Genomic DNA, 72,089 nt, shown 5'->3' on the forward strand with positions numbered 1-72,089 from the left:
ATATCATCAATGAACTCAAATCTACAGAGCAAAATCGCTAGAGGGAAAAAAATGAATTTCTTATAAGCCATATTTTTAAAAACCACTGTGATCATAAACAAACAGATTAGATTCCTTACTTTAAGTTCAGGTAACATAGTGCTGTCTGGAACTTATGTTTTCAGTTATGTAACATATGAAGAAAGTTGCCTACTCAAAACTGTCGGGTGCTGTTTTTTTCCGCCTGCCTAGTTTTACCAACCTTCCTCTACTTTTTAATTAAACATGGGAATAGCTAAAAACCGTTTAAGGACTCGCTAAAAAAACATCTTGGGCCAGTGCTGCAGCAAGGGGGATGTTAAGGGATGCTCTTCAAGACTCTTGATTTTCAGACCCATAGCCGATCCTAGTATAGTAATGGAAACATCCATATAGGAACTGCTACGTCCAAATCCTGTCTCTGAAAAAATATTATGCCCCCCTCCCTCCCAGAATTTGTAGTTTTCTCAAGGAGGAAATTAAATTTCGTCTCTTCAAACCCCTAAAAGGGAAAAGTTTGGGTAGCGTTTGTGATTTGTTGGGCTTTGTGTTTTAAATGGATTTTCATCATGCGTTATATTTTTATTTATTATGGATTAATATCATGCATATATAACGTTTGAGAGAACATTATTTATTATTGAAAAAATTGCCTAAAAGTACTAAACAAAACAGGAACCAAAATATGTAGGCTTTAAACAAAAACACACTTATTTTTTGTGCAATCTTCGCAATACTCTTTACAGGGGTATCTTCTACGCTATATATATATATATATATATATATATATATATATATATATATATATATATATATATATATATATATATATATATATATATATATATATTCATTCAAGCGCTGATTGTATATCAAGTACATAGATATCACTTATTTCAGCAGTTCATTTTATATGCTTGTAAGAACGTATGAACTCAACTAGTAAATTATTTAATTTCTGAGACAAAAAAAGGACATACAGAAAAATTTATCAGATTAAGCAACTAAACCTTTTGAAATAAAGTTTAACAAATGTCCATTATCGTACTACAAATATTTTATTTAAGAAAGTAGTGTTCTAAATAACTTGAATAATGAATGCAAATCTATTACTTTAACCAAAAACCGCAGTGCTACATTTTTTTAAAGAGAACTACGAAGAAAATATTTACAATGTAATTTCTCCCATGCTTTATCAAAGATGGGAATTAAGTCATGCAATAGAACCTCATCTTGAATCAAAATAATCCTTAAAACTGTTTGATTTTGCTATTTTACAAGTCAACTATTGGCACACAATAGCTATACTATTTCTGGGGTTCATCTAATTTCTCGAAGAATTCAAAACCAGCACTAAATTCTGAACCGATTTCAGAAAATCTCGTTCAATGTCAGTTTTCTTGCTGTTTCCTTGCTAACGGAAAGCTGCAACAAACACGAAAAGAATGCTAGAATAGATGAAAGATAATAGCAGCGGTGACAAATACCAGGCTCACAGTAGTAAAGGAAGTTGCATTGATTGTAGAGAAAGCAAACAAGGCTGCATAATTCCAAATCGACATGCATTCCATACCTTTACTACGCTGTTTACAAAATCTTATGTATTTTTTTCTATTGCATGTAGATTAGCCTACAAATCAAAACATTAAAACGCATGAAAATGGCGGAAATAAATTTTAATAACCATTTACAAATCCTTTTACATAATACATGTCATATATAAATTAAATAAATATTGACGCATGTGTGTACGTAATTATTTCATGAGACTCGAAAAAAACGTGTTGTATGTTAAACCATACGTATTTACATTAGGGTATTTTTTATAGTTCAGAATGAAAAGATAAAAACACTACCTGCTATACTGCTCTATAAAATAGTCCATTGATGGTGTTTTTCATTTTATCTGCACCTTCTTCTCTTTGAAGCATATATGCAAGAAAAATCAAGAGAGACTGTGTACAAAGCGAAAGATTTACAACACAAGAGAAGGAAGAAAGCTCCAGGTCACTATGGCGATACTCGAACCTATGACCTTCGGCTCAGAAGACGAAGCTTCTACCCCACAGCCATGAACTTCTGCAAAATTAACTTAAGTGCGTTTATAATAATATTAATATTTCAGGTGTTTACAGAATCTTAATTGCCATTTTATATGTCTGTGAGCCCTTTTGGCGTATGTTTATTTCTATGAAGCTACTTACAGTCCAATCACGGATTGAATGGAATTGGCAAGCGTCCAGTTAAGACGAGTTTATCTGAATGAGGGAAAAAAGTAAACGTTTGATGCGCGTGCCCGTTAACTGATTGAGACTTTGCTTAATTTAGAGGCAAACATACATCTGCAAAAGCTGACATCGCTAAAAACTAATAAATGTGTCCATTTCCACCTGTAAACCGGATGTTTGCCTTTCTATACGATCTGTGGTCAGACAGTAATCTTGTTATACCTAGCAGAATTTGCAGCATGACGTTTGCTTAAATTTGTATACACAATGGTTGTATACACAAAGAAATAATTTCTCTAAATGGCATATCAGTACTTTAAATCTTTGAAAGGATTATGTTTATTCTCACAGTGTCAGTCTAGATAAGATTAGAAATCCTTTCTTCTGTATTTTTGAAAATTTTGCTTCCAGTAAATTTGTTTCGCATTTTAAGCAACCTCTCCAATTGTTTATCGCACAATGTTTTTGTTTTCGTTAAAGTTGAGCTCATTTTTCTTCTTAGCCTTTTTTCTTCAGCAACAGTAAGTATAATTTATCGTAATTAAAAGCAATGGAGCAAACACGTACATCAAGTCAAAAATTCTCAAAATGTTTTATTGAAAAATGTTTCATTTCTGGAAAACCTTAACTTATCTTCTTCGGCTCTAATCAAAATAGATCTTATTCTTCGAATCACTATTTCAATAAAGCAATCAGCAATTCTCCGAACATATTTTTTTTGTAAATAATGGAACTGTTATCCTGATTTCTAAAACATGGTACATATATACTAAGCGTATGTGAGGAAAAAAAACATTTATGTGAAAGTTCATTGACCTGTTTTTTTTTCTTCAAAATATTTCATAATGTAATTCTTACAACTAGGGAAAAAACTTCTGTGATAAAATATTGAAGTAGTCTCTTAAATTACGAAATTTATTTAACATTTGAAATTTTTAAATTCTTCTTTTAACTTTGTGTAACTTTTTATAATGTTTTCTTGGATATAAGCTGTTGCATTGTCATCAATTTTAGACTTTTGGAATTTTTTTTGGTAGCATTTTCTATTTTTCTTTGAAGTTACTGTTTAAGAGTATTTTCGAGTAGAGTAACCTGTCATACCGATCTGTTGATTTGATGACGTCAGTACAAAGTGAGGTGAGTGCCTCAATAGGATGTTATTTGTTTTATCAATCGGTAGAGCTATTAAAACGCCCTTGGTTAGTCACCGGTTAATCAGTTGCTTTATTCGAACATACCTAACGTCTTCTCTATACAATTGCAGTTTTTCTTCAGCCCATGTCTTGTAACTGCTCATTGCGTAAATCTGCCAAGCTGTAAAATTACACAAACCCCGATATATAACTCCGTTTCGATTGTTGTTAGTTTCGAAGGTCATTCTCTGTTCTATTCTAGTCCTCATCTCGACAGCAATTACCAGTTTTGTGCTTAACATGGCAGAATAGCATTGCTAGTTTAATAAGTAAAATTTCGACGTTTCATTACTGGAATTTTAAGTTATTGTTCTGACGAACGCAGTAAAGCTACGCTAAAATAAATTCCCAATTTTGGTGCAGTGTGAAATTTCTTTAGCTGTTGCTTTCTGAACATTTCAGGTCATCATGATTGCAGGTCCCGATGGCACTACTGCATGGATCGTTTGCTTCGCAACTTTTGTCATCAACTTCATAATGGCTGGAATATTTCGAGCTAGTGGCCTTTTATTTGTAGGCATCATGGAAAGATATAGTACAGACAGAAGAAGTGCTTCAATGCCGTTTACCATCAAATCTTCAATTAGAAATTTTTTGGGTAAAGTATTTTTGATTTACTGAGAGAAACTGACATTTCGTCAATCAACTGTAAACATTATTGATGCTTTGAGAATACATGAATTACTATCTAAATTGTAAAATGGTATCTGATACATTAAGAAAAACTGTTTCAATACCAAGACAACAAAAACACTGTCTCAACTACATAGCGACTAGTAAATTTAGACTTGTAAATATTAAGGTGCCGAAGTGTTTACTTTTGAGCTATGAAAGCTGCACATTTTTTTCAAAGTATAAAGTATGTTGATCCCGCCTTCCTTATTATTGACACGTAAGTGATGAATAATGTTTGAAAAAAAGGTTTTATCTAAAATTAAGTTGACAAAAAATTGCCATTTGTTGTTTTTTTCATACTTGCTGAAAATAGTACAAAAGTTTTGACGCCGAAATGCCTTTAAAAATTCAACAAAACCACGTAATTAACACTGTAAACTGAAATAAAAATATATATTATATCTACTCATTCGAATTACCCATTGTATGAACAGCAATGCAATATTGCAAACAGGAATTTTCAGTTAATTAGCCACAAACAGTTGCTATTTAACTGCATGCATTCGATGAAGATTCTTATATTTCAGTTTTTAATGTATTTTTTATTTCTTGAAATGTTAAAGCTGAGGAAAAAAAATATTTGCAGCAATAGAACAGCACTAAGCTCCTTACTAGTTTTTTGAAAATATGACGACTTGCCATTATTTCATAAGACCATAAATTTAATTTTAAAAATGACTGAAACATCTCTTAAAAAGCATTGATTCGTGGTCACATAGACATTCATGTATTACACCAAATCATGCTTCCGTTTGACGGTGGAACTTCAGAACTGAGTGTAACAGCTCGTTTTCAAGCTAGAAAAAAAATCTATCACTTCATATTTTGATGCCTGAACTTCAAGTAATTATATTTTTCCAGGTCCTGTTGTAGGCATTTTAGGCGCAAAATTTGGTGCTCCTCCTGTAATTATAGCCGGTGGAATAGCTGGAGCGACAAGTGCGGCAGCATGTTTCTATGTTACAGAGATTAATGGCCTTATTATTGTTTGGGGAGTCATAAGCGGTAAGGAGATTTCTTTTTTTTACTAAAACTTAATTTTCCTATCTAATATCATATCTTTGGATGAGTTCTTTAACAAGGTAATTGCAAATTTGGAAAAATATATTTTTTCCTTTTTTTTCTCAATATTTTTGTTCCGAAGAAAAAAAAATGAATACTTCTGCTGATATGATTCAGCACTGCTAGTTTGTCAGTAGAAAATCAGTACTCTGCAGAAAACCTTTTTGGTCCTAGTTCGTTTTTGAATAGTTCGTTAAGTAATGTTTCTTTATTTCTCCCAATATTGCTTCATTTAATTTTTTATTTTGTTTGAAGTTGCATACTTTTGTTAGAATTCAATTTAGTTAGAATTCAAATAATTTCTACTGTTCAAGCAATGAATATTTCTGGGTTTCGATGTGTTTTAGAATTTTTCTAATATTTTATGATCTTTTTCAAACTATAGTATGTCGGGGGGGGGGGGGGGGGAGTTTTGTGAGGTAAAACTGGCTGAACCCCAAATTTTGTCTCAAGCCAGCATAGCTCGCCATTTTTACATGTGTTACAATACATATAAATAACATAAGCATAACAGATTATTATGTTTTCTTAATTCAAGAGTTAGTCTGTTATGACAAAAAAAAAAAAAAAAAATAACGCTGAGTTCCACTCTAATAAGTAATTAGGAGTAAAACTATAATTCCATCTTGAAAAAGCAACGGCGTTTAAAAAGCAAATGAACGATACAAAAACTTGAACAAATAAAAGTTATTAAATAAAAACAAAAAACTCGACTGCGTAAAAACCAAAAAAACTGAAAAGAAAAACGTATAAGCGTAGTTTAGAATGTATTAAGTACTAGGGTCTGGTGGGGGAAAGTGGTCAATGGGGTAAAGTGGTCATACGTCAAATAAATGACTATAGCTTGGAAATAAATGTTCGAATGAATGTGAAAATTTTATTTTAGGTTCGGGGAGTTAGAAACTACATTTTGAATACAAAATTTCCAAACCTGGCACAATTTTATTTGGTTAAATAAATATTTTGTGTAAATATGAAAATTTTAAAAATCTAAACACCTCTTTTAACTTCTCTGGGAAATTTTGTTTGTTAGAACTATGAACAGATTGACGGCACAGGAAGCTTCCTACATGTCTTAAGATCGCTTACACATAAGCAGTTTGCTGAATATATTTTAGATCATTTTTTAGAACAATTGCAGTAAGATGGGGTAAAGTGGTCATATTATTAGGCTTAACGAATATTGTTCTTCTAATGTCACTTAAGAGTTATGTATAAGGCAGATATGAATTAAATATTAATTTCACTTAATATGTATTGTTTTTACCGTAAATGGGGTTAAATATACGAGTATATACGCATGCATACGCATATACTCGTGTAGGAACGTATACAAACGTATTCACATAAATGCACCAATGAATACGTATATGGGTATCTGCGATATGGGTATTTTTTATCTATGCAGATATACATTCGACTATACAAGTATATACTTGCTTTAACTCGTATGTATGCGAACACTTATATACTCAGGTAGACACGTATATACACGTACGTACTCGAGTAGATACTTACATACAAGCATATGACATACAAGTATACAGGGTTAGTTTAAACTCTTGGGAAATTTTTTACCAGGTGTTAGAGGGGAGGATAAGAAGCAAGAATCACAAGGAACATATGGTCACAAACACAATGCTGACGCGCTACATGCACGCAAAGCCAAAGACTGATGGATGCAAAACAGGTCACAAATTTGTTACACTAAGACAATTTTGCGCAACATTTTAGGTTGTAAGAAGGTTTTAAAGCGATTGAAGAAATTTGCGGCCTGCAGCTGTAATGCATGCGTCGCAATCACAAAGCACTCTCTGTTTTAATAACGAGACTTTTGAAAAACTTTCATCCGTCGCTGCGCCTTTGTTGCGATGCGTGTATTAGAACTACTACGGGCCGTAACTTTTAAAAAGTGCTCTAAATATTTCTTAAAAACTAAATTTTGAGTAAAATCATCTTTGTGTAAAAAATTTGTGACCTGTTTTGCATCCATCAGTTTCTGGCTTTGTGTGCATGTAGCGCGTCAACGACCATAAACTCCTTATTATTCTTTGCTTTTTATCCTCACCTCTCACACCGCTTAGATTTTTGCTCAAGAGCTTGGCTTCACTCTGTAGGCATACATGTATGTAAGCGTATATACTCGTGAATACATAAATGTACTGGTTGACGAGTATGTACGGACACATAAATGTACGTATATACGTTTTTTCAGGTATATAAGTTTGTTTACACGTATACATACGTATATACTCGTGCTTCCATATATACGTGTATATACGTGAGTAGACATGTACAAACACGCACTGGATGCATCCACGAATTAACTCGTGTATACCCGTATATACATTTATGTACAGTTATGTATATACCCACATGTACACTTGTACATATATGCGTATATACGTCTACTATACATGTATATACTCAGGTATGCACGGTATCTACTCATATATGAACGTGATTACTCATGTTTACACGACACGTATATACTCGTGAATACACGCATATATTAGTGCATATACTTGTAACCATAAAAATAACTGAAATATACAAATATTAGGGTTATTTAATACGGTTTTGCATTTATTTTTAACTATGACCACTTTACCCCATGCTATGACCACTTTCCCCCATCCCATGGGGTAAAGTGGTCATAAATACAAAGGGAAAAGAAAGTGTTATAAAACTAATTAAATCAATATTTTTTTTTCTAAACTTCAATGTACTGTGTTCTTTAATAATGCAATGTAAAATAACAACAAAAAAAGTTGAGGTGTTTAGATTATTTGTTGTATTTATTATCCACCAAAGTTGAAAACCTACGATTTTATGACCACTTTACCCCACCAGACCCTACTAAATACCTACACCATTGAAATATTCAGTAAATTACCGCCCATTAGCCAGGGCTAAAGCAAAAATACGTGAAATACACCGCCAACTTAGTCATTTCCAGCCGAGGACTGCAGTTTCGTGCTTATTAGCACTCATCAGCCCGGCATAGGAAAGTGACTGAGCTGGAGATGGAAAACCTCTTAAAGAAGCCAAGAGTGCGAAACAAACTGGTAGCTAATATAGAATTAGCAGACCAGACGAGTAACCGAAGCAATGGTTCGGTTCAACTCGAAGATTGAACTCAAGGCAAGGTATATTCAGTAAATTACCGCGCATTAGCCGGGGCTAAAACAGAAATACACCGCCAGCTCAGTCATTTCCAGCCGAGGACTGCAGTTTTGTGCTTATTAGCCCTCATCAGCCCGGCATAGGAAAGTGACTGAGTTGGAAAACCTCTTAAGGAAGCCAAGAGTGCGAAACAAACTGGTATCTAATATAGAATCAGCAGACCAGACGAGTGACCGAAGCAATGGTTCGGTTCAACTCGAAGATTGAACTCAAGGCAAGGTATATTCAGTAGCTCGTGCAGTTTAAGCACGAAACTGCAGTCCTCGGCTGGAAATGACTGAGTTGGCGGTGTATTTCACGTATTTTTGCTTTAGCCCTGGCTAATGGGCGGTAGTTTACTGAATATACCTTGCCTCGCGTTCAATCTTCGGTTGAACTGAACCATTGCTTCGGTCACTCGTCTGGTCTGCTAATTCTATATTAGCTACCAGTTTGTTTCGCACTCTTGGCTTCTTTAAGAGGTTTTCCATCTCCAGCTCAGTCACTTTCCTATGCCGGGCTGATGAGTACTAATAAGCACGAAACTGCAGTCCTCGGCAGGAAATGACTGAGTTGGCGGTGTATTTCACGTACCATTGAAATAGTTTTATAACCGTACACACATAAGACAAAGCATAAATTCAAAAGCAGAACAGAAGAATCAACAGCCGGGGCCTATTCCTTTCTGATTCAAGAACCCCGTAAAATTTGAATGGGCCCGACTGTTGATCCTTCCATTCTGCTTTTGAATTTATGCTCTGTCTTATGTGTGAACGGTTATAAAACTATTCAACGGTGTAGTTATTTAGTAGTACTTAATACATTCTAAACTACTGGGCTTATAAATTTTTCTTTTTACTTTTTTTGGTTTTTACGCAGTCGGGTTTTTTGTTTTTATTCAATAATTTTTATTTTACACTTTTTAGTTAATTTTCATTGACTTAGTTATTATGATTATAAGACGGTATATTTCGCAACCTTGTCGTTTCATTGAGAGAGTTTGTTTGTATCGTGAGGTTTTTAAGTTACTTGCGTTGGTCTAAACTACTGATAATTAGTCCCTCTAAGGACCTAACTTGGCTTAAAGTGACATGTGCTTGACCTTCGACAAAAATGCGCGAACTTAAGTCAACCACAGCACAGCTATAAATACAGCCTGTATAACTCCTGTTGACAGATGAAAATCGAATTAGTAGACTTTCTTTCTTTTGGTGCTTATTGCACGGTTTTTTTTTGATGAGGACTACAATCTGAGTTTCTTGCCTTCGTTACGCATGATGTATTTTTATTACACTACAGAAAACATATAAAGAACACATGAAAGAATTTACATCAGAAAGAGGGGAAATTACATTCTGAGCGAGGGTGTCTTGACCCACCACCTCTAGTGGGAGAAGCAATCGTTTTGACCACTCGGCCACTGGGACCTCAATTAGTAGACTTAGTAAACAAAAAATTCAAGTAGTGAAATCTACCTGCTTTTGTCGCACGCATATAGCATGCAACACACTGTGCGACACCCAGAGTGCGCCGATCTCAAACTGACAAAATGGCAAATGGTTTTTGAAATGGTACTTTTGATTACTGTCATGTATTTAGTGACGCTCCCAAGGTTAAGACAAATCGATTGACGTAAGAATTACCAAAATTGGCCAAGGCGTTAAGCCTGTAGAACGCCACATAGGAACAGACATACATACCTAGTCTGATAAACACATTACCCCTCCTTTGCGTCGCTCACGCGCATTCGGATAAAAATGCATTATTCAGAGATAAGTCGAAGTAAATGCTTAAAGTACTGAGGTGGGAAACTTTTTTTTTTTTTTTTTTGGCACAGATGAAACATTTGACTGATAAAGGGTACACCACCTCCAAGATTCCTAGTGGTTTTTCTTTGGCAACTACTTTATGTGTTCTAAGATTTCTGCGGTTTAATGGTATTAATTTAAAGCATTTATGATGTGCAGTTTAAAAGAACATTGCTTGCTTTTTTTCTTCCTACTGAACTTCATAAGATTAAATAAACTGCTTCTTTTAAAAGAAAATGTAAATGTGCGGTGAATTCTTGACAGTATTATCTTGAATTTGAACGTGCTTATTGATGAAATGACTAGTTTTTCAGCTGGATAAGCTTCTGATTTACTCATTTCTGCGTTTCTGAGTGGAATCTTTATGTGTCACTGTAATTTTTGTGCGTATTGGTGGGTGCTGAAATCCATCTCTTTTTCTGATTGATTATTAGCAAAGATAATTTTTATTGATTTCAAATGACAATATGGCCAAAGGATCTTTTTTATTACTAACTCCCACTAATAGTAACAGGAATTCCTTTGGGTTTAATTAAAAGTTGAAATTATTTCTTAAACTCTCACCTTAAGATTTTTTTGTAGTGAGAATAATAATGAATTTTGTAATTTTTGAATGAAGGATAAAGTTTTGAGACTGAAAGGGAATGAATAAATATTTGTGTATGTATAGGTTCGTTGAAATAATATTTGTATTTTAATGACAAGCTAAACCTGAACATTTATATTTTAGGCATCAGTTCATCTTTAATCACAATTCTTCCCCAAGTTGTCCTTGGCCAATATTTTCAAAAGCATAGAACTACTGCCATCGGAATATCATCTTCGGGATCCTGCATCGCATCCTTCATAGTCCCCTCTGTGATTGAAAGATCATTAGACCTATACGGATTAGAAGGAACATTTGTGGTAGTTGGTGCAATAATAATGAACACGATACCTGCAGCAATGATTCTACGAAAACCTCCATGGTTGAAAAAACATCAGGTCAAAGAAAAAACCTTGACAAAACTTTAACTTTACACTCACTGAGGTCGAACAGCAAAGAAAATAGTTATACAAATCATTTAATGTTTGAAGATTTAAAAGTACAGGAGCCTAATGATCATTTAAACGGTAATCCACAGGTCAGTTTTAGTGAGCATTTTCAAGGTGCTTTGAAAGACGTAAACTTTACGTTATTAATTGAAAATGAAGACATATTGCGTCAGTTGTTGTCAGAAGAAATCATAGACAAAACATATACAACATCTGTTGATGAAACAAATGTAAAAGTTGCGAATTCATTAGAAATTTATGCCGAAACAGTCATAGATTATATCATTGATTTGATTCAGAATAGTGGTATGGGTGTTAATTTTATCCAGCCTAATATTTTAAGTTCTCTGCCAGTGTCAAATGAGAACGAGTTATTTAAAGTAGCTAACTTAGAACAATCGTTTTTCAATCTGAGTTTATGGCGTAAAAAGTCCTATAATCTTCAAAACAAAAACGAATCTCCCCTCAGTACAGTTTCAATTAATACTTTACCATATCTTAACTTTCCATACAATAAAATTCTTATAGAGCTCCTAAAAAATATTTGTGATAAAAGTGAAACTGAAATTATTACAAATTTCACACATAAAGACAAGAATACCGTTTTAAAAGTTTGCGAAGAGTTAAAAAAGCTCTACGTAGCATACACCAATATAAAAGAGGGTCAAGTGATGAAATCTATCGCATCTAAAAGAGTTCAAAAATCAATCAAAGATGAAAATAATGCTTCAAAAACATCTGCATTTTATTATTTTAAAGTTGCAATACAATTGTACACAAATCCAATGTATGTATTGATATGCTTCAGCAGAACGATATATTCCATCACTTTCGCTTATTCACTCACAATCATTGTGGACTTCGCCATGGACCAAGGTTTAAGAGAGAAAGATGGTAAATTTATCATTGCTGCCATAGCCTTTGGAGATTTGCTGGGACGCATGTGTACAGGTTGGATTACTGATCGTGGTTTCCTCAAGTTGCGTACATATGTCACAATATTCATGGTTGTTCAAGGTTTAAGTACATTTTCTTTGAGCGTTGTAACTTCTAGAATCTCATTTCTCGTAGTTGTTGGATTCTTTTCCCTACTGCAGGGATCGTTGTTTGTGAGGCATCCTGTTTTAGTTATGAAATATGTGGATAAAGAAAAACACTCAGTTGCAGTGGGGTCTGTCGATTTCTTCTCGAGTTTCGTAGGACTGTTGATGCCTTTTTACATAGGTAAGTACTGTACCTGTACTATAAGTCAAAAAAAAAAAGGTAAATCTGTACCCATTAATATAAATATTCTTCTAGTTCCTAGAGTATTCTGCTATGACCCGGTAAACAGCTGTATCTGCTGAAATGAGTTTTTGAGATAAAAATAAAACATTTGCTTTGGAAAAGCTCATTTTGGATTCAATACTGACAATATTGAAATGTTGGGATTAAACGCTTTTTTCGTGCTTTTTTTTCAGAGGAAACCGAATAAGAAACTGGTACAATAAAGCTAACATACAATAGATGACGAAAATGCAAAACAATGAAAAACGCTATGTTACATCAAATCCTTTGTGCTTTTGGCACGGAGAAGCATTTTTTCTTGAAACTGATAATGTTAAAACTTATACTTTTTTTAATCTTCAACAACATTATCCACAGATTACTTTTTACCTTTCTTTAAATTTGTCGTTATTGAGTACTTTTTTTTTTGTTAAATGTAACGTGTTAAACTTGTGTATGGGAGGGAGGAGAGCAAAGCGGGTGGGTTTCGAAGAACGCTTGAAATTGCTGCTTCTGGATTTTTATTGCAACAATTTCTGTTTTATTTCCTAGCAAGGTTCTTGAACTTCAAAATAAAAAAAGAATTTTGTATTATTGCAAACCCAATACTTATTTATTATTAACATTTGAAAAACTCGCTTGCCCTACCTGGGAGTTCAAAGCGGGTAAGCTTAACTAATTGTGATTTGGTACAATCGCCAGTTAAATATGAAGTTATAACTGATTAAAATAGTTGACTAACAACCTGTCATTACAAAAAAATATGAAAAAGTTGTACTTATCCAATTTAAAGTCAGCACATTCGTTTATAAAACATAAATAAATAACTGATTAAATTAATAGACTAATTAATTGCCCACTAAAAATACCTTTATAAAGTTATAGTTATCCTATTAAAATAGAAAATCTAAGTCAGCACACAAGTCAAAAAATTAAATAAATATATGATTAAATCCTATACCCGCTTTGCCTGAAGACACGTGTTTTATATTAATAATTATAACCTTAAATTAAAAAAAAAAGAAAAAAAAAACGAAATACCTACCGTAGTTTGTAGGTGGATGGTATCAGAATAACGTAATATTATTGCAATGAAAAAAATAAGCTGGTCTACGACTAATGACAAGTTACAAAACTTCAGATTGTTTTAGAAATATATCATTTTTTTTTTTAAATTTTAAGCCTGGTTGCGCCATGCCCCGCTTCACTACTCCTTCGCTGGGACTGATAAAAACTCGGGGGTGTTCGTGTAAACACGACATACGTATGCATCGCCGCTTGCACACCATGGGAAAGCATATGAGGTCTACCCGTTTTGGGCCACCCTCCCCTATATAATCGCATTTCTGATGATTCTGAGTATAGTGTTAATTTCTGCTTTTTTCAAAGAAGAAAAGTACGTTTCCTTAACAGATCTTTTTTTTTATTTTTCAAAAGTACGTTCCGAATAGGATATAAAAAATGGAAGCACAATGCTAAGAAAGTTTGAGACAATCAAAGAATTAAAACAAGTAGATACCAGAAGAAACTTTGGAATTTCTTTGTCAATCATAGTCGCTTTTTTTAGAGGTATAGTACTGAAAATGCTAAAACACACACTAAACGAAAATATCTGATAGGTGCCAATAATGGCGATATTGGCCAAATTTTTATTGCATAAAAATGTTCTTAATGCTGATAGTAACGAAAATTTCTTAGCTTAGTATGAACAACATACGCCTTCAACTTTCTGTATCCTCATATATATAATAGCCAATTCACTGATCGAGTAACGCTGATGTCACCAACAACAGAAAATCGCGCCACAGCATGATCATTTGCCAATATATTCTGGAAAGGTTTCATGCAGGAAAATGCATCATTTTGAAAAGGCTAAACTGGATCCGACAAATTAACTGTTTTACTGGTAAGACTAATTTTAGGAGAATGAAGAAACGAAAAAGTGGTCAACAATGAACGCTATCTACTGGAGTTTAGGGCAAACCTACTGGATTTGGGTTTAAAATTTTAAGCATCAAAGTATCACCAAACTGACATGGCATCGATCAAAAATGTAGAAGCAATTTACCTTGACGGGCCCATTTCTTGTCTATTAGAAAAGCTTAAAATTGCTAGATGTGTGGTTAAACTAACTGTTATTAAATTATTGGTATACTTTTTTGCATTGCATAAATTTTAAATTACTTGATTCAAGCTCATTTTTCAAAAATAAAACTCAATAGACTGTATGAGTGTATATGTAGTGGGAAATGGTCGCAGAAATATTCAAACTGTCTACACTGAGAACCTGTTAAAAAATATTTTTTTAGACTCCAAAAGTATTGGTAGAGAGAGGTTTTTATGTTAACATTGTGCTTGCACGCTAAGAGGAATTAAACTATTCGAGTTGTTCCACGTATTGATACCTAAATCATTACTCGATCTATTTCAAGTTTATTCATACATAAATTTCAGACTTTATTCCCGCACTTTGACTTTATTGTTTAGGGCAGACCTATTTGTGAATAAGCAATTAAACGCGTTTTAGCTTTCAAAAATTCAAAACAACGTTAAAAACTGTAGAATTGTGGTAGTAATAAAGACACACAGAGATATTTTGGTGTCTGAAGAACAACCGCAGTGAGTTCATTTTAAGAAGCGGTTATGGAGGTTGACGAATGGCAGCGAGTCCCTTAATGCGCCAATAAGAATTTTTGGAAATTTGTATTTTTATTGGTATTCTTAAATTTAATTTATTAGTACAACTACTACCGATGACGGAACTCCATCAGAGTAAAACATGTTTCGTTGTTATTGTGGTCGGTTCAAAACTGATATCCATATGTGTTCAACTGAAACACAAAGGCTACTAGTTCTGGAAAATATGTAAACTTATCTGTCAAAAATATTTAATTTTGAAATACAGAGTGGTATAAAAACATGATAGAAAGTAAGGATCGTTGTGGAAAAACAACATCATACAAGATCCTGAATGCTTGAAATTTTATTGAATTATTTTATCTATTAAAGATATGAATGACATTTAATACACAAGATGCTCGAAATGTCTACCCTCCTTGAGTACAGTGTTATTAAACCGCTTCTGAAAGTCATAACACGGGGAAAGGTTTCGGAAACAACAGGTGTATAAATCTCACTTCTGAAGGCCGATTTCAGGTCATCCAATGAATAAGGGGGGTTTCTACTGATTCTGTACTTGATGTCATCCCATAAAACGAAGTCGCCCTGACATAGACCTGGACAGTATGGGGGGGGGGGGGGGTGAGTCATTCTATGCCTTGCTCCGTGATTTTTCTGAATCTCATGCAATCCATCGCTCAGCAAACGTGGTTTCAAACCATGTGAAGATGGCATGCGAGAGAATGTGAAGATGCATGAGAGATCAGGGGGAAAGGGACCATCTTGCAATCCTCGAAACTTCAGTCCTGTTGCCATACCGCCTGTGAATACCAAAACAATTATGGGTCATTCCATAGTGACTAACGTAACATTCGCAGCTGATTTTCAAACTCTTTTTACTTACACCGGGAGTAAAAATAAATGTGTTTTGGATTAATATGCAGATTTAAAATGTACAAGGTGACTATTTTTTATTTCTACCAAGAATTTGAAGCAAAATAAAAGCTAGCAGGTGTTTTTTTACCAAAAAATCGTGACTAACGTAACATTTTTGCAACCCTGAGAAACAATGCTTATGTTACGAGCTAATTTTTTCTGAAACTTACGCAGACATTTAAAGTTGGCCGATATATTTGTAAGAGGAAAACAATCTATTTTTAAAATCGTACTACTGATTTGTTACAGACGAATCTTTTATGGCATTAAATGGTATTTTTCCGAAACACTGTATGTGACTAACGTAACGTGACTAAGGTAACCATCGAATAACAAGCAATGAATGCATATAAAAAACTTTTTATAAATAATTTCTTGCTCTTATATTAATTTTACACATTTTAAGAACCTTCTTTGTGTTGTATTATGGTTTTTTCTTTACATTTTTTTTCTATATTAGTGTAAGAAATTGAATAGAAGGATTCAGTTCAATTAACACAATTTGAATGTGCGAAAAAAAAAACAAATAAAAAAAACTGCTTTTACAAACCGAATAACATCCTTCTTGGTCTAATTAAATCCTAAACATCTCTCTTTTAAAAAATTAATTGTTTGCAAGTTGGTAGTTTCACTGAATTCTAGTATTCTGCTGATATACTAGTTATCGTTATAAGAAACTCCGTAGTACTTTTTAATGGCATATTATTTTTTAAGGTTTACTGATTCATCGAACGAATAGTGTTGTGCATCCTTTTGAATTAAAATGTAATATTGAAAAAAAAATATTCGAACGTTTTATCAGAATGCATTTTAATTCCAGATATCACCGCAAATGTTTGAATTTCTAAATGATCATTCTTGCATTTTCTGAAATATATGACAGCAGCGCTTATTGTCATTGTATCATGTAACATCTTCAAATGTTTTCCAACGAGCAGCCGTTACTTCATTTTAATAATAGGTGGAGATGTATTTTCTAAAAAATAGAGACGTTCTTCTTTGTTAAGACTGTATTTCTATTATCTTAATTCTTAAGCTTGGATTTTTGTGTTGAATGCACATTACTCATTTTGCTTTACTCACTTTTTTTCTTTTTTAATAATTCTTTAAATTGGAAGTATCTTCATAAAGACCTTTAAAAAAGTATTTTTCTAAGTAAACAGAATGTCTACAATGTAATATTACTGGTATTTTTCACCCTTTATTTTTTTAATCAATATAGAATGCCTACATATTCAAAATTGTTCATGAAAATTTACATTAAATTAAATAAATTTTAAATATTAGCAGTCATTTTTAAAATGTTACGTTAGTCACATGCAAATAGTTACGTTAGTCACACTAATTATTTTACATCTACTGATACTAAAATGAATATTTTGCACTTTTTAAGTAGATATGACACAGACGTAAGAAAATAAAAAGTGCTGTTTGGTTCAATCATCTGGTTTAGTTTTTAAGCAGAAAATAGTACATTTTCGTGACTAACGTAACGTAAATATTTTCAGTAAAATAACCAAACTAATTAAAAGACTTAACTTATAATGCATGGAAAAAGAACAGTCAATTTTATTGGGCCAAAATCTATTCATTTAGAATCAACATAGTTCTTTTAAAAATTTGCAAAAATTTTTACATTACACAAGAAAACGTAGACGCATGTTTTTTGCACATCCTAAGCCTTTTCTACAACTTCGCACGTTTTGAGCCAGAAGTAAAACACCGAATGAAATTTTTGCAAACTGTTATTGGATTTATGTATTAGAAAGTGTGCTGAATGAAATGATAGGTCACAACTAAGGCTTTGTGGAAAAAAAAGTTCTGAAGTTGAGGTTGACATTTCTATGGAATGAGCCTTATCCGCTTTCACGGAATGGCACGTCATACAGTGACCCGTTGTGTATGCAATGGTTGTACGACATTAAAATGAGGATTTACAGAATCCCAATGGAGAAAGTTTTGCTTTTGCACGCAGTTCTGAAATTGCCATTATAACACTGAAGTCGGCGTGGGTAGACATTTCGACCATCTTGTAAATTAACTATCATTTATATCTTTATTCAATGAAATAAGTTTCAAGATCTTACATATCTTTTTTTTCACAATGATCGCTTACTTTTGTTTTTTTATACCACCCTGTATACAATACTTAGCTTTCTGATATGTACCTAATCAATAGTTTTAAACTGTAACTAAGAAATTGGAAGTAAAATAATTATTTGTGATTCATCTTTTTAAGGTTTCTTCCGAGACACAATGGGCTCATACAGCTACATCATGTATATCAACGGTGCTATTGGAACTCTATTGGGAATGGTGTGGATAATGGAACCTTACTTGGTTAGACGAATAGAAACAGATAAAAACGGAGGAAAAGTGTAATTGCCTTTATTTCGTGTATCTTGTGCGAAAAAGTTAATTAAAAAAGCTGGCTATAATATTCTGGATTACAAAGTACGAGAGCAAATCAAAATATCTTTGCGCCTATTTTTTTAGCCAAAATATGACTGTGGATACAAAGCAAACATATACATTCACAGCAGTGACAGTTCCTTGAACCGTACCAGCCGTATCTGCTTTTTGCTCGGAAAAGCGGAGCTGCTATCAGTCATTTAAGATGACAGTTGTTCTTCAGATGTTCACAACTTATGAGCAGCGAAATAGTATTCGTTTTGTATGAGCAACCGACAACAGCCCATAGTAATTCTCAGGGGCGCCTACAATCCTGACCTTGCTCTAGTGATTTTCACGTTTTTGCTCCACTGAAGAAGTTTCTGGCAGAACAGAGATTCACATGTGACGAAGAAGCCAAGAACGTGGTCTGACTATGGATTCACAGATAGCCGGAAGAATTTACTACAGGGGGATCTCTAATTTAGTGCTGCCATGGGACAAATGCCTGAACCGGTGTAATAACTATGTGGGGAAATAATGTAAGGTACGTAGTACACTACGTATGTTTGTAAATAGCTGTATGCACATGTTTTTGGTGAATAAAAAATAAGGAGCAAAGACTTTTTAATTTGTCCTCGTATAAAAAACATCGTTGGGAAAAACTGTGAAGAAAACACAAACCATACTTTGAGAGCAAAAAATAGCTTCGACTGGCTTTTTTTTCAAATTTTAAAATAAAATATTGCATTTTTTTCTGCTTGTTTTTAAATTGGTGTCCTATCAAGTAAATACGCTGCTATTTTTTTATACGCAGTAAATCAAGAAATAATTGTGTGCATTCAGAAACCTTCCTTACGGGCTAAAAGTGCAGGTTTAACTTTGGCAATTTAATGCTCGGAATGCGTCTTGGAATAGTGCCGTACATGTCATGTCTGATATTTCTCAAACATTATAAATTCTTTGAAAAGACGTGAAAACGCTTTGAGAGAGAGAGAGCGAGTGCAGGTAAAAAAATATTGTTTATTGTTCTTTTTGTGATGGTTCTATGATGGAACAGTCTTTAGTTTTGTGATATCACTTGGGAAGACGTTTTATGGTCGCATTTGTCACAAGTGACTTGAGAGCAGCATCCCTGCTGTGAATTTACTGTTTCTGCAGCTTTCTTTTAATGGTAACAGGTTATACAGGAATCGCATGATTATTTAGACTTTTAATTATTTTAGCTGTTAGTATTCTCCTTTATGTATGCCACAATAAGTTTGATGCCCAATAGTCTCCCTAAACCAGTTTTTTTTTTTGCTTTTGTCTATAGTTTAATCTGGCGTATGCTATTTTTTCTCTTTGTGTGGTACGAGGTCATAGTTTTCTTCAATACCTTGGGAAACACAAGCAACGTTAAGAGTTGTAGTTTCAACAGTTGCTTTTTTTTTTCACAAAACCTTTTGTTAAATGTTTTTGAGGATCATTCACAAATAGTATCACGCCTTTGAGGGGTAGAGGGCTTTGTGAATTTGTGACAGTTTGCGACAAGCAGAAGTATGAAGTGTGACACATTTTGACAAAAGGAAGAGGAGGTCAAATTCGTTGGAACAAAGTGAAACATCATTTATGGACAGCCCCTTATATCGACACACACCGTTTTTGTATTAAACAAGGAGTTTCTCGTTATGTTAAGCACGTGTATGAAGTTTTTCATGCTGTTTTTTATAGTATATTTTTAAAAAATATTGTTTAAAACTATGATAAAATATGGTTTTCTACAGAATTCTGCCAATAAAATATAGAGGAAAGTTTTTTATTTTTGTTTAAAAGAAGAAGAATGAAAAATAGTACAAGTAATGTATTTATGTCTCCACTCGTAACAGTCATAACGAGTTACTCTGTAAAAAAATGCAAAGGTTGATAAGGAGCCCTTAAAAAGTTCTGAAAAAAATATAGTATGAACGAAGTTTTGAAGAATTTAGGATATACTCTTTAAGTTGTATCAGGTTTGAAATGAAAGAGTTAACCGGAACTATCGTTGAGTACCATTATAACTCTTGCTTGAGATCCCGAAACGAATGTGTTGTCAAGTTTCTAAGATTTGGCGGTGCATGTGCGTATAACAAACATCTTGTTAGTAATTAAAAATAAAAAGTCATAAACTGTATATTTTTCGAATAAAGTACTAAAATAAACGAGTCTAATTACTAAAAAACAATTTAAAACATTAATTTTTTGGCACCTTCGTTTATTAAATTTATTGGACCTTTACCGTTCACACGTAGTGACACTAACAGTCGCAAGGCTCGCTCACAAATTATTGTCAGACAAGTTTTTCAGAAAATGGTCATAATGTGCAGTTTCTTGTTCTCTGTTGAGGGCAGCTTAATATACCCTCATTCTATTGCCCTCCAGCTCTACCCTCAATTCTATTGCTCTCCAACTCGACAGGTTTTATATATGCTAAAACCGTTGAGAAGTTATATTTTACATGACCTTTTAATACATGCAAGTTGAGTTTGAACTAAATGCATAGCCACGCAGTTCACTTATTCTTTTGTTTGTTATAGTTTCAAAGACGCATTCATATTCAAGCAGTATAATATATTTTTGTCTCAGAAAGTAAGTAAAATAGCTAGTAAAATAAAAGTCGTTTTATCTCACAAAGCGACCAAACATTTTGAAACAAAATATTGCAGAGCACCAAAATTAGATTCTGAAGACTTTATCATCAAAAAGCCTGCTCGAATGACATGAATAATGAATGCAAATCACTTATTTTATTCCGAGACATCAGTGGTACAACACTTCCTTTTTAAGATACGCTGAGAATTACAAAGCCAATATCCGTAATGCATTTTCACTTTTGTTTTAGATAGCAATTGAAACATTGTAATCGAGCCTGATCTGGAAATAAAATTAACTTCGCAGAAAAGCTGTTTGCTGTTATTGTTTTATGAAAGATAACTTTCGGCGAACAATGGCTGTGTTAACTTTTAGGTTCATGCAATTCAATGGAATATTGAAATGCTGCGCAAAGTTCTTAGATGATGTAGGAAAAATCTTGTAGATTGTTCTCTTTGTTGTTTCAATGCGCTTTTGTATTACATGTGAAAACAGCAATTAAAGGAAATATGCTGGCAACGCTGGTAGATACCAATCTTGCAGATGTAAAGCAAGAGAAATCGACATTAGAAAAAGTGTAAACTGAATGTTTATCTATGGTATTATGATAATAAAGCAATTTACATTCCCACAATACTTTACAAAAGCAAATTTTCTTATTTTTATTTTTGAATTATGTAAGAATTTTAAGCAAAACGTAAAAGAACATGAATTAAGCAAGTTTTTTTTTCATTCCTTGTAATAATAGTGCCGTAAGGTCAGCAGACGAGGTTTTAATTAAAGCTACTCATATACACACTAAAACAAAACTGTCACCTAGAATTAGTTGTCAGAATGAAACGACATTTTACACGAAGGGTGGAGGGGAGTAATCGCGAATAACGTCTTTAACTTTAATACGTATTGTAATATTATGAAAAAATGACGAATAGGAGCATTTTTAGTTCCTTCTTAATATGCAATTAAATCTTGAAAACAGTCATCTAACGTCTGGTATATACGTTTCATTACTGAAAAAAAAAATTCCTAGGACCTCGGATTGACAACGCTTTGAATAAATTTTAATTTGTTTTATATGTGTTTCAATTTCCTAGTAATAAATGCATAAACCTGCTTCTTTTGAACTGACTGACTTGCTCGGATATTCATTTCTCATGTTTTTCTTGATTTTAGCATTTTATTTCAAATTCACAATGGGGTCGTTTCCAAAATTTTAAAAGTATTTTTTTCTGAAAGAGCATGCTTAAAAACATAGGATCTGACCATTTTTTAAATAATTTGATTAAGTTCTATATTAAAAAAAAATACGTAAATCGGCGCGCTTTCAATGTTTATGCTTCTGTCCGATGACATCACAAATGATAATATGCCATTCACAGGGCAAAATATGTAATTCGCATCTTTACTCATGTGTATTGGCAACGATATGGTTGATAGCAGGCATAGAGCACAATTTTAATTCGCTTCTTGATTATAAAACGTGGAATCGCAGTAGAAAGATGCGGCTAAGTGCATTATTTGTGACGTCATCAAAAAAACGCCTTGTTTCAAAAATCGGACATTTTAAAAAAATAATTAAACAATAACTGTTGGTAAAATAAAAGTATTTTCTATATTTATGTTTTTTTTTTTTTTTTTTTTTTTTGCTTATTCTATCAATTTCAGCGACAAAAAGTACTACTTTTGACTGAAGGAAACAACCCCATTACTCCTTCATTTTTAAAATCTGGCGTGAATGTGAATTTTAAAAAGGGGTAATTGTGAATGCTGTTCTTAATTCAAACAAGTATGTTGCAAAACTAATAATGTTGATGAAACTGTACAGGGACTCGTTGGACCAATAACACAAAAGCTGAGTTTGTATGCAAATAACTCGATGTATTTTCAGTTCCTGTTTTTCACACAGATGATGTTCTACCATTTTCCGTGAAAGCGTGCAGGAATCGAAGAATAACTTATATTTTTCATTGATTTGCGGGTGTAAATGAAAATTAGGGTTATGGTTTAAGTCTCATTAATAAATGAAACATTTTATTTGAGTAATTCATAAACCATAGTGGTAATGTTCTTGTACGTTTGATATCTTTAAAAAAAACTTGTTATTTTTATATTTATATAAAAAAACAAAGTCTAAGTTTACAATTTAAGTTTGCATTTTCTATAAATCGATAAAATATGTTATTCTTAGTTTGTATGAAACGCCTATTACAACTTTTTCTTATTATTTCCCATCTTGATTTTTTAATAAATTTGAGAAATTGTAGCTATTGTCATATAAGATTAGTTGTGCGCACTACAAATGAAGCCATCATTTTCAAATGAGGATAAAAGTGAATATCTTGAACAGAGCTTTATTCACATCAACCACAATTCAATTATATTACATTCTAAATAGCATTTCTGATGCCATGCACAATTACCCCAAAAATCATGTGATTTACAAATCTGTTCGGGGTAATTGTGAATGTCTCGTAAAATTTTTATTTTAGTAAAGAATTTGTGTACATTCTGATTGATGCATAAGTTTGAACATAGATTCTGAAATGTGATATTTCTAAACACTTATTTTTTTAAATTATGATTTTTCTTAAAAACATCAAAAACCATTAACAATTACCCCGGTCAACCCTATAAGAACAGCATTGGTATTAGAAAGAGATTACAACTTGAAATGAAAATGATTATTACCAGTAAAATCTCAAATGACTGGAAACTTTAGTACCCTTTTAAGTCACTTGTAGCGCGAATGTAGGAGGCTATATAGGCGAGCATTGAGGCATAAGTCTCGTACAATGTCCTATGTCATCTTGTACTACATTCTCAGTAACAGGACCACTACTTCAATCAAGCTTTTAGTCTGATTAAGTTACCGTCCCGAACCATCCCAGATATAACTGATGTGTGGTAAACCAGGGATCCATCAGACCACACAAGGTAATAATAGGAAAGACAAAGTCCCATGATGCCCTTTCTTTGTGGCTCCTGCGATTCCTGCCATGAGTACCATCATTTGTGAGAATCGATCCATATTGTCTTTAGTGATGAATCCAGATTCAATTTAGGTAATGATGACAATCATGTACGCTTGTGGAGATCCCGTTGGAAACGTCCTAATAGTGCTTTTGCTTTTCAGTTGCATGCCGCTTCCACAGCTGGGGCGATCTTATCGGGGGCTACCTTTACCTCTAATATCAATTCACAGCATCATAATAGCTTAAAGGCATCGCATTCAGACACATGTGTTGGCACTCACAGTAGAGCTCATAGGAGCCGTTATTTTAGCAGTGCGTTGATCAGCAAGGGTGTCAGGGAGGCTTCCTCTTCCACATTACCATTTTATTTGGCCTGCTCGATTCTCTTATATGTAACAGATCGAGAATATCTGGGATCGCTTTGCAGGATTAATTTGATGGCTTATGAGTTTGATCGAATTAATGGCGCCTTTGCAGTAATTGAAAAACGAAATGACGTTGTATACGTGTGATACCTTTTAGTCTCTATCTTCACTAATATTACCTAGTGCATTCATGCTACATGCTGCGAAATTGATGTTAAAACCTCCATTCTTTTGAGAGTTTTCTGTAATAAATGAGCATTTTGCCTTCAGTTTGAAATCAATTTCTTATTAAATGTTGACCTTACGTCGGTCATTAAAATTTCAATTCCTTCACAGTACTCCTTCTTGATGCGTCGATTTTTTTTTGTTAGACAGTGTATTTCTAATAAAACACATTTGCTGCAGGTCGTCCAGCCAGTTTGAAAACTTAGAAACACGTTTTTTAAATACAATTTCTAGAATCATACTTTAGCATATTTTTTAAATAGCAATAAACTAAGTTACCATCCAAACCAGGACTAATGTAGAGCCACAAAAGTATAGATAGTGCAGTTTCATTCATGTTAGAGACAATCACAATTTAAATAGGCATAAGCAAGAGCTAAAGGCAGATATTTAATCATTGAAGCTGAGATTTGATTCAGGTTAGTAGCTAAAATTTGTTTAACATACCAGTGAGAGTTGTTAATCATGGTGCGGCTCATTTGGTTAAGCGAAGGTAAACGCTTGAGCAATAAATAAACTTAAAGTTATCACTCCAATGCCGGAATGCGACAAATCATACGCATGTCAGCGACAGATCACAAACAAATGCATGGTGACAATTCGATCGCGACATCGAATGCTGTAGTTTGACTTTTACTTAACCTTACCATGCTTACGGAATCTTGCTGGTATGCATAATTAATTTTAGCTCTTGTCTGAGCTTGAATGAAAGGACCTCTTCCTGCTGCTTGCTGTCAGTATGCACCTGATGTAGCTAATAGTATTTTAATGTATTTTAAAGTTGTAACTTAAATGAACACCTAATATTTCCTAAATAAAAAACTTTTAAGAACAAAATATTTTTAAGTATTTCTTTTTTGTTTACTTCTAATAACTTACGTTACAAAAAACTATTGCACTAAAAAGACAACAATAGAAAAAAATAGGATGTATCAAAACACAGTGCACAAAAACAAAAATATTAAAAATAACAGAGTAATAACAAGCATGGTGACAGAAAAGTCTACAAACGCCATTAACAAGAGCACAATATCACCAAAAATTGGATCATATGTTTGCCATCTTTTTTTTTTTGTTGTTGGAAGAAAGTTTTTAATTGTATATATGAGTTGAAAGCTCTTCGTGTTCAAAATTACGTACGTTCAGTTCATTATTTAAGACGAAAATAAAAATAGCTTTAAAATTTACTCAGTTCGTTTAGTTTCCAATTCTGATATTTAAATGTAACCTAATGCATTTTTCAATAAATACGGACGTTGGAATTCACTTAAAGATCAAAGGAAGGTTTAAATGTAAAACTCCTGCTTATGTAGCACTCAAACGAGGTTGATCTCTGAAACGTGCGTAACATTCCAAATTTCAATTTAAGTTGGTAAAGGATTGATATTTATGCTTTGATGTAATATAATCATAAGTTCTTAAAATTGTCGGAAACTTTAACTGGTGAAATTCAATTTTGGATTGTAAATCAATCTAGTAGATTCTCAAATCTGTGTTTGATGAAGAAAAAGTGCATGATTCGTTTACTGGTCTTGAATAAAGTATTAGCTGAAATCTTTTATATTTGTAGATGGAAGTAATTTTTAAACTCTTATTACCTTTTTAAGGGTAGTATGAGAAGATTCTCGTTTATAGAACGCAATTACAATAAAAAAAGATACTTATTCGGGTGCGTATTTGGGGCGGGGGGTCAGGGGTGCATTGGAACTCGGTGGCTTGTTTACTTTCTGTAATTTGGAAAACACGGAAAAATATCGTTTACGATGCTGCCATGTGTACTTTTCATATTTACGTTTTCTGAATCTTTTATTGACATTTACTTCACGATATATTTGTTAGGGAGAATATGTTACATCCAATGGAACTTTTATTTACATTTAATTTAATAGGCATTACATTTTTAACTTCGGTGAATTGTTTAATGTTTTTTTATGGTTTGTTCTTTTGGTTGACTGTTGCAATTCAATTTTTGACACATTTATTTTGTAGGCTATTTGAAGTTTAATAAAGGTTTTCTTCTTCTTAAGTTTTATTTTTTACTTAAGTACGAGGGTCGATCCAAAAAATGAAGTTTTTTTAAAAATCAATTTTACAAATAGAGAAAAATGTTTATTCTCATAGAAATTTACATCGTTGAAATGAAAAAACTTTCCTCTATTTTTCTACATAATTATCATCTTTTTCTACACATTTTTGTAGACGGCGCTCCAATTTCTGTTTCCCAATATTTTAGAACTCCGTCACCAAACCGTTGAGGAAACGTTTAACCTCTTCTTTGCCATCATCATCACTAAGAAAGCGTTGGCCACTCAAGTGTCCCTTTAACTTCCCCAACAATCAACTCAGACAGTTATTGTGCAACACTAAGAAAACTCAAGCGAGCTATCCAGAACCGCCGGCTAAGACAACTGACAGCGGGTAACGCTGCTTCATGACAACACACGAAACCCAGGAACTTTTGACAGACTTAGAGTAGACTGTTATGCCAGATCCACCTTACAGTCCAGACCTAGCTTCAAGTAATTCTCACTTGTTTTTTAATCAATGGAACACTTGAGTGGCCAACGCTTCCGTAGTGACGATGAAGTCAAAGAAGAGATTTAACGTTTCCTTAATGGTTTGGCGGTGGTATTCAATGATATTGGGGTACAAAAATTGAAGCACCGTCTACAAAAGTGTAGAAAAAGATGGCGATTGTGCAGAAAAATAGAGGAAAGTTTCATCTATCAAACAACGCAAATTTTTATGAGAATACAAATTTTTGCCTATTTGTAAAATTGATGGGAACCTTATTTCTGGATCGATCCTCGTAGCTTGAAAAGACGAATAAATTTTAAGGATTTCAAATGGTTAACATGCCTTATTGTGGTTGATATACATTGGTAGAATGTCACCAACTAGGATATATTTAGTTATCTGTTGCAACAAATACATTATATCGCCAACCAAGGTAGCACAAATCTTTTCATAAACGTTTCGAAATGGTGTTAACTCAGCGACGACAACATAAAACTGTTTATAAAACGTTTAATCATTACTTGTGATAACTGGAAATATGAAAAAAAAAGTCGGAAAACTACTTATAAATGAGTAAAATAAGACAACGTGTATACCAGTATAAATGAAAGCATAACAAATTGTTAAAAACTCATAAAACAGTTGTTTCGAGACACTTAAAAGTCAAATCTTTTCATCAGTGCAAAAAAAGAAAGAATGGTTCACGAAGTCCGAACTAACAGTCTTGTGAACGATGGTTCACTTAAACTTTAATGATGTTTTGGATAACCATGGCTGAAGGAATTTATTACTTAAAACTATATTATTTAGATAACAATCAAAATTTACTCCAAAAGTATGTACTGCTCTCTAGTTAACTTTTTCACCAAATCACGTTTTTCATGTACTAACTTAACCAACGTCTTTTCTAATAATATTATGTTCCTACATAACTAATACAGTCGGAGCTCGATATTAGGCCACCCCTTTGGGAATTCACGAAACTGACCTAATAAGTGGGATGACCTTATAACCGATTCATATATAGTTTAGAACGTGTGTAAGTAATAAACATATATTTCAGGGATAAACATGTAAAAACATTAATTATTTTTAAATTTTAAAACGTTCAAAAATATCAGTAACTAGGTTATAATAGTTTAATAGACTTGAACCAATTAAAACCTTTGGTGCCAATAATAAATTTTGAAATGATTTTTTCGAACTTTCAGAGAGAGTAAACTGCTTACAAATATGCCCAAGCCGAGAAATGATGTCCAACTTACCTAACTTAAAATTATCATTGTAATGGACTAATAGTTTTTTTTTTTTTTTAAATCTAAGCACAATGGTTTCTAATTGTTTTCTGAAATTTTTTTTCGGCTTCTCATGACTGGTAGAAAAGTGCGATATGTACATTCGGAATGCCCTCGTTATTGCTTTATATTTTAGTGTCACTGTCGTAATACTTCCAACTGCATTCGGTCACTACATGCTACGTTAATAGAAGGAATATGATTTTTAACTTTTTAAGGATTGTATATCGCGGAAAGTTTCTGCAAGAGAATTTATTGGGCACTGAAATCATTTAAATAAATCAGACATTAGTGACCTAAAAGCGATTAATGTATTAAGACATGACCATATATCCGTTAAGACATAACATAGAATTCCTATTCAATGAGCCGGGATTTTAGAAAAGTGACCTTATATGTGTGGTGACCTCATAAGCGAGTGACGTATGTCAAGGTCTGACTGTAGCTGGCAGAAAAGATGAAAAACTAGTTCTAGCAAAATTTATAAACAATTTCTAGTATTTAGGGGATGTAATAGCAGCTTTATCTGTATTTAATGAACAAATCAGAACGCATATTTTCACATTAGAAACAGTGAGAAGCAAAAGGATGTAATTGGTCATTTTCAAGTTTTGCGTAAAACGCGTTTAAAGATAACGTCCTGGGTAAGCTTTCACTGAATTTTCCCCCTAAATTATGCTGTATAGCAGCATCTACTAGTATTATCTCTTGCCCCAAGACAGAGGAGAGGTTTCCCTACTATTTGTGCTGGTTATCTCTATTTTTTTTTTTTTTTATTTGGCCACTTACATGCCTTTGCTTCTCACTCCCTCATTTCATCATGTTTCTTGGGAAGATGAAGAAAGTTACTTAAAAAGCAGAAACACCGAAATCGATGCAAGTTGTAAGTGACGCAACTTATGGAAGAGTTAAATTACGAATGGAATTTAACCATTAGACGACAAAGTTAAGTAGAAAAACAGTTTCTTTTATAAACAGTGCAAGACGATATGAAGAAATATCAAAAAGGCAATTGAGAGATACTGAAAAAGCATATTATTTAGGAACGGCGCCCAATGTCACATTCTGCTGTCCTTTAGTACAAAAATGTAAAATGAAGTGATTGTAATTGTTTTCTCTCTATAAACTCTATTTTTTTTATCAAGGATAAAAGTCACGTTCCAGAAAAAAAGAAATAACTCAAAAATTCGCAGAAAATTTCCATGAAAGTTTATTCTCGTATTCGTTGCCTTAGCGGCACGTGTGATTATATGTTGCACACGTAATTTTTATTAAAGATACCCATTTCGAATTATGGGAATGATCATTTTTTATTCTAGTATAGTTTTATACCAGATTCAAAAGATGAAGTGGTGATACATAAAAAAAAAAAGTTGAAAAATTGATGACCAACCTAATATCCATGTATGCGTGTATTCCACTCTAGAAAAGCTTAGCTCCAATTTCTAAACTGCAGAACCAATGTTGAAACTAAATCAAATAAACTTGAAATTGTCTAATCTTCCTTATTTGCTTAGTTGCTGTCACAAAGTTAAGAGTAAACAGAGAAATATTTGCCAGAGTCATCCAATTAGATTTCGTCAGTAAATATTTTCTCAAGTCGTGTTATTTTAACTAGAAATAAGTCCGTCTAAAGTGATTAATTAAATAGCAGTAAGTCACAGTAAAATTATTGCAACAGAAGTGCAATGCAGGAAGATGGCTAATTTTTTCATAACAAATGCATAATACACACAAATTATATATATATATATATATATATATATATATAATTTGTGTGTATTGTAATATATATATATATATATATATATATATATATATATATATATATATATATATATATATATATATATATATATATATATATATACACACACTCCTGTTTGTAAAAATTTCAACACCACGAAGAACTTACACGAGTGAGCTGAAAATGGCAGGAAATGTAAAATAGGGCATGATATGCAAATGACTAGACTTGCAGACAGGTAGCGCATGCGTATGCTGAACAACGCCCTCTGAACGCGGATCGAACCTAATATAAATAGACGGCTGTAGCGAGGCTTGTATAATTATCGGTGGTTATTTACTAGAGTAAACGTTGACTGAATCTTTACTATACCTCTTCGACGAAAAAAAGCGAAATTTGAGCAAATTTCCGAATTTGAGCGGTGCAGAATCTTTGGCCTTCGTGAAGCTGGATTGTCTTATCGTGCAGTAACCGCTCGTGTGCAGCTTAACAGCAGCACAATCATGCGTGTTTGGAAGCAGTGGACGGAGGAGGGTCGGACAGCTCGGAAGTCCGAAATGTGACGTCAGCTCGCGATGACAGACATCTGGTGCGTATGGCGCTGACGGACCGCACAGCTTCTTCTAGACAATTGGCAGCACAGTGGTCAACAGCTACAGGTGTTTCATTGTGTGCTTCTTCAATTCGGAGACTTCGGAGACGTCTGCTGCTGTGTGGGCTGCGCGCAAGAATTCCTTTATACAGGATTCCGCTCATGCAAAACCATCGCCGCCTCGGCTACAATGGGCCAATGTGCATAAAAGCTGGCGTGCTGATTGGAAGCAGGTCGTCTTTTCTGACGAATCCCGCTTAAATTTATGGCACCATGATGGCCGAATTCGTGTCAGGCGCTATGCCGGTGAACGGCACATTCCGGAGTGCATTATCGAACGCCACAGTGGGCGAACGCCCGGAGTTATTGTCTGGGATGCCATAGCATATTATGGACGACCACAATAGCTCAGAATTGTGGGCAATTTAAACAGTACCGGATACATAAACGAAGTTTTACAGCCAGAAGCTATTCGTTTCCTGCAAGGATTGCCAGGGGCTGTATTCCAGCAGGATACTGCCCGTCCACATGTCGTCAGTACTGTCAAATCCTATCTTGATTCGCAGCAGGTACAGCTTCTTCCTTGGCCTGCATATTCCCCGGATATGTCACCGATTGAACATGTGTGGGATTTCGTTTGGCGGCGTCTCGGTCGTGATCCTTGTGCTGTTGCTTCGACAGACGAACTTTGGTTGTGCATACAAACAATGTGGAATACTCTTCTGCTGGCAGATGTTCAAACCTTGTTTCACTCCATGCCGAGTCATGTAGCAGCTCCTATTGCGGCGCGTGGTGGCCACACAAAATACTAATTTCTTTCTCTTTTTATTGTTTGTTTGGTTTGGTTTGAAAATGTAATCATTTATTTGTACCATTACCACTCAACTGTGCATTAAATTTCATTCAACAATGATGCTTCCTTCATGGTGTTGCAATTTTCACAAACAGGAGTTAATGTATATATATATATATGTTAATGTAACGCGTGTGTGCGTATTGAAATGTTAATTTAATATTAAAAAGTAAAAATAAAATGTTTAGGGGGTTTTTGAGTCATTATAGTGAAAATGTAGTAACGTTTACAACTGTCAAAATTTTAAATTTATCAAATTTTCCACTGTATTTATATTCAGTGGGAATACAAAATGATTTAGGTAGAAATTGTTTGTATTGCAGTATACTATTGTCATGCAATTTTTATTAGCAGGACGCTCGTAAACTGATCTGAGCGATTATCTTTGACGACTAAGTCATTTTCTAATTTGAAAACTTTTTACTTTTCAAAACAGAGAAAACTTAGAAAAAATAATCTTTTCATGAACATATAAAGCAAAATAGGAAGAGAAATATTTTGTAATACTTAATTGATCTCAAAATGTAACTTTTAGTAAGTTTTAACAATCAACATGTAAAATTTTAATCGAAAAAATAAATATATAAAGTTTTTTTTATTTCCGTTTTCCTTTATTTTTATTTTAGTGGTGACATTCTAACTTGTATTTTTAATTTAAAATAACATCGTTTTTTATAAAGCAAAAATATGTACTCCCAACATGCTATAGGGGAGGGTGGCTTAAAGCGGGTATATCGCCAAAATCGGGTAGGCACTTGTCTGCTGCCGCATGGTGTGCAAGTGGCGATGCATATGTACGTCGTGTTTACCAGAATACCCCCGAGTTTCAATGAGTCACAGCGAAGCAGCGGCATGACGTAACCAGACTTAAAATGCAAAAAAAAAAAAAAAAAAAAAAAAAAAAAAAATATATATATATATATATATATATATATATATATATATATATATATATATATATATATATATATATATATATATATATATATATGCGTTTCTAAAAAAAACTGAAGGTGTGTAACTTGTGGTAAGTCGAGGACCACCTTATTATTATTATTGTTATTTTTTTATTGTCAATGATATTACGTTATTCTGACACCATCCACCTCTAAACTACGATGGTTATGCCGCTTTTTTTTTGCTTTTTTAATTTAAGGTTATAATTATTGAAATAAATAACGTGCTTTTGGGGAAAGTGAATAGGGCGAAGCGGATATAACCGCTTTCTTTACGTTTTGTTGGCAAATGTAGTGATTCAGATTTGTTATTTAAATAGGAAAAGTATAACTTAAAAAGTTATTCTTATGATGGCAATTAGCCAATCTGTTAACTAAACCAACTATTTCCTTATGTTTTAGGGAAAAAAATGCACTGGATTAGATTTTTAATTTCAATTTGAAAACTTTATTTTATTTATTTATTTTTTTATAATATCAGTTAGCTAGTCAATCGGTTTAATCATCTATTACTTTATATTTGACGAACAAATGTACCAAACCAGAATTAGTTAAGCTTACCCGCTTTTTTCGAGTGTTTTTAATGTTTAATAATAAATTAATATTAGGTTTGAAATAATGCAAGAATCACTTTTATTTTGAAGTTCAAGATCCCTTCTAGGAAATCAAACCAAAACTGTTACGAGAAAAAGCCAAAAACAACAATTTTTGATCGTTCTTCGTTAACCTACCCGCTTTAGCCACCCTCCCTTAAATAACTAAAAAGAAGAAAAAAGATCACGCTACAACCAGATTAAAAGATGTTATTGATCACACAAAATAATAAACGAATGAGACGACATGGATAAACGACTTTTGTCCAGGAAATAGCAGGATAATACTTTTAGCACTGAAAAATAACTCCTTGCAAAATTGCAACGCTATGTAAAAGATTAATCTCAAGAGGTTAAAAAATTCTCTTTTCTTAAAGCAATTATCCTCACTTCTTGTCATGGCATTTTTTGAAGTGGCAAGAGAGATATTTTGTAATTATTTACTAAGCAAATGTTTTAATGGTTGTTTGAAATAAACGTATTACGCAAACATTTTTCCAGGAAGCCAATTCTTTCTCAAGAGAATCAATTTTTTAGCTTCCCACCTTTACGAATTTAACTTTTAAAAGCACGTTTGAAAATTCAATTAGTTTATTTCCGTTTTAACAATCGGCTTTTGAATTTTTTCAAGGAAAGCTAGATACGTTGAAACTGTCAAAATCAAAACTTTTGTGTTTCAAAGAGTCAAAAAAAAAAAAAAAAAAAAGCTAATCAAGCTTCATGAATGATTAGTTATCGAAATGAGCTAACTGGTATGGCACACAAAATTGAAAAAAAATATATTGTTTCAAGGGTAAGAGATAAATTTAAAGTTATTATTGATTTAAAGAGCTTAAAGAAATCCTAAATAATTCAATTTTTAAGTGTTAAAAACAATTATCAAACCCCTATGAGCAACATCTTTTATCATACAGGAATTATTAACAGAAGTTCAAATTAAAGAAGTATTGACTAATTACATAAAATAAAAATGAACGACACATTGAGCTGGAATCCGTAGATACAAAAAAGGTGGATTATCTGAAACTAAAAGACATGTTTTAAGTCTGGAACTTATGTTATGGTTATTTTAAAGGTAGAAGAAAGCAAGAAAACAATCATGACAATATATGACGTTAAAGAGAAACATCTAAAGGCCATATCACACGTAGCGAAATTCGTTCAACCTGACGATCAACTTCGGTTCGACTCAACCGCGAGAGCGAATTCCGACCGGAAAATCCCCGTGTGCTATGCTTTCTGAGGTTGAACGTATTCCGTTCAACTTTTTATCTTCTCGGCAAAAAAGTTGGATCAACCTCAACTTTCAGCCAATCAGGAGGAAGCAATCCTTTGACCTGTTACGTCAAAATACAACATGGCCGCCTGTAACATCAACAGCGCGTGCAAGGAATGGAATAAACTACTAGAATAACTTCAGGTGAGTTATTATTGCTATTTTTTGTTAAAAACAAGTATAAAACGTAATATTTCATAAACCTCCACCTTAATATTGTGTTAAAAGGTCGATTTCTAGTTTAAAGTCGTCGTAAGAATTTTCTAGTCAAATTCGCCAATCTCGTAGTGTGTAATCTTGCCAAATCAATGAATGTTTGTAAACAATCTGAAGCAGAGCAACGGTAATGAGTCAATCCAGTAGAAATCACCCAGGCCGTGTTGCTCGACATCTTATTTTTTGTATTAGTTAATTCTCACTACTAGGTGAGTTCAAAAGTGTTTGAAAGAAAATTTTTTTGGCTCATACTTTTTTTTTTAACCCGCCATTTTAAGTTTGCTTAGTTTCCGTTTTTTGGACCAAAAACAAGTTTTATGTAAATGCATCTAACTCGGTTAATTTTACAGCTATCAGGACAAAACAAAATCCTACATCACCAGAAGGATGCCCTAAATACGTTTTGTTTTCAAAATATTATTTAAATGGTGAGATAAGTGAAGAAAAAAATGAACAATTACAAACTGAAAATTAGCACAAAATACGAGTTTTAGTGCTAAAAAAATAGTAAAAAGGAGGAGAGTCTCAGCTCTATTTTTTTTCTTGTGTAGATATAATATAGAACTACTTGTAGAAATTTTAAACTTGAGAACTTTGTCCTTTTTTTGCAAACTTTTTCAAAAATGGAAAAAATCGAATTTTGGTAAAGTTTAAAGTCAAATATCTCAAAAGGGACTGAGTAAAAAATTACGAAATTGATACAGGTAACACCTTTTTATGACATGAAAATATGATTAGAATTTGATGACTGAGACTCAACTGGTTGCTAGAGTTATAGGGCATTAGATATTCCCAAATATTGCATTTTCGCAAAGTTTAAAACGAAATAGTTCAAGAGGGACCGAGTGAAAAACAATGAAATTGATATAGGTAAGACTTTTTTATTACATGAACCTATGATTACAATTTGGTGACTGAGATTCAACTGGTATCAGAGTTATAGTGCATCAAAGTTGGCCAAATAACACATACACGAAGTTAAAAATTAATTCAGAGATAAGTTTCACTTTCCAAACATTTAACAGCAACAAAAGTTCCTCTTCTTTAATAAATAAAATTCATGCAATAGAAATATGCACAAAAATAAACAAATGAATAAATGAAATAAATGTTTAGCTTCTGTGTCCTAAACATTTAAGTATATACACATCATAGATCAATTGTTATTAATAACAATACATTTATTGTGCTACAATTTATCATCTTTTACTTAAGTTTTCTTCTGCATGTAAAATACCAGACACCCGGTTATCACATCCAGAGGCTGGAGGCAGATGGTCTCGGTGAGATGACATCTGCCTCCAGCTCGGTTATTCACTCTTCTGGACTGATGAGTTCTAATAAGAACGAAACTGCAGTCTCTGGATATGATAACCGGGCTGTCTGGTAGATTACATGTGGTTCTGCCTTAACTCTGGGTTAGGGGGGGGGGGTAACTTACTGCTGATAAGTTTTCTTCTGAATTGAAATGTTTACTTGATTTTACTTGTTATGTTCCTAAGAACTAAGAACAGTAATTAGAGAAGAGACTTTTAGTTGAAATTGGTTGAATAGCTACTTATGCTTGAAACAAAACCTTTAAAAAAACTTTTCAACTAATGTAATACATCTGCATTAATGCTTGTTCTTTAAAAATGTAGCTGTTTTTTTTTTTTTTTTTAACTTGAAGTTATTTTTTTATATCGCAGACACAGTGAGCTGTTATTGCAAATCATCTTTAGAATATTACTTTTAATATTAATTTAGTACATACCTTTGCCTCCCCTGCCCCTAGAAGAGGTAAATGCATAATGTATGCATATTTCATCAAAATGAATAAATAAAATGAAAAATTGCATTTTGATACATTGAATTCAAATTATGCTTTTCGCAAACACGAGCTGTGTTAGGACCCTACTCGTTGGGTTTCTTGCTTCTACTACTGGTTCTTGTTCCTGAAATCAACTTTATTTATGTCCGATCCTCTCTACTTTACACAATCAACCTCTGCGAGCATGTCCCTCCTCCTGGGCGGTGGCTTGTGTGGGTGTAGGTGCATCTGTTTATGTAGTCACTTGTGTGTGTACATGTAGGGCAGCATGGATACCACCACTCAGGGGGAGCTGATGCCAATGGACAGTAGAGCTCACATGATCCTGGGTCGGAAAATCAAAAGATCCATCAACTGCGTTCAAGTGAAGCAAGTGGTTGATTGTTTAAAAACAGCACACACACCATGCCTATACTTTACGGAAAAACATTGGTTTCATAAAAGCTAGGGGGTACTTTGCCTGTACTCCTCCCTGTATGATATTCATGTTATATATACTTGTCTAATTTGTTTTTATAATTTTAGATTATGTGAGAAAGAATTTCATGTGATTGTGTACAGATGCAGTTCTAGAGGTTGCAGTCAAAAACTGTACCAGGCCGAAGTTAATTATTGTTGAATTTTGAAATGTAATTGAAATTATATATTAATACATATGAGTGTGTGTGTATGTAACTTATTGTAAATAAAGTTTATGTATAAATTTTATGCGTCAGTTTCTCTAAAGAATTGAATACTAAGAAAAATGAACCAGTTTTGAATTTTTTTTTCTTTCTTGGTACATTTTATAAAAGATAATGTTCTTTCAGTATGCTCTGTAAAAACATCTATGAAGCATTGTTCTTCTCAGAGAACAAAAGTAAAACAACTCACATTTCTTACTTAATTGAATGTACCTGCATGACTCAATTTAATCAATAGAACCATTTTAAGTCCAATTTTTCAAACTATGAAAAGTAGTACAAACCTGCCTAAATCAGTAGAAAAGTTAGTATTCTTGCGTTCTATGTAACTTGTAAACTATGCAATAAGTACTTTATACTCTTCACTATTTAAAAATTTAAGTTTTGATTTTTTTTAAAGTAATAAATTTCATGTGCATGTGTTGGAAAGATAAAATAAAAAGGGTTATGTACGGAGGATTCATATAAAAACAGTAGCATGTATATATAAAAGTAGAAAATTTTGTAATTCCACTTTTTGTGTATTGCCAAAAAAATTTCTATTTTAACAACTACACTTGGTGTACATTTAAAAGCAAAATAATAATGCATAGACGAGGTTGGGTTTTTGACAAAAAAAAAAAAAAAAACCTGTTTTTGACATGACCTGTTGAAAACTCCAATACTGACATTGATAATTTTTATAAACACATATGGTTTCCTGATGCTAAAAAATTATTTCACATAAAATCAATAAAATTAATAGTTCAATTAATAAGTTTGATTAAAATTAATTGATAAATTTTCTTGTAAATTTGTTACACTGTAAAAGTAGTTATGGATATTAAAACTGTTACATCTTGTTTTCAAAGTAGTTTTGTTTTACATTTTTTAATAACTTAATTTATTTGTAACAATTAGATAAAATTAATTTTATCAATCAAAAAGTCTTTCTGGGAAAGAATTTATGCAATGTCTCTTTTCTTTTGAGTAAAAGTGAAACTAAGTTGATCAGCACTCAATAGTTAAGTATAATAGTAGCTAAATATTTTGAATGGTGCTATTTACTTTTTTTTATGTTATTAAATTTTTCTCCAATATAAATATTTTCTGTTTATAGAGGAACTAATAGTTGCTTGATACAATCAAAGACATAAGTGTCGAAAGCTTAAATACCAACTCTAATAGCTTTTGTAGCGATTATCGCTCAATTCAGGATGTCTCAGCAAAAGTATGATGGGAAAGTTTTAGACAAAACAATATACCCCTGTTCAGCATAAGTAGAGAGGATATTCTCCAGTTTTGAATTGATCCATTCCAAACTTAGAAATGGACATGGTGTGCAAAAGGATTTGAAATTAGTATTTTATCACTGCATGCTTTGAGGAGAAAAGATTTAGAGTGGGAATAAATGTAAATGTTGACTAAAGATGCAAATTTTATTAAAGTTTGCAAATTAAACTAGACAAATGTATGCATTGCATTGCACTTTCAGCTTTAAAAAATTTAAGAAATAAATAGTCATTATTATTGTTACTATTCAATATACTGCTATTTCCAATACTTTTTTATCCTATACGATTAGTAGCTCTTTTGTTCATCTCTCTCATTCTACAGACAAGCAGCTTGTTGAATCAACATTCCGTTTGGGATTTTTTACTAAACATATATTTTTTTATCTAAAACAGTCGAAAAGTTTCCTTTAGTGTATGAAATAAAAATATTTTAAACTGAGAATCATTTGCTGTAGTAATTTTATAGTAATTACAAATTTTTTTAGTCAGGTTTTGGGCAGATAAGTGTTTAAAAGTAATAACTCAGAAATGTTCGTTTACTTGATTATAATTGCTGTTATTAAATTTTTGTCACATATTTTAAAATGGTAGACAAGATTACTGGTTTAAAAATCACAACTTTTACATTAATAGACAAGTTATTTATAAATATCGACTCTTACTCAGGTCTACATCTGCAGGCCGGGGGGGGGGGGGAAGGCTACGACCCAAGAAATTGGAAAACTTTTTAAATAAACGAATACACTTAAATCTTCAAAATTGCAAACACATTAGGGACATTTCTGTAAAGTATCAGGATAATTCAAAGATTTTATTTTGGAAAATCAGCAAATGTGAAATAAATACATAGAATTGTTAAATGAGACACGAAAATGTTCGTTTCAAATAAAATTATTCAAAAAAACCTTTAATTACATTATGAAAAGCAGCAAGACTAATCAAAGTGTAAAAAACGTAATAGTTAGATAAGAGTTACCTACATTTGCAAAAAAAAAAAAAAAAAAAAAAAAAAAACTTGCTATTGGACCCAGAAAGATGAATAAAACAAAATTTTTTAATGTAAAAAGTTTTATATGATCCATTGATTTTGTAATGAACTTATACGTAAAATGAGAAAAAGAAAAGTCAGGAGTGAAGAATTTCAAACTCCCTCAAAAGCAAAATAAATAATAAAAAAAAAACCTTTGTATGAAAATCAAAATAGCGAGTTAAAACAAAAATAAATAATAATATTGAATTTAAAATTTAAAAAAAGTGAAGAAAAGCTTCCATGTTTTTATTTAATTCTTATCGGGGGAGGGGGGGATCAAAATTTATAGATCCAGGCCTGCTTTTACTCATAGTTATTAGGTAAAAGGGCTGTTATCGCTGCATTGAGCTAGTAAAATCAAGATATTTATAAATCACTTTTTCATAATCTCGAAAGATTGCAACTTTCAAAACTGAAATTTATTTACAGCTTTGAAATAAATTGTGGAAAAAAACCCTTTAAATCCAAAAAACATCGCTCAGAGTATATTGTGCTAACTCGCCTAAAATTGTAGACAGAAGCCACGTTTAGGATCAACCCTTCGTTTGAGAGCCTGGCAACCCTGTTCAACTTCTCCAAGAGAAAGTTGAATGAAAGCTTGAAGTTGAACGGATAAGTTGAGCGAATTTCGTTACGTGTGACATGGCCTTAAAGCTCTAACGGTCATACCCCCCCCCCCTCCGTTTTCAAAAAAAAAAAATAATAATTCGGAATCATTCATAGAAAAAAATGGGTAGCTAGAGTGCGTAATTTCTGCTACTTACATATGGTTATTATCCAGAAGACGTAACTTTTGAACGCAAATATTTTTCAATTTCATAACCTTTTGTTTTCTTTTTTTTAATTCCCATATGAAAGTGTTGCCTACTAGAAGTAACCAGAAACAATGGCCCAGCTAAGTTCCTATTATTTTACTCATAATAAAAAAAATAAAATAAAAAATGTCTTGTTCATAGAAACAAAAAGAAGAAAAACACTTAATATTTAAAAATCGAGGCCAATTTAATATCAAAGTAGTCAGTTTATTAATTGTGCATACAATCAGCTATTTTAATGATTAGTGGAAATATAATATGAAGCTCTCTTAATTAAAGTTCGGCTTAGTTAGTAGTTTCAAATGTATGTTAAAAATAGTATTTAGTAAAAATGTCTTTCACGGCATATTTGTACTTTTAACGAAGCTGTTTCATTAAGACACCTGTTTTTCTCAGAAAATTTTTGGAGCCCCGTAAAATCTCGGAACATATCAGGAATCTGAAAATAATCAGTGACGTTTCGGAATGTTCTTACAGTTTATAATGTTTCCACTTATTTCCGTCTCAGCAGCAGTACCGTATTCCTTGCACAGAAGGTGCATACATTTTCCCAACCAAATAACGACACAGAAAGAAATCACATGGTGTTAGATCTCATGTGCTCTAAGAGTTTTCTATGAAACCCGCGATAGTCCTTTCACACAGACAATCGATTTCACAAAACAGGCTAAATCGCAGCAAAATACTTTGGTGAAGACTTGTAGCTTTCCATATTTGTGTAGGAAAGCACGCCAATACTCGTGACTCAAGAAAACCTCACATATTCAAACAAACAAAAACTCTTGTCTTCCATTGCCGCCATATTTTATTGTACACACAAACACAGGGAGACATGTTTTAAATTTGAGGAGTGTATGTACCCCTTGCCATGTAAAGACCATTCTCTGTAGGGCAAACATTTCTAAATGCAAAGTGCTTTGAAACAAAATGAAACATTAAGTCTAACACTGTATTCCATTTCAATGTGCATCATAAGAAAACAAATGGGACGTTTTTAAAGTGAATTATTGAATGTATTAGTATTTCTATTGGTATCTTTTTTTAGTTAGGAATATTTTAACTTTTTTTTTGAATTTATTTATTTCTAAATATTTACATATAGTAGGCTCATTGAGATACAGCTCTTTCTTCTTTTTTCTAATATTCAACGTAATAAATGTAACTGAATGTCATTCTAAATACAAAGTGCTTTGAAACGCTATGACACATTAAAGCTTGCACTATATTAAATTTCAATTTGTTTCATTAAAAAAAACTAATGTCAAATTTTTTTAAGCCAATTACTTAATTTATTATTATTTCTATTGGTATTTGTTTTTTAGTTAGAAATATTTTCATCCTTTATGTATTTATTTATTTCTAAATATTCACATATTATAGGTTTAATGAGAAAAACCCCTCTCTTTTTTTGTTAATATTCAATGTAATAAATGTAATTATGTTCAACAGCACTTTTATATCTTTCGTAATATAATTTTGCCCTAAAATAGGTGTACCGATGTGTGATAAACATTTTCTTTGTGGATTCATTCTAGATTATAATCTAGACCAAATGATTATTTCAAAAAATATATAAATAACTATTATAGCAGATTTCGATAATAACTATATTAAATCATAATAATTATTTTATGCATTCAACGCATTGAAATTCAATGGATTTTTCCTTTTCTTTAATTCGCCCAATTCATCAAACTTCTTCTTTTCTGTCTAACTATTTCCAGTGTCTTGAACTTTTCCGAAAAAAAAAAAAAAAAAATAAGTAACTCAGATCTAAAGAGGTTTTGCATTTTTACTTTCGACAATTTTGTGCATCATCCACTTGATATAACATTTAAAACTAAAATCACTCAATGATGGAATAAGTTTACTTTTTTAACGGTAGAATTTTTTCTTCAACTTTATGTAAGACATACTTGATATCCAGCACAGGAAATTAAAACCATTTCATTCTAATAGAATACGAATCACCGTTCAAAATATGATACCCCTCAAGGTTGACTGAAATTTAATATCAAATAAAATGCAATTGTTAAATTCTCACTAATTAGTCATCCATTGTTTCTGGCTAGTCATCGATAAATCCGAGACTTCAAAAGCAGAGATCGCCACCGTCACGTGAGATAAGCGGTTTACTGATTCAGCAATAATTTTAATTGGAAATTCATATTAATTAGATACTTCAAAGATTTTCCAAGTCGTTGCACCAGAACTTAATCTGAATATCAGACTTCCAAGAAAACTTAGGCAGCCAAATTCTGGCAAATTTCTCCTTAAGTTTCCAGTTACGTTACGAAAGCTCTGTGAAGTGCTTATTATTTAACTTTTTATTTTGCTTTAAAATGTAGGAATTTTATAATTCTATACAATTTTTTACATATAAACTAATTTTAACATTTAAAGTAGTGGGTGCCATTGTTACATGAGATGTATTTTATAATGATTAAAATGCGCTAGATCTTAATTTTTCTTTTGATATTTCTGAGAAACTAACAATGAAATATGATGTCTTGGAATGTCTCACTTTGGATGATTTAACATTTAAAAAAAAAAAAAAAACTAATCATTTTGAAATAACGAAGAGTTTAGGAAATGTATCAGATATTTGCATTAAAATTAACTGGTGAACAAAAGTCAATATTCTATATCAAGCAAAACATAATGAACCATTTTCCCTTAGATTTATTTGTAACAGTATATGAGTAAAGTTTTTTACAGAAAGCAGCTAGGCAATTGCTTTGAAATCTTAACACTGTAGAAGATTAAATGTGAAATGTCTGATTACTTTAGAGCAATTGCATATACACAGGAGCTGAACTAACACTTAAAATCACCTTTTCAGTTTGTGGAATATCCATAAGTCCCACAGGACCATATCAGAAGAATAAGAACCCTATAAGCAGAGGGAGTCTAGTTTTTCGCCAAGAATGTCGAAATAAAGTACGAGAAATGTGCTGAGAAATCGTCACTGAAAGCCATATACATCTTTCGAATGGTTTCCACTTTTCTTTTCACCAGTTTTGACCAAATTTGATGCAGTACGGTAAACACTCCAGTATTGCCGTGTGCAGGTAGTAACAGCAAATTTTTCATTTTTTACTTTTTTGCATTTTTGTCATCTATTACACGTTATCTTTGTTGCACAAACTCGCTTATTTGGTTTCCCCTGAAAAAAAGGCGCAAAAATAAAGGTCTAATTCCAACACTTTCCCATCCTTAATACTTAATCCGCCACACATTTCTTCAAATATCTCGAAAACTCATTTCTGCAGATACTGCCGTTTACTTGCACACGGCAGAGTAGTGGCCAGTGCTTCAGTGGTGGCCACCTCAAGTTTACTTACATACTTTGAAAAAAGAAATTAACAATAATAATGTGCTTTTTTGTTGGTACTTAATGTAACTATCATATTGAATCAATATTATTCATTAGATGTTTGAATATAAAATAAGTATTGTAAATTCTTCAAATGAGAGAATGTCAGAGGGCAGATGAGAGAATGGAGAGGGGATTTCGGAGTGGGAGCTAGTGGACCAATTTTGAGGTTTCAGATTCCGGCATTTTTAGAAAATGGGACAATTAAGAAAGAGTTGGGATATAATACGCTCAGTGAGTTTCAAGATATGTAATTTATATTTTATACCCACAGTTTAAAATTACATGTATACTCCCCTGTTGCCACTACAAGTGTATTTTAAGCACTTGTAATGGCAATTGATTCTTGAAGTGGTCAACTGAAGCACTGTCACTACTGATGTGTTTACCTTGGCGCTGTTCTAATCGTTCCATCACGCTTTTTTTTTAAACAAAAAAAAATACGTCCCTCCCCCATTTTTTCAAACAAAAAATGATAGTCCTACAGGATTTCACAAACTCAGTAAAACTCTGTTTGTCAGCTACTGTCATCAAACAAAAAAAATCAACCATTCGCACAAAGGTTCAAGGTCTGTTCATGCAAGCACGCTTGATTCATATCCATCAGGTCCCCCCCCCCAAAAAAAGAGGTTGAATACTTTTCTAACAGCCCTTGCATCAGTGATTTAGTCAGGCCTCCAATTCTATTTTTTAAACAAACTCAACCCAAAGAATTGAAATCGACAAAAACAATGTGTAATAAGAAAATATCGTTACGTATTCGGAATGTACATGTTTTCTAACCACGGAAATGTTTTTCTTTTCTTTCTTTTTTTTTTTTTTGAGCTTTATTTGTGGTTGATCTTTGCAACATTCTACAACAATTATGCTTCCGTTTCCTTTAATGTTTCCATTAAACCTGGTTTGATATTTTCCTCCAATATTTTACAATCATTTACCTTGATTTTCACTCACAGTTTGCTTTTCAATAGGATGGAAATTAATCCTAATGGGAATGAAAAATTACTTTTAAGCTCATGAAGCGTTCCAAAAATCTAAATTACTGAAGCATGCTTTTTAAGTCCTCCAAAGTTAAATTCCTTACGGTTTTTAGAAACTTACTTATCCCATTTGGATGCAGCCATCTACTTATACTGTTCTTTCTGATAGCGTCCTTGTTTTTTCTTTAAATCAATAATATTTTCATTCGTCTTCTACTATCTGGATTTGCAAAAAAAAGAAAAAAAAATATCAAAAAATTTCGCATCAGATCTGCTTGCCTAATCACAAATTAATATTAAAAACCGAATTCTATAAAATAATCTCAGTTTTTAAAACAGAGATTTTTTTTTTGGATCATTGCAAAATGAAAAAAAAAAAAAAAATAATAATAGCTATCTTCTTGGTAAATAAAAGAACTTTTGTAGATTATAAATAAATAGATTGTGACGAACTATTTTATGAAATGTCTGCAAAATAATTATCACAGAAGTTTCAGAGAAATGGTGAAATAAAACTTAAAAAAAAAAAAAAAAAAAAAAAAAAAACAAAATGAAAATAAACATTTTTAAGCAAGCATAAACTGTTCTAAAAAGTTACTGTATAAATGAAAAGAATGAAAATGTATTATCATTAAGACTGAAAAATATTGCAGCCAAATATTGAAAAAAAATTTAAGTTATTGGAACTTATGCTCAGGTTTTTAATCTTTTTATAAAACATTGTAATTTTTAAATGTCAAAATTAATATGTAATATATACTGATACAACAAAGAAAACTTTAGGTGACAAAAGAAAAAATGCTTTGTTTATCGCTAGCGTAAAATTCTATGTTCAAAAGAAATTAAAGATAACTCTTATGTCAAATAAAAACTAGAAACACCACATGAAGAAAAATTATTCTAATTATTTTTGGAAGAAGAAAATGGAAACAATTCCTTTGAGAGCCATCTTCTTCATTACGTTCTTCTTCCCTGCAGAGTTGCTTTTAAATGAAAGTGAAAGGAGATATTTCTTCATTTTTGCATGAAAATTGTTTCTCATTTTTAGGTTACTTTATCATTAAGAATAATACATTTAAATGTTTGCCTGCTTTACTGTGATGGAGCTAGAAAAAGCTCAAATGTCAAAACGAATAAAAAATAACTTTTATTTAAAAGAGAGCGTGTTATTTATAACCATTATTTTGAACATGGTATTCCGATAAATTGTGTTTAATCGGAAAAGATATTAAGAACATTCTTTAAAAATAAATATTAAGAAACAGATTTAGCAGATTTAATAGGCTATTATTAACAATGTACCGTCCGATTATGTTTTCTTTCTGTCCAAACAGCGTCATATTAGTTGAATGTTTATGAATTTCTCTATTAAAAAAAATGTACGCTTGAATTTATCTTTACTAATAATAAATCTGAAAGTCCCTCTGTCAGGATGTCTGGATGTCTGTAGGCTGTCTGGATCTCTGTGACGCGCATAGCGCCTAGACCGTTCTGCCGAATTTCATGATATTTAGCACAAAGTTAGTTTGTAGCATGAGGGTGTGCACCTCGAAGCAATTTTTCGAAAATTCGATTTTGTTCTTTTTCTATTCCAATTTTAAGAACAAAATTATCATAAGATGGACGAGTAAATTACGAAATTATCATGATGTGGAATGGGAGAGCAAATAAACATAGCCAATTGGCGAGAAATTCATCATCCATCATTTGTAAATATACAGGAAAGCCGAACGACCTTTTAATTTTCAACTACGGGCAAAGCCGTGCGGGTACCACTAGTTTGAGCATAAAATAGATCTATGTTTTAATGACAAAATGTTAAAACCGCGTCAAAAATATAAATGGTATTTTTCGTTATTAAAACATATTAGCCTGTCAAACTACATCTTTACTAATAATAAAGCTGAAAGTCTCTCTGTCCGGAGGATGTCTGGATGTCTGTAGGATATCTGTAGGATGTCTGTAGGATGTCTGTGACGCGCATAGCGCCTTGACCGTTCTGCCGATTTTCATGAAATTTGGCACAAAGTTAGTATGTAGCATGGGGGTGTGCACCTCGAAGCGATTTTTCAAAAATTCGATTTTGTTCTTTTTCTATTCCAATTTTAAGAAAAAAATTTCTATTCCAATTTTAAGAAAAAAATATCATAAGATGGACGAATAAATTACGAAATTATCATACACTGTAAAAAAAAACTGTAAATTTTGCAGAAGTTATCCGTATTTTTTACAGAAAAAAACTGTTCGTAATAAAATACAGGATTTCTCTGTTTTTTTTTTGAATCTGTAACCGGTTATACTTTGTTTTTCTTCGAATCTTCGAAATTTCGCCCGCGTGTTTGGATTTTGGTTCTCGTGCTCGAGTTTTTGATCTTATATTTATTTAAAGCGAGTAAGTCTTAAATCGTTTGCAACTTCCATTTCATTGTATCCTAATCAATATTTCATTATTATGTTTTTTTGTCATCTGTTACAGAGGCATATTCGGAAATTTACCTTTGTATACATGTATTTCGTAGTAGTATAATAAATATTGAAATGGATTTATGAAAGTATAGTTTCATTTTTTAATCTTCATAAAATAATAAATCAGCTTGAACAAATAATAAAAATACGGAAGATTTCTGTAAAATAAACGGAAGAAAACTGGCGTCCTGGCTGACAGTTTTTTTCTGTAAATTTTACAGATTTTTTTTACAGTGTAACGTGGAACCGTAACATGGGCACAAGCCAATTGGCGAGATACGAAATTATCATAACGTGGAACCGTAACGTGGGCACAAGCCAATTGGCGAGAAAATTCACTACACATCATTTGTAAATATACAGGCGAATCAAAAGACCTTTTAATTTGCTATTACGGGCGAAGCCGTGCGGGTACCACTAGTACATAATAAACTGTTAGGCTAAGGGCGAGCCAGAAACAGATAATAGACTTAAAACTAAGAAGAGGAAGAGAAGTTGGAAAGAATGTTAAAACAGTGCTTGGACTTAATGATGAAGATGAATAAATGAGTGATTGAAAGTATTGGATGAATTGATTGAAATTATTGGATGAATTGATTGAAAATATTGGATGAATTAATTGATCGATTGCATGAATTTTTGCATGCACTGAAGAGCTTTCTATTGAATAAATAATCGCATGATTAAAAGAATGAAAGATTATCGATTGATTAGGACTAATTTGTTAGTTAAACGAAAGATTGATTACTGTTGATTAAATACCTAATGAATAAATGATTTATTGATATATTTATTCAATAAATAAATCAGTTAATCTACATGTTCACACAATCATTGATTAATGCATTGAATGATTCATTGAGATTGAATTAATAATTTATAATAATTATAAATTAAGCTATCGATTGAGTTTGGCTTAGTAAATTAATGTCATTGATTGAATGGTGGCATGAACCTTAACGAAGTCCGACAATATAGAGTCCCAAAAGTAAATGTAAACAGTCGCATGGAAGATAAAAACCGGTTTGATGTTACCTTAGTCACTTATTAAAATTAAGCCCTCCAAAAAAGAAATATGATTAGTGAATCATATTTTGAAACTAGAGAAGAAGTGGCTAGGGGAATTGCTTCCGAAAAATTGTGGGAATTGACCTTTCTAGAGGCTGAGAAAAATAACAAGTCCCACAGATTTAATTAAGACAAAAAAAATCTGTTAGTACTATAATCTCTGGCAGTTTGAGACTTAAGCTTCTCGTTTCTGTAATGAAACGGTCAGAAATGTTCTCTGACATTTTAGAGAGCAAGTACAATTTTGCGTCAAACGAAAGTTTTCAAAATCGATTAAAAAATTATTCAACAGTACAAAAGAGGTTGAAAATGTATTACCTAAGAACAGTGTTGCAGAGGTTGGCAAAATATTAAGTGGTGAACGAGGTGTGATGACAACAGCTGTGTGTTGTATGAGTGCTGCGTTTTTTGGTTTTTACGTTCCTCTTATCCGAAAATAAAACATTTTAGAAAATAAATCTGTTTTTCTATAACTTTTTGTTATTTATAGTGTTTATTAATCACCTGTTATAAATATTTGTATATTACGCAACGATTTTTTAATTTGAGAATGTGGTCCATCGATGGAAACTCGACAGTCCATCCATAGCAACCGGTAGCCATGAATGGACCACATGCTGAACTATTTATTTTTAATTTTAATTCTTTATTGTGTATATTTATCACGAAAGTGAATATTATTATTAAAAGAGATTTATACTGAGAAATTGTTCCCATAATTTACGTGAAATTTGAGTTGGATTTCCTTTTTATATTAATCGAAAACTCTTATATGGTTTATTGGCGGCAACCTTCCCCTACAATGATTCACGTCTTTCATTAACTAAGTAATTTAAATCAATCAATCAATCATTTGTTCATTCATCCATTATATTTTTTATTGAAGCATTAGATCATTCAACCTATCATAAAATTAATCTTTCAATATCCGCTCTGTGTTTAAGATTTAAAAAAAAAATAGTTTTTATAAAAATAAATTATTAAAAGGCATATTTTTAAACAATAAAGGAAGAAATTTTTGAAAAAAAAAAAAAAAAGTCACGTATTAAAGGCATGTCCCCATTTGAGAACACCGGTGGGTAACCAATAATGAATGTAATTAAACTTTTGACAATCTTAGGGAGGGGATGGGGTGCAGTTTCATAAAAGTGATTTTTTCCCTTTTTGTTTTGCCTTGTAGTAAAACATTTCAAAATGTATTCATGAAATTTCAAGTCATTTCGTACAAAATTCTCAAATTTATAAAGTATTTAGTCTCCGCACTTTAAAACTGTAGTTCCGACAGCTGCCGAAAAATGCAGCAGTTCTGACAAGCTGCGGACACTCAGAATGTCAGTGTTGCTTGCTTGGGGTTAGTTAAATATATTATAAATAAATAATGAAAAAAGAAAAGGGCTCAGGAAATCAAAGCTGCTACTGGGAGTCTTCTATGGAGCTGAAGTTGATGCCTTTTAGCTTCTAAAACATTAAACGCTTTTTTCTCAAAACCACTTTTTCAAAGTCGGTGTTCACTCCCATTTTAAAACCAATTGACCGATCCATTTCAAATTTTGTACACACATTCTGCATATAAAAAACCTCCCTCATACGTTGAGTTTTTTTAATGCGTTTTTTACTAACAAAATAGCGGAATTTTTTGTGAAAAATAGTACTTTTAACTTCAAATGGCCGCCAAAATTTTAAAGTCAAACGAAAAAAAAATCTGAGAACGTAGGGAGGAGGATTGATTACTACCTTGACAACATTAAAATAGAATTTGATTTTAGATAAATGTCAGCTGAGATACAGTGAACATCGCAAATCATCTTTCTACAAAGTTGCTCGGGGAAAAGCTCTGTCACCGGGTCGTCTGTGGATATTTTTTGATCAAAAATTTATAGAACATTCTTAAAACCATATAAAAAAGTGAATTTTTTGACGTTGAAAACTTGACCCTTCTCTTAATGGACTTTACAATCAGAATGCCATCACATGTTTAGAGTTTTCAAAGCTAAGAATATAATTACGAATTTAAAAAGAAATTATTTTAGAGTTTCAGTTATATGTTTGTTTACAATGTATATTTCTACACGTGCTGCTGTTCCTCAACGATTCTGTGTAATGTTTTAAAGTTCCGTCTAAGGACAGTTTTTTTCTTTTTTTTTTTTTTTTTTTGAAAATAGATCACTTTCGTTAGAGATAAAAAAAATGTTACACAGCAGATATTTTTGACATTATTATATTCCCCTCTTTTATCCGTTCTTGAGCTTTCATTACATTTTTAACAAACATACAAAACACTATTTTGAAGTAAAGAAATAATTTCATCCAGTTAAAAATAAAATTCGTTGTTAAATTACGTTTTTGAAACTCTCATGAAATTTTTAAGATACATAAAGTAAAAAAGAAAATTCTCGCAACAACATTATATTTCGCCTGAGTTTTTACGAAATGTCAAAATTTTTGACAGTTGCCATATTTATAGACGTTAGGGAAACATTTTTCTCGTAATTAATTACAAAATGACTATTCTCATTAAGTAAAAAAAAAAGAAACTGTCTTGCGAAGAAAAATAAATGTAATTACATTTGGCAAAAAGAACACAAATCTTTCGAAACAGGTATTTTTTGTTTCTCCGCAAAGTCCAAACGAGCTGATTTTTAAATAACGCAAGACGAGCAATTCCTAATTTTTGGGATACCATGTTTTAATGTGTTGTTTTGTGCTCCCTTTACATTATGTTTACAGTATATTTCCAAACTTTCCTCCTTAATTAGTGGCATGATATCAAATGAGTTCCCAGAGATATTAGTTATGTTTGTCAAACTTGATCTAGATTGTGTAAGATTTTCTTTCAAAAGTGGGTTTTGTTCATGATACGTGGGCAGATGACAGGAATATTTGAAACAAAACAATACGTATTTTGTAATATACAACGCAAAATATATATTGTTAAAACAATCTTTTCCCGCGGAATATTGTTTTTTAGGCTAAATTCAATGGTATAATTAAATTCCCAAAATACATTTTGGACGATTAAAAAAAGTGTTAAACGCATGGTGAGGTGACCGACATACTTGTTTTTAAAATGTCAGTCAGTTACCATGTTTTTAATAAGTATTTGATACTCACGCAACATTTATTCCGGGAATTCAACTATACCATTAAATTCAGCTCAAAAAATACAATATTCCAGGCAGAAGATTTTGCGTTGAATGTCACAAAATACGCATTGCCCCACGTAATAATTGGGAATTTTGTTAGTCAGACTAGTATGATTAATAAAAATAAATTAGCACCTTTGTGCAGAGAAGTAAAAGGAAATCAATACCGTTTTGTCGCACAAATTAGCATATTACTTCATTAACGTGTTTCGGGGTTTCCCTTTTTCAATGCAAAATGGTGAGCTTTTGGATGTAAAGGCATCCGGTAAAAGCAACGAGAATGAACAATATTCAGCTTAAATAGTAAAAAGAGCAAATTAAATAAGCAAACGAGACAAAATGGAAATCAGCGCCGAAATTTATCTCATGAAAAAATTCTTCTAGAAAAAATCTGTAAGCAATAAATTTCTACAAAAATCCCGTAATGAAAAAGTTTGTTGAGAAAATGAAACCGTTAATTAATAATTTAGCAAAAAAAATCATGTTGAAAAAAATTGTAATTGTAAGGCAGAACTGTAACGCGAAGATAGTAAGGTCAAATAAACATAATACTTGAAAAACGTGAAAAATGTTGCGAAAACGGCAAAAAAAAAAAAAAGTATGAAATAAAAAAAAAGAAATGGAAACTTAAAGACAAATAAAAATAATTAAGAAAGACAGAACAACAACAGTTATGTGACTAAAGCAATTGGAGTTTAGGGAAAAGGGACAAAGATAAAATAATTGTAAGAAAAGGACTTAAACTGTAGAAAAATACGGAATGGATTTAAGATCGTTTACTAGATTAGAACGATTCTTCAGAATGTGCTGGTTAATTTCATGAGAATTAAAATCAAAGGAGCCATTTGATTCTTAGTAGTGTTAAGCAATATCTCTTCAATTGTTGTTTATTTCACATAATATTTATGCTTATTTCAGCGAAATTTCAAAGAACGGCGGGTCTGCTCGACATAGGCAAGACTATTAAAACCTCCACAGCAATTAGGAGGATTAATATAATCCTTAAGAGACGAGAACGAAAGTTTATTAATTGGAGAAAATATCACTTGGAATTCGAAGCTCTCAATAATCTTAGCGACAATTAGTTTTTTTTCGCCCATTATTTTTGAACTCCTACGGTTTCGTTATTGTTCTGTCTTTCTTAATTATTTTTATTTGTCTTTACGTTTCCACTTCTGTTTTCTTAAGTGGTAGCACCTTTTAGAAAATGACAGCTTGTATATTTTTTTCCATAAAAAAATCTTTATCGTTTTCAAAAAGTAAAAAACAAATAACAATAAAAATCTAATCAAAATAAGTATATTATATCAAAAAAAAAAAAAAAATCGTTTGTGATGCTCTTCCTTTCAGGCAAAATAAATCACCTTAAGTTTTAATTTTTCCCCGTTACCGGCTAAAAAATATGTAAAATAATAATAATAAATAAATAAACTTTAGAAATTACGGTACAGTTGGAAAAGTAAAGCAGCGCACCCCAAACTGCCAGCCTGGCTGGCCCCCCGCAAGGTTTATAGTAAAACCCAGGGCTGCGGAGTCGGAGTCGAACTAATTGTGGGGTAACGGAGCCGGGAGTAGAAAGTTCAAATATCAATCATCGGAGTCGGTCATTTTCCGCAGCCCCGGTAAAAAACAAATCTGTGGAGTCGAAGTTGGACTGAGTTTGGGGAAAAGAAGTTGAAGAAGGGAGTCGAAGGCTCATAAATTCAGAGTCGGAGTTGGACATTTTCCCTCCGAGTCCGTTCTTCTGGAAAAGCTGCGGAGTCAGAGTATGAATCGTGGAGTGGAAATCGTTGTGGTTTTAAGGTGCAGAAGTCGAAGACGAAGACATTAAAATTCTAAGAATCGGAGTCAAGAGTTGGTCATTTCCCCTTAAGTTTGGGATCTATATTGATCTTCAGTTTCCCTACAGGTGCTAACTTTAAGGTCTTTTGAACTATTCAAAACTGAACGAAACATTGTTCAAATCAGAAAGATATTTTCTATACATGTTCTTCCTCAACGGCTTTTTCCAACACAGTTCGAAGCAAATCCGTTTTTACGTTTGGAATCCATAATTGATTTGAATTTTCTAGTTGCACTAATGCCAAGTTTCTTTGAACTGTTCAAAGGTGAACAAAAAATTGTTCAAATCAAAAATATATTTTCTCTACATTTCTTCGTCAAGAACTTCTTCAATCATAGTTTATTTGAAGCAAATTCCTCTTCAAGGGGGTCTAAGGTCCTTTACCCTTCAAAATTTTCGACTTTCTGGAAAAAATAGAAGTTATGCATATTTTAATTCTGAACTATTTGATACCTTATTTATTACCATACACAAAAAACGTTTCAAGTTATCGTAAAAATGCATAATCTCTCCCCACAGAGATTTATGTTAACAGCAGCTGTTTAAGCGTCTTATTCTCAGGTGCCGGTTTCTTCGGTTCTCTCGTTTTGCGCGCACGATATTTCAGAAAGTTTTTTATATATTTCCGTAAAACTTTTAATGTATCTTTATATGGTTTATATTTATGACCTGAACCTAAATTTATTTAATTTTTAAATTATTTATTTTTCTTTTTTTTTTTTGAAATTATATAAGTAAATATAAAAAATTTCCAAAATTTTGGGCAAAAACACATTTTTTTTAAATATTAAAATTTTATTTTAAGTTAAAATTTAGGTTCATATGATAAAAATATACCAGACAAACATGCATGAAAAGTTTTACGGAAATATATAAGAAACTTTCTGAAATATGCGCGCAAAACGAGAGAACCAAAGAAACCGACACCTGAGAAAAAGAGGCTTAAACTGCTGCTGTTCACATAAATCTCTAAGGGGAAAGTTTACGCATTTTTATGATAACTAGAAACGTTTTTGGCGTATGGTAATAAATATGGTATCAAATCGTTCAGAATTACATTATGTGCATAGCATATTTTTGCCAGAAAACCGAAAATTTTGAAGGTTAAAGGTTCTTAGACTCCTTAAGTTAGGGATTTACATTAACCTTAAGTTTTCGATTAGAAGCTAATGTTTAGGTTTTTTGAACTGTTAAAAATTGAACGAAAAATTTTTCGAACCAAAAAGTGAAATATGGGAATGAGGTGTCCTCACCGAGATCTTTTAACAAAAAAATGCACACAGAGATGACTACTCGCTATTTGTACACCACTTTTTAATAATAAACAAATTTTTACTAGATTTAGCAGCAATGCATTATTTCAATTTAATGAAAAACTATAATCTATTTATACTTATTTTAAAGCATTATTTTTTTTATAAATATTAGAGGGTATAAACTTCTGCTTTTTTATAAAATGACTTACTACTATATATCCTGCTAAAAACCCGATCGTCTGTTTGTTAGGTTAAACTCAATTTAGACAAAAAATGAACTTCGTTTTTTACCAAATAGTTTACTATAAGAAATAATATATAATCAATAATTAAATCTAAATGTTCAACATTTCTTTTAAAGAAACATATAATTTTCTGAAGTAAGCTTTTCTTTGGTTTTTATTCTAGCTAGTAATTATTATATATTTGCTATTTGTGCAACGAAATCACGTGAAAGTACGAAATTAAAGGAAAGAAAATCATAGTGAAAGTTTAATTAATGAAACAGTTTAATTAGCAAGTATAATCATTGTCTCACATACTGTAAACAAGATTAATGAAACTAATTAACTTAGTGCAAACTAGGTGTAGATTCAAATGTGAGTCTTTATTTATTATATACTTGACAACATTTCTCAACGAATCACGGTAGATGACTTTGTTAGCTTTTGTTCAGATAGCATAGCGTATGTTTGCTGAAAAATTTTAGCTTAGTATTAAACACCGAGTTTTAAGGACTTAGCATATAATCATGTTAAATATCAAAGAATATAATTTAAAAAAATAATAAAAACAATAAGTTTTATCTAGAAATTCCTCTTATGTTGATTGTTTTATCTTGCAGAAATTATTTCGCAAACACAAGTCATATTTATATATTTCAAAAACTGAAGCATTTATTCTATCTTCATTGAAGCGGATCAGATTAGTTAAATTTACCTTAAATTTATACATTAGCAAAATTTCAGTAATGTAAACTGAGGCTATTTTTCTTTTTCTGTAAAACAATATTTAAGGGAACACCAATCGATATTGAAATATATTTTCGTTATTTTGAATGAAAGTTTGTTATGTTTGACTGAAAGTAAACCTTTTCCGTTTGATCTGCGATCGATAAATAGTACTCTATTTAAAATAAAAATGATGCAAATATTTAATTTTTTGATTATTTTAAGTGAGTAAAGCAAAATTTAATTTAATGTGCGTCTTTGCTGAATCTATCACAGTGATATTCTCTCGTGGGAAGGAAAAGGATAGTATCCACAGAAATTTGATTTTGAGACATTTGAAGAAAACGCTTTTAGATTCCATACTCACGACAGGGAACTGTTGGAATCGTTCGTTCCGTTCTCTAATTTTGGCCAGCACCTAATAAGCAACCCTACGCAACAAAGTTAAAGTACAATTGATAACAAAAATGTAAAAAAAAAAGAAATAGTAAAAGTTTGCAAATACTTCCCTTTTCGTCCCCACGGCAGCAGCTTTTTAAAGATCTTTTTCTACTTAGAGTTCCCAGCTATTACTTGCAAAAGTTTATGAAGGAGGATCTCTCGGGATACATTGGGGGAAAAAATTTTAGTTCCTCATTTGAAGTCAGAGAGACCATAATTTTACTTAATCCAGAAAAAACAAAAACTTTAAACATTGAGAAGAAATTTTAAATTTGCAATCCTAGGATTACACAAAATATTGTCCCATGGAGCAATCTACCTACAAAAAGAGAAAATGGCGAGATCAATTGGAAAAGTTTTAAAGTTGACTAAGGTAATAGACATCATTACTTCAATAAGAAACAAATTAGGCCTTACTTGTTTGTTTCAAACTGAAAATATTATCCTCAAAACTGATTTTTTGTTCAAACAAGATTTACTTTTTGTTTTGCTCAAATTTAATTCTTTTTTCCTTGCTGGTGGAGAGAACTTAGTTCCTATCAATTTTCTTACTTTCTATCGGATAAACCTTGAAGCACTAGCCTGCGATGAAATTGCTGCCTCCGAAATTTTAACATTTTTATGTGTACTTTTAGCATTTTGAAATAAAATTTTAAACTTTCTCCTATTACAAACACTTTATTTTAAAAGTTGGGCTTAAAGTTAAATCGATACAGAAAAGGTACATATTTTTGACATTTTTGACGACACAGTTAATAATGACATTTGAACAATATTCGGTGAAGTTCTCTTAATTTTTTATGAAGTTTCTTTGTGGTGTCCTTTATGACTGTAGGTCGCTTGAAATCGAAAAATCAAAATGATTTTATTAAGTGAAAAGTTTTTGCATGCATCAAAGTATATTCAAATATATTCTGAGTTTTTGATTTCAGATGCTCCTGTGTCTAATTAGAAAAGGCAACATCCCCCCCCCAAAAAAAGACATTTTTTTCTTGTCTTGAGACGTTCGTGGAGGATTGCTGTCAATAGTTCATTTATTCCTAAATATAAAGAAAATGTCTCCATTATTTTTCAAATTTTACTTTATTATGAAGTAACTGTAGAAAATAATATGCACTCCATAACAAAAAAATCGACGCACCGAGAAAGAGTGATCCGATTGAGACAAAAATTAGTGGTTAGGAAGAAAAGGCACAGAATTGTAAATGATTAAATTGTCAGAACAATTGAAAAATTTATGTCAGAGTTACAGTAACAAGTTAAATAAGGTATTGACCCGCCTCTATCCTGGATACAAGCTGAAGCACGGCGTGGCAAACATCGATAGAGCTCCCAGAGGGTGTCCTGCGTCATTTCCGGCCAAATTCGCTCCAATTGTTGGACGAGGTTATCAACATTCCTTGCCAGATGCAATCGCCACCCCATCATATCCCAGACATGTTCGATGGGAGAGAGATCTGGCAGGCCACGGAAGAGTTTGACAAGCATGTAGACAGTTCATAGCAAGACATGCCGTATATTATCTGCCATTATGCTGCTGAAAACCAGCCGAGGGTACTACAAAAGGATCGGCAGCAAAATAGGTCTTAGGATGTCGTCGACGTACCACTGTCCAGTAAATGTATCCCTAATTACGACCAAAAGGGTCCGGTTATCAAAGGAAATGGCACCCTAGATCATAATGCCTTGTTGAGGGCCAGTATGGCGTGCAAAAGTGAAACCAGGATTCTTCCTCTGCTATGGGTGTCGTCGTCTCCAAACACGTCTTCGACGATCGTCATGACACAGTTTGAAGCGGGATTCGTCACTAAAGACTATATGTCTCCAGTTGGAACAATTCCAACCTGATCGAGCCATGCACCACTGTAATCTGGCTCGGCAGTGTGTAGGCGTCAGTGGAAGGTAGCGTAACAGGTCAGCGCGAGCGTATACTTCGTTGTCCCAACCGTCTGTAAATGGTCATGATGTACACTAGTGTTTGGGTTGAATGTCTGATGGTTCATAAAGATGAAGAAAGCGCTGCGAGAGCTGATCGGACAATCACTCTGTCATCGCGATCTGTTGTGACCCTAGGTCAACCGTTACCATCCTGACGCTGAACTCTGCCATTTTCCACCCATTCTTGCCAGCATCTTCGAATCGCCGCATCGCTTTGACTCAAATGACGAGCGATTCTCCGATTTGACCAACCGGTCTCTTTCAATCCAATGATACGACCTCTTTTAAACTCTGACAGTTGCTCGTAATGAGCACGAACCATGCGGTGAGGCATTTTTAAGTTGTTGAAAGGTAATCTAAATCGCAATCAAACCGAAAGTTTTAACAACTGCTGAAGAACTGTTCTTAATATACATCTGCTGGATACGAAGTTTCGATGCTCTGAAGATCAAACTATTCATTCATTGGACACCAAATTTTAATCATTTGCATATCTGGTCAAAACACTCAGGCATACGAAATTTCAAAGCAAACGAATGATTGCTTCTTGTTGCGTCGATTTTTTTGTTATAGAATGTATATTAAATGTGTCAAGACGCAATAGAAACCATGCTTTGTCTTTCATATTGAGTTAACTTTACTACCACCCTAAATTTATTTTATTTTCCTTAAAGCGTCATGTCCGTTCATCAAAAGAGTTATTCTTCGACTAAATTCAGCAAGTTGTGTACCATTTGTAAAGCATGCATTAATGCTCTAAGTCAGACATCGCAAAATGCATGCATCATTCTACTCCATTTTTGAAACTTAATATTACCTAGCATGCTAAATTGTTAGACATTATAATAATTTTAATAATAGATTAAAATTGTTGACATGCAATTTCTCAAGTTCCTTTGCCAATTACCGCATTTTCAAAAGAGTCACTACAAAGACATGCATTTATACAAAAGTTTAATTATAGATAAATCCCATTTAATGAAATGGTTCAATTATTTAGTTTAACTCTCTTTCTCTTTCTCTCTCTCTATTTACTTTTCCACCGCTAACAATACTCGATTATAATAATTTAAATCAGATGTAAGTTTCGTATGGCAATATTTACCCGCGGCAATCGGCAAACGTATATTTACGCAATTCTGAAAAATTATTTTCTCCATCTCAAACTAAAAGAATTTTGTACACATTCTCAGATAAACGTTTGAGTGCTGTTAAACATTTGAGCTTTTGATTAAAAGTAGTTAAGAAGAAATAGTTATAAATTTGCTACGTATATTGTCATCAACTTTTGAATTTCTGTTTGATACTGCTACTAAGTGATTGGAATGGAAATTAAGATAGTGTCCACCGAGAATTTTTTCCAACTAAGTTTGTTTGAAGCAAATTCGTCTTAATTTCGAGTTTGAAGTTAGTATGAAGATATTTTAGTTCTCCTAGCCTTTGTTCGAGAGGATTTCAGTAACTGAAATTATTCGCAATTTTCTTATTACCAGTTTTCTTGACGCTCAAAAATTAAGTGCTAATACATTTTGACCTTCGTTTTATCAACAGAACTTAAAAAAAAAAAGAAAAAGGTTGTTGCTCAAAGGTTAGAGATCGTGCCGAAATCCCAATGATAGGAAACCTCCTTATCTGCTTCAACTCTAACCGATATCCACTGAATGTCCTCTCAAGTTTTGTTTGCATATTCCGGAAAAAAAATATGCGTACATAAATAATAATCATCCAGTAACTCGCCACAATACCAAATTTTTATGCATTCCAGATTTTAGCAGTTTTGATTTGAAAATAAACATATCGTTGCCTAAACAATTAGTTCAGTTGTTGCTGATAGTCCTCATTTGCTAGCAAAGCTAAACCAAAGCTCCAGTGCACTGAGTCTATCCCCCACATAGGGTGGATCCAGATGTAGACCCTATAAAGATCATCATGACAGTCGAGTACATAGTCCGGTGTAGCCTGGTATGTAGTACACTGTGGACACGTAGTATAAATTTTAACTTTGCATGCCATAGATTCCAGATGACCATTGCGAAAACGAGATAAAACAGTCTGCTTTTGTCTGCTGCAGCAGGGGGACGGGGAACCACGAGGATATTTTCTCTGGTACCAGAAGTGTGCAGGTAGTACTTTTTAAGGCTACGAAGATTAATGAAGAGGGAATACAATTTCGAAGGAGTCAAAAAGCCAGAGGAAGAGTAGACAGTCTGCGATCTCGTTGCCAGCTATGTCGACATAGGATGGGATCCATTGCAAATGAATTTCATGAGAGATGGAGAGGATGACACTTCGGTTACGGTTCAGGTTTACTTAAATAATAATGTCATTTAAAAGGGTGTTCATAGGGGGGATCGAAAAACATTTTTTTTTCTAATCAATTTCTAATAGCACGGAAAACTTGCGAACTGGCATCCTAATAACGGGGAAAATAATTTAAAATTTTATAAATAATTTTTGAAACCGCGCAAGAGTCCTCAAGTTGAGAAAAAATAGAAAATATCAGTAATTTTTAAAGATGTATATTTTTTCAAAACTAATTTACTTCATTTCTAATAGTATAAAAATGCACTTTGTAGTTACCAAAATGTGTAGAAAAAATTTGGGAGCACATTGTCGATCATTTCAATTCGCACAGAGAGTTTTAAAGTACCATTTTAAAAGTCATATTTTTTCAAAAATTCTTCAGCTGACATAAAGCTTTATAAATATATACTATTAATCATCCGTTTTAATGTTTCACAAACATTTCTCACATACGGAAATGACTCAGAACTCACCAAGTGCAGCCCCATCATTTCTTATATTTCCTGGGGAGGGGGGAGGTCAAAAGATGCAAATTCAATGAAAGTTTCAACGGAAAACAGCTCAAAGCACGCCCACCCAAATGTAAATGTATTTATTTCTCAAAACCGTGGTGGAGGGTAACGAACCACCCCCTGACCACCTAAATAACAAGCCTAATCAGGTGGCGGTGGCAGCAAGTCGAGTCCATAAGTCATTGTGATTCAATGTTCTAAGGTCGAGTCCAACACACCCCCTACCCAATCAACCAACCAATTTGGGTGTGATTCATCACGCTCTTTAAATTCTGACTTCGTATCTGGTTCTTGATCTGGTTGATATTTACAATGAAAATTTTCTGGGTTTTTCATGTGTTTGCAATAGTTTCTCGCAATCTCTGTCACAAGTTTTGCAAATTTCTTAACCGATTGAGCGTGATATCTATTATTGAAGCTATGGTATGTCTTTGACTTCTAATGAAGTTCCAAGTCTTTTGTTGCCGTATTTGACAACAACGTAGTGGAATCAGCTTACACTTGAGCCGATCAATAAGTTCAGAATAATCTGTTGACTTAAAAATTAATTAATGAAAGCTTGAAGAGCCCTGGCGGCTCATTTCAGACTTTCAGTATTCTCCTGTAGCCTAGTTCTCGAATGTGGTGTGTGTAGTTCAATATCATCGCCACATCATTTTCTCTGGATGAAAAAAGAACGAGTTTCTATGAATGACGGGATCAAGGATTTCATCTGTTATTCGGTAAATGTCTTGCAATTTGAATGACCTTTAGTATATGCTTTAGACAATCTTTCACGGTGTAATGCATCTTAATATGAAACCAAACAGGAGCGTATGTGTTTACTATAATTTTCCAGCATCTGCATTAAGCTTGTCGGACTAAATTGGGAAACAGAAAGTCCTAAGATCCAACCGTTGAGAATAACTGAGGAATCTGGGGCTCCTAAGAGCTAATTCTAGATCTAGATCACTTGTTGAAATTTCTGTATTGAAATTTCAACGAAAAGGTGAAATTTCCGTTAGCAGAAAGATGTGTAAACCTTGTGACATAGACTAATGAAAAAGTTTGTGGGCATACAAACCCAGATGGGTTTATTAAATAGACAATATTCAAACGAAGATCTTTGATGAACATTTTATACTAAGTCAACATTTAAAGATTTTCAACAGAAAAATCACACACAAATTGGTTGTATGGTTGGGTGGGGTGTGCGAGGGGTAGGGAGGGAGAGAACAAGACTTGCTACTAACTGCACGTGGTGAGTCGTGAGTCATTTTGAAATAAGGGAAAAATAAGTAAAGCATTGAAATGTATGTTTAATATTCATTGAAAGCCAAAGTCCTGCCATAACTTGAATATATCATACCACACTCAATCGGTAGAGAGATGAGTAAAGCTTGGGACAGAGGCCGAAGGAAAGTCGCAAGCGTGAAAACCGTGAAGGTTTTAATAGTAAATAACATTCATATCAAGAACATTTTATAAGAATTCATATTTTAAAGAACTTCAGCATAATAAATCACATCCAAATTGGTTGGTTGATTGGGTAGGGTAGTGAATGAAACTCAACTTGCTGCACTACCACGTGATTAGGCACGTCATTTATGGAGTCTGGGGCTGGTTCATTGCCTCCCTCCCCCACGACCACAGCTTTGAAAAATAAATGTATTTACATTTGGGTGTGAGTCAGTTGTTGTTTTCCGTTGAAACTTCCATTGAATTTGCACCCCTTGATCCCCCCCTCACCGGAAAAATTTGAAATGACGGTACTACACGGGGTGAGTTCTGAGTCATTTCAGAATAAGGCAAATGTATATAAAACATTAAAACGGATGTTTAATAGTAAATTTTTACAGCTTTATGTTAGCTTAAGAATTTTTGAAATAATATAACTGTGACTTTAAAAATGGTATTTTGAGGCTTTCTGTGCGAATTCAAATGATCGACAATGTGTCACCAAGGTTTTTCTACACATTTTAGTAACTACAAAGTGTATTTTTATATTATTAGAAATGAAGTAAATTATTTTTTCAAAAAAATATACGTCTTTAAAAATTGCCGATTTCTCCTATTTTTTCTCAACTTGAGGGCTCTTGCGCTATTTCAAAAAGTATTTATAATTTTTTAAAATTATTTTTCACGTTAGTAGGATGCAAATGCGCAAGTTTTCCACACTACTAGAAATTGATTAGGAAAAAAAAAGTGTTTTTCAACCCACACTAGTGTTCAACCCTCCTTTTCCACAAAGGGCTACCCCATTAAAATGCTACGATGTACCTCTCTAATAATGAGACCTCAAAAAATAAGATAAAAACTCCTTAGAAATGTGATTAAAATAACTTACCCATAAAAAATTTCCATGAGTCCCTTCTTACGGATATTTCAGTCAAAATCGCCAAACGATTTCATTTGAAACACAATTCTCGGCGACTCATTATCTTCAAATTTTGAGCGTAATTATTTAAGGCCTTGAATTTAATTATTTAACGTAGGTGAAAATGTTTTTATCTGTGTACATGGTAATGCGTCCTGCCAAGTCGAGCAAAAACAATAATCAAACAAAAGCACAGCCGTACTCTCCTTCTGTGGAAGAAACGTGTGGCATATTTGACGCCCTCTAACTACCTTGTGGATAAAGCTAGCAGTCTGAATTTTTAGTGATAAAAGAACATGTTACAGCGAACTATAATAGAAAATTTCGTTGCATCATTAATAGTATACAAATACCTGCTGTTGAAGTTTTTGAATTTTGTCACTGATAGTATTAGAAAAAATCTAAGGCACTTCCTACAGTCACTCATGGTGACATTTTAAACATTACGAGAAAAAATTGAAACATTCCAAGGTCAACCTCACACGCTGCAACTTATGAGCTGATTTCTATTATTGTCAATTAAATATCCAACAGATGGCGCTCTCACAAATATTTTTCTCTATCAAATAGGAAATATATCATTAGTCAGTCGACGTTGTTTCATTTAATTACAAATACAAAATATACAAAACATGTCGATGCTGCAAAATTTCTCGAATGCATCGAATTGTAAACTATCTAAATAGACGGTTTTGAAGCTGGTATTATATTCTGGCTTTCCTAAGTTAAGGAAACATTTTGATCAGATTTTGTTAAATTTATTTTTATTGGATTCCCTACTAGAAACTCGGCTAGTGTATAAGGCTAAAAAAAACAGTTTCTTTCGCTACTAAAAGCATTGCTGCTGTACATTCACAGCAACACATTGTAGCAACGTAAGTGTTGTTGAAGCATTAAACCCCCTGATATTTCATTTAACATAATTTCACGAAACCAGAAACTATCAATAAGTGCAGCAGAAACAACACGTTCTAGAATGTTTGAAGCTACAGAATTTGGAATAGCCCATAACTGCCGACAGGAAAGTGAATAATTTTTATTTGAAAAAAAAAAAAAAAAGAAGCAAAAATAATTATGCAAACACCTCACTGTATAGTTGAGGATACACATGTTTTATGCATCCTCATCTTTCATTTAATTCTTAGTGATGAAACAGATATGTTCGGTATATCGGACACCAGATCTGAAGGAGTTAAGCACAAAGATTTTCAGAGAAATTGCTATTACTTCTAAATTTACAGTTACATAGTCCGCTAGTCTTGCCTTATTCAGTCGACGATATATATATACGGTCTTGTCCAATTTTACATGTTTTAGGGTAGGAAAAAACTATCACTTACGAGCAAACCATTTTTTCCAAATAATATTTTTAAATACTTGTAAAAGCCTAGAACAGTTAAAAAACTTCATCGTATTTTCAATTATGTTCTACATTCTCAGAAAATAAACACAATGATACACAATCGCAACAGAAGCTAGTTTCAAAGAGAAGTGCGACAAATTACGTTGACATTCATGATTAAAAAAAAATGCGATCAAAAAACAACAGACTTCTGTGAGTAGAAAAATGTCCACTTACCTTGTGCTGTTGAAAACTCAGAAAACTTCAGACCAAAGGACGCGTGTTGCTACTCAAATAAAATTTCTTAATCCCAAATTTGTTCACGACAACACGACACAACATATACACATAATATAATTCTTACATATTGAGCAACTTAAACGTGGAATAATATTCTATAATTAGCTTAGAACCGTATAACGTGTGAGAAACACACACCAAAACACGAATTCTAAAAACATTTCTATCTGTTGCCAGATTCACTCAACATAACTAAAATAAAACCAGTATATTGTCGAAATATTAAAAGAGTTCCAACAACGCGTTAAAGTCGACACACACAGCTACCATTATACGTGAATAGATGAAAATACGTTTCAATTCTAATTTCTGCCAGCAGTTACAACAATAGGGTCGTTTTCGAAATTTTAAAAGTATTTTTTTTAAGCGGATGCTAAAAAACATAGGATTTGACCGCTTTTTCAATAATTCGACGAAGTTTAATATTTTTCATTTTTTTTCAAATCGGTTCGCTGAATCAGTTTAATTTTTCAAGCTTCTGCACATGACATCACAAGTGATGAAATACCATTGATTGATACCATTAGCGCAGAGCGCAATATTTAATTCAGCTCTTTACTCACATGTACTAGCAGCGATATAATTGATAGCAAGCGTAGAGCGCAATATTTAATTTGCTTCTGACTACTTATTAGCTGGAAACGCAGTAGACGGCAAGCGTAAGCTTTCAGCTCGCCAGTGGAATACGCGCCAAAGTTTATCACTTGTGACGTCATAAAGACCACGCCTTAGTTGAAAAATCAGACGTTTAAAAAAAAATTAATTAAAAATTAAGCGTTTCGAAAATAAAAGATTTTTCTCTTTTAATGTTTTTTTTTTCATTCTATTAACTTCAGTGACTAAAGGTAGTACTTTTGACTGATGGAAACATCCTCATTATGTCTTATTCTTCTTGAAACGTTTCATCCTTGCACCTTCAATTCAAAATACAATTGTTAACACTCAAGCTCATTTCAGCTCAGTCAGATCATAAGAGGGGATATTCGTCAGATTCTGCATCCAAGTACAAGTGCAGCTGAAATCGTCACCGAATCTCGATCACATAAAACCGAGTAAAAATTTCATTTTAATCTCAAGCTTACAGATTTCATAATCTGAAATTTTTTATTCCTGCTCCGAGCAGTTTAAATTGATCTTCTGTTTCAAAGCTGTTACCATATTTGAACGTTCAGCTGAAGTTTCACGATTTTTTAGTTGACTACGCCATTTTAACTCTGACGAACAATAGCTTAATTGAAAGAGGCATATACGTCTTCTCGATAGTCTTGACACTTTTCACTCCAGTAATCCTGTACATACCACTATTTGTGGTTTAACCAGTTTGATGGGATCCTAAAGACAACTTTGGTTTTTTGATCCAGTCCAGAAACTGAGCAATCCTTGGTCCAGCATTATCAGAGGTATCATTTCACTGGTAGCATTTGAGACCACGAGCATATTTTACGTTCTCTAGTCAGCATTTATGAACATGGTGGATCTTCGATCGGCTAGGATCGAGCCCGGGATCCTCCAGTCACAAGTTCAATGCCGTACCGAAATATTATCTGACAGCCAGTTTCTGAAAAAGTTATTGCTTGACGAAACTGTGGTAGATATGAGTGTTCTACACCGAGATGTTTCAAACAAAAATAAGTTTGTTCAAATCGGACTATTCATCCAAAAACTAGAAAGTCGTCCGTCAAGGTATGGCGGGTGAAAACTGCTTCTACATTTGAACGAAGCCATTGCCTGTTTGGTGATATTTTCTTAGTTGAAATGGTAACCCTAACTCCAGTGGATGAAGCCTAAACTCCAGTAGGTAACGTTCATTGTTAACCATTTTAGCGTTAATTCATTCCCCTGAAATGACACAGTCTTACCAGTAGAACAGTTAAGTTACTGGATCGAGTTCAGCCTCGTCACAATAATGCCTTTCCCTCCCTGTATGTTAAACATTACCAAAGCCTATTATCAAATTACCATGCCGTGGCGCGAGTTTCATTGTTGAAACACGCGAGTTACTCGATCATCGGCTATTATTTATATGAGTTCTTAAGTTCATATTTTCAATACTTGCATCTAGCAATGACTCTCTTTAAACCAGAAACTGAAAGCATTCTCTCTCTCTCTAATTAAAAAACGTTTGAAGCAACTAAGGGTTCACCAATTTAATACCCCTATTGTTTTGACATCGTGCGGTCTTTAGTCAATCCTTATAATTTTGTCTCCTTTCTTGCTGCTTTGAACTATTAGTTTACGATTTTTTAGCTTTCTTTCTTCCATTTCGTTTACATCTACACATTGCCATGTGTAATTTTTTTTTTCATCCGTAATAAGAATTGAAATTTTTGACTAGCAAGTGTCTAAAATGTCTGACAAATATTTTTGATATTGTTTACTGTTTCACATATTGTAGTTAAATTTTAGAATTTTACCATTGATTACCACATTTTAGACAACTTCAAGTATGACTCAGAAAGTTTCATATGCAATTAACACGCCTAGATAGTAGATAATGGGAAAAAAAGGTTTTAAGAACCGCTTCGTTTACTTCAATGAACTTTGGTGATGTCTAGGGGGACATAACATATTAGTGACCTCAGTCGCCCCAGCACAAAGTCCTGGATTCGCCACTGTGCTCAAGTTACCTAATTTCGGAAAAGTTCTTAAATTAGTAGTAGCATGGAGAATGAAATTAAAGACAAAAGCATTTCTATCAGATAAAACAAAGTCTGTCTTTTGAAGATGGGCATCAAAGGATACATTAACAAGTTCCTGAAAACTTCGTCGTGAAAATGGCGCATACAGTTACACGAACAATGGACGAGCTATTTTTCTTTGCATAGGAAAATTCGGCCGTGTTCGTGTCTTTTATGTCAAAATAATTCACTTAGGTGTAGTTAGATCAACTCCGTTTTAAATGTCAACTAAAACGTATCCAATGAAAATGCTTTTGTGTGACTATACAATAGAGAAGTAAATAATTATTTACCAGTGTTGTTCTTCGTTCACAACTGATTAAAAGTAGCCATTTTAATACTTATGTTACTTTGCATTGTGTTTTTCCTAACCGGAAGCGAAGACGTGAAAAAAAAAATGGAATAATGGTCTAACAAAGAACACACATCTAACATTAGTTCGCCGTTTATCTTAATTTTCTGAAAATTGCCATTCGTTAGTATTATATGTTTATCATTGCATGTGTTTGTTATGAAATGCATGTAGTCAATATGGGACGTTGAAACATTTTATTGATACATACACAAATACAAGGGTTGTTCGAAAATTGTCCTACCTTATTATTATTACTTTCATACTATTACGTTAATATTATTATTGGTTTTATTATTTTTTTAAAATATAATTAATCATTACAAGAACTAAATGGATATGAATCAAGTGCCCTTTCACAAATTGACCTTGAATCTTTGCGTGAATTTTTAGTTAGTAACGTCAGTCGCTAGCAAGCAGAGTTTGACTGAGATGGTATGTAGTGCTCTCGTCGGGTTATTTGATTTCAAGAATAATGACGGAACGATTAGTGCACCGCTCTTGAATCAAATATTGCCAGTAACTGGGTAATAATTAAGGGGAAATCATTCAAAAGATGCAAACAGTTTTCAGTTACGAATTTACAGAGCGTTTTATGATTTTGGTATATTTTGGTCGCGAAACAAGGCTCCGGTTGTTCAGTTGGCTCCTGACTCTCCTCCTACGGCCCCTTGCAACTGAAAAGTGTTCCCTAAACTCAGAAGATGACTAATACTTTAGTACTGCTCCTGTCGTTTCGTCATTTTACTTGAAATTAAAAAAATCTATCTGGAGCACTACACTTTAGATACGTGAAAATATGTTTGCCAGCGACAGACATTACAGAAATACGGGAAAAAATCACTCATGTGCAGTAGGGTTAAAAGTTTTCTTATGAATGCAGGGTTGTTTCATATCCATCAGGATTTGACACACACACACACACACACAAAAAAAAAAAAAAAAAAAGGTTGGAAACTTTTGAACCATTAACTGAGAGATAGCATGCCTTTGTTAATTGTATAACTTTATGTGTGTATGTATTTCACTTACGGTTTTGTTTCACTTGAATTACATAACTAATTAATTTTCTACATTTTGTGGAGTGCACAATGAAAATAAAATGGGGTCACATGAACCTTACACTTTAGTGGTGAATACTTATGTTACAAAAACGTACACCTCACTAGTCAAGGGGTACTAAATTTGATTTAAAAAAACACATATTATTAAAGCGGCTCTAGGGTTTGTTGCGACGGCATCGGCAAGACTCGTTTCAGGGTTATGAAGAAACGAAAAAGTTGTCAACAATGAACGCTATCTATTGGAGTTCAGGGTTAATCCACTGGAGTTAGGGTTAAATTTTCAACTATCAAAATATCGCTAAACAAGCAATTGCTTCGTTAAAATGTAGAAGCAATATTCACTCGTCATATCTTGACAAGCCATTTTCTAGTTTTTCAATAATCTAGTTCAACATGTAAAAGTTAACAGGAAAAAAAAATGTTTACCAAGTACTACTCTTTGAACTTTTTAATGATAATCTTAAGTTAAATTTATGTCTTTGAAGCTGAATTTGATGAAATCCTCCATTCATCTTTAAGATGCACTTTATTACAATACTTTTAAAATATACTATTTCTTGAAAGGTATATAGTTTTCGATTTCGAAAGAGAAATCATGCGGTGAATTCATTATTTGTACATTCAAAAATACTTAATTAATTTGCTGAATTTTAAACACAGTTCTAAGCATATTTTCGAACCCAATTGCTCTTAGGTGCATTTAAAGATCAAAGCATTTGATTTTGTACACGTTATGTTGATAGATCTGTTGTTAGAATAATTTTACTTGCGAAAAACGTAGCTTCTCTCAAGATAATTAACTTGAATTTAAATTGCTTGCACATTGTTTGAAACTCTATAAACATGTCAAGATTCCCTGAAGTTTAATGACATTGTAACTCAATTTAGAAGAAGAACAATGGTGATTTCGTATATTAAAATATCTGTTGCGTTTCATTAAATATGCTTTAGCAAAGAATTGCACTTCATATAAATGTATGAAAATGAGAAAACTGAAGTTTTTTGTGGAGTTATATTAAGTGCTTTTTTTAGTTAAAGATTTATTTACATTAAAAATAATTTTAAAGAGTTGAAAGAATATTTGTCTTCTCATCAATGACTGTTTTAATGAACATAACCATCTTGAATAAAAATTCAAGGTATGTTAGGGATCCTCAAAATATTATTTTCATTGTTGTGCTGCCCCTCAATAAAATGTCCAGAAATTTAAAAAGTCTTACATATCGAACATGAAAGTGTTCTTTTTTCCTTGTGTCTAAATTTAGATAAAAAGATTTTATTTATTATTCTTCAAGGTCAAACATGGGGGCAACTCTGTACTTTATTTATCTACTCCCAGTAAGACATATGTAAATGAATCGCCACGCAGCGATGTATATTACGGCTCAGATTGCGCAGTTTTTGATCTCGGAGGAACTTATTTCTGTTTGGGAAGAAGAAGGGGAAATTTTATATTGGCACGAGGCCAATAAATTAGACAGTACGTTATTTGAAAATCAAACCGACCGTCTTCCACTTCTTTTCAAAGGAATCATTTAATCCTATACTCTTTGGAGTTTAAAATATTGGAGCTAAACTCTACCCCTGTTCTTCACCTAAGAAAAGTAAAATTGAACACCAAGTTTTTTTTAAAAGTTTTTTATATATATATTTTTAAATAACAAGCATTTTAGGGCAAAATCTGGTAAAGTCGGTTTAATTAAGCTGAACTCTAAAACTAATGTTCAAAATTGCACACATCTCACAGCGTTACAGAGCTAAGAAACACACAAAGCAAAAGCTAAAATCTAGTGTGACAGGAAAAGAGTAAAATTTAAAAGTTCTTTTAAATTAATCTTCAAAAAGTACTTTTTGTCAGTCAGCGAAATCATATAATAGTTTAATGAAGCGTATGTATCTTCAAGCATTAAAATAACTGGAAATGTTAGCCCGTATTTCCGCAGAGACAAATCGATTGAAGAAAAGTAATTGAATTAACTTGAATACTTAAATCCTCGAAGAGATGCCAGGCTTTTGCAAATTTCATTAAAACGAATCTTCATTTTCTTAAGTGAAAAATTATACAACGACTTAAGCTTGATCAATTGCATTTGTTAAATTCAGGCATCATTCCTTTTTTTTTTATAAGAGTACAAAAATGTACTGTAAATGGTTCAAACTTTGTAAAGTATCTAAAGTAATAGAATTTCTGCGTGCTTTTGTACAAAGTAGGTACATTGAAAGTACGTTATACATTCAATTATTCAGCTTGAAAAAACCTTTCTTTGGTTTATGTAAAGCATGTTAATTTAAAACATTCACTTCAAGAAGAAAGTAGAAACTTTTCTCTAGGTGCGTAAAGCAGTTGAAATTCTCATTCGTATTTCCCACTATCGATGAGTTGTTTATCAACAAAGACAGCTGAAGCCATTTTTTACATTTTACAGCAGATACAGCTCTGGTAACTTCAATTTTGAAAAATATTTTTTTTTTCATCTGAAAAAATTTGTGTACGATTTCATACTTGTTTACTTTTTAAATCAGCAGTACTTTAAAATTACTTAAAGATAAAACTATTTTGGAACAGGTGACGTTTTTTCTCATATCTCATCTTCTCGTTTCCGTCAGTTACTTGCTCAGATTTAGGAAATTGCATTTGAGAACTATGAATCTGCTCAAGCTCCGTAAGCAAATCATGTACTTCTTCTTGTAATAGTTGCTATAAAAAAGGAAAACAATGTTTCTTTGATGGAGCTTGGTTTTGATATAACTCATATCAAAACAAAGCGCCATATTCTATGTTTACTTATTTATTTTAGGCTTTTAAAAGAAGTTAAAGTAATAATCTGAGTTAATCTGAGAGTTAACAATGCTTCATTTTTAAATTGAACAATTTCATCGAGCTTTTATTCATGTTTATTGCTAAAATCATCAGTCCTTCAGGAAATTTTTTTGATGACGTCAACGACATTCAGCAAGAGAGCATAATTGAACAAATAAGAATTTTTTCAGTTCATGTCTAAATTATCAATAACAAGATGACATCTTTCAGCTATTATACACAGTAGTTTCGTTTTTTACCTTTTATTCGGATTATCCGCAGTTACCGTGCTACCCTATTCCGCGGACAATCAGGAGTTTACTGTAATAATAATAATAATAATAATAATAATAATAATAATAATAATAATAATAATAATAATAATAATAATAATAATAATAATAATAATAATAATAATAAATATTATTATTATTGTTACTAGTGTTGTTAATTTTAAGCAGAACTGAAGTACGTAGACAGCAGTCAGGGATATAGCTACTTATCAAAGCCCTTAAGTATTATTACTGAGAAAGTTGTAAAATATGATATACATTAAAAAATATTGTCATAAATCGCTCAGTAAGCGCGCCCAGCAGCCGAAACGGCTAGAGCGCTGGACTAGGAATCGGAAGATTGGAGAGTTTGGGCCCCAGGTGTGGCTTTCTCGTTTATTCCTCTTTTACTTTCCTTCCTTT

At 32.6% G+C, this 72,089-nt stretch overlaps 1 protein-coding gene across 1 annotated transcript; it reads left to right on the plus strand.

Moving 5' to 3' along the window:
* Positions 1 to 3,847: 3,847 nt before the first annotated feature.
* Positions 3,848 to 11,163, plus strand: LOC129224828 (monocarboxylate transporter 9-like). Its single transcript, XM_054859375.1, has 3 exons — positions 3,848 to 4,037; positions 4,976 to 5,119; positions 10,880 to 11,163. Exons 1-3 carry the CDS (start codon positions 3,848 to 3,850, stop codon positions 11,161 to 11,163), a joined length of 618 nt encoding a protein of 205 aa, XP_054715350.1.
* The last annotated feature ends 60,926 nt before the right edge of the window (positions 11,164 to 72,089 follow it).

The sequence above is a fragment of the Uloborus diversus genome, chromosome 6 (assembly GCF_026930045.1).
Source record: "Uloborus diversus isolate 005 chromosome 6, Udiv.v.3.1, whole genome shotgun sequence".
NCBI classification, from domain to species: Eukaryota; Metazoa; Arthropoda; class Arachnida; order Araneae; family Uloboridae; genus Uloborus; species Uloborus diversus.

What these genes read in the sequence shown, in the direction of transcription:
- LOC129224828 (XM_054859375.1), top strand. Translation starts at nt 3,848, where the DNA reads ATGATTGCAGGTCCCGATGGCACTACTGCATGGATCGTTTGCTTCGCA. An exon ending in TTCAATTAGAAATTTTTTGG is followed by an intron (nt 4,038 to 4,975) that starts GTAAAGTATTTT and finishes ATATTTTTCCAG; the next exon opens with GTCCTGTTGTAGGCATTTTA. An exon ending in TGTTTGGGGAGTCATAAGCG is followed by an intron (nt 5,120 to 10,879) that starts GTAAGGAGATTT and finishes TTTATATTTTAG; the next exon opens with GCATCAGTTCATCTTTAATC.